The sequence below is a fragment of the Lissotriton vulgaris genome, chromosome 8 (assembly GCF_964263255.1).
Source record: "Lissotriton vulgaris chromosome 8, aLisVul1.2, whole genome shotgun sequence".
Taxonomy (NCBI): Eukaryota; Metazoa; Chordata; class Amphibia; order Caudata; family Salamandridae; genus Lissotriton; species Lissotriton vulgaris.
Genome location: NC_141696.1, coordinates 1,376,882,059 through 1,376,954,147, shown reverse-complemented (window position 1 = coordinate 1,376,954,147; position 72,089 = coordinate 1,376,882,059).

The following is a 72,089-nucleotide window of genomic DNA, read 5'->3' as shown; positions in this document are numbered from 1 at the left end:
ACCCTGTGGAGCTGAGGGGAAATTAGATTAGGAGACAAGGGGCCAGATGTAGTTGGCCATTTACCGACCGGTAAATGGGTTTTTGGGATGTAGGGGGCCAATTTTACCGATTCGGTATATTTACCGAATCAGTAAAATACCCTTAGGGCATGTCTGTGTGCCACATGGCACACATGCCTGTATTTGGGGTGCTAGAGGGTGTCAAAGTGACACCCCCTGCACCCTTGCTGAAATCGGTATTTACCAAATCGGTAAATACCGATTCGGTAATGCCCATTGATTCCTATGGGCTTCAATGTCCTATGAATATTTCCATGCACAAAAAATAATGTGAAAACACCCAGAGAGGTGTAAATCACCAATTAAATTGTGAGTTTTGCAAAGGCAACAGCAGGTTATTATGTTTTGTTCATAACAACCATCTTGCTCCCCTTGAAATAGTAGGGTAAGTTGTTTTTCCAGCGCTGGCAGCAGTGTTGTTTGTTTGACATAGGAATCAATGGGCAATACCGAATCGGTATTTACAGAATCGGTAAATACCTAATCTTAACGATTTGGTATTTACCGATTCTGTAATACCTACACCCCCCCTCTATTTTACCACTTCTTAAATACCGAATCGGTAAAATTCGGTATTTAAGAAGTGGTAAAATGAAATTACCTACATCTAGCCCTATATTCCTAGTCATCACTACATCACCTCTTCAGTGAATGATTTAACATGATGAATTTCCCATGCTTCAAAGCATTTCCTATTGTGATACATTGTTTCTAATTATGAGGAAACTTAAAAGATAATATCTTAAAACACTGCCTGTCAGAGAATACAATGGTGGATCTAAAGTAATACTTCTCTGTGTTCAATTTCAAACAACACAACATCCAAGATCATAGTGTACGTATTCCATATTTCAAACAACTTTCATTCCTGTGAGCTGTAGAACTTGCAAATAGGTTGTTTTTTCTAATTATACTTAAATTCATTAGTTGTGATTTGTGGAGTGTCAGTAAACTCTGATTGTTATCTGCGTCTCCAGTACCTCTGATCTATTTGCTTAAATGTTCTCTTTCCTAATGGATATAACCTTACATTGTAATGCTTATATTCTGTGAACTATAACAGTTTCTCTTTCTATACATTCTGAAATATAAGTGTGGAAAGGATAAGGCTTACTACAAAGTAATGCAACAAAATTGGTTTATTTGGCTTAAGTACAACAAGTACAGAAAAACGTCACATGCACCTCTGAAACTACCTTCCAACTGCCCCTTTTACATGATGCACATTCTAGATTCCCGCATCACAGTCCCCCATAACAACATAAAGAATCTAAAGAATCTTATAGTGCTCTACCAAACTTAACGCTATACCACACATTTCTCCCCATTACCAAAAATACACTAATGTAACAATTAAACATACATCTAATTGCCATAAAAACATAAGGAAGACAACCTACACATATCTCACTTAATCTTGCATGAAGCTGGGTTTTTGTATCACTCTTCCACTCCTACTACTTTGCATATCTTCTTTGAGTCTTTCCTCTTGCAAACTCTCATGGATCTTCTCTTGAGAATTCCATTTATCCTCCAAACCACATTGAAATACACTGATTCTACTTAGGTTCCATATACAATTATCTTTCATCTTTACTGCATTTCAGAACAAATTGACTAACCTTAGAGGGTTGGGGAAACTTGATTTGACACCCACATGCAATTTTTTAACTCTTACCAGATCACCATCTCTTTCCATCATTGAACGCACTGGATTTTTTACATCAAAACGTTTTTCCCTGCTTTCGACTCTCTCTTTTTGCTTCTTGTCCCAGTCCTCATTCTCAACTCCAACATCTACATCTTTATTATTCAACCAAGATGGCCACATCAGAGAATTTGGCTTCCTGCCTCTGAATAACTTGAAAGGCACTTTCCCTGTGACTGAATGAGGTGTCAATCGGTACACCTTCACCAATTCCTGTATTACTTTCTTCCAATCTTTTCCTTGTAGCTTAGCCATTTGAATAGATTCCTTCAATACTCTGTTAAAACAGTTTGATTCAGGGTGATAGAGAGAACGCTTTTTATGTTGTATTCCCTTTCTTTTCAGAAATTCCTCCATTTCATTGGAACCCAGTTACACACTGTTGTCAGTAGGGATACATTCTGAAATCACTTCCCTGGCCAACAAATCATTTAAGAAGTTCAATACATTACTAGGTTCTATATTCCTGGTCATCGTGAGAATACATCAATTAATACCATCACATAGGTCTGACCAGCTCTGCAATGTACAGGCCCCAATATTTCTAGCAACTTCTTGTCGTGCTTTCTCTGGATAGTCCCTCACCACCATTGGTTGTGTTCTTGTTTTACATATTTTGACACTTTACATATATTCTTGGCATTCTCGAATCCTTCTCTCCACATGAAAATCAAGACCAGGCCACTAAAAATGTTGCTAATTCCCTCTTTGGTCATATATATGCCTAAATGGCCTTGATGGGCCAGTTAAATTAGATTGTCTTTAATACACATGGGAGGAACAAGCCTTGTACCTCTCCATAAAAGACCTTGCCATACCGATGATTCATCTATAACATTCCAATACTTCAAACCTTCCTCACTGCCCCCCCCCCCCTTTTTCTTAAACTACACTCGTTCTCGATCAAATCCATAATCTCAGGTAGGCACTCATCAGCATTAACAAACATCTTCCACTCCTTTTCACCTATGGTTCCTTCTGTGACCTCACATACATTATAATTATGAAGATCCAATACCTCCTGGTCTAGTTTTTCATCCTGATAATCTATGACCAAGCACAAAAGACAATCTGCCACTCAATTTTCAGCTCCTGGAATAAAATCAACCTTGAAATCGAACTCTTGCAGCACTATGACCCACCTAAAAATTCTACTAGATATTGCATGTACACCCTTTTCCCCAAAAATGTCCTTCAGTGGTTTGTGTATTTTTTTTTGTTTCCTTAAAGCCCAATAGATGCATAAGGCTCTGGTGAGTCAATCAGTGACTGGAGACTGACAAGCTGGCAGTGTCTATTGGTGGTGTATCAAAACTACAATAAACTTCTTTGAATTTCTCTCAGTGTGTATCATTACAACACTGGTGACGAGCGACACGGATTTCACTTGGATTTCGTTGTTCTCATTGACGGTCGTACAAGCTTCAACGTGTGTGCTGCTAGTTCTGGAAACTTGACAGCTATATCTGCCTACGTTTGCTGATTGCCTATGCCTCCGGACTGCTTGAGAATTGAGTGGGTAAATATTTTTGGTTTTGAATTTTATGTTAGACATTATGGGCATTCGAATACACAAGGCTGCTTGCGGCTGACTCACGCCTGGACCGAGTGTGCACCACGCTACTCAAGCATTCTTCTTCTCATCGAACTGGAATACCTACGTCATTACGCCACGCACGTTACCCTGCATATGTATTGCAGCCATCTTGTTTTTCTCTTCATACTTTGTCTCCATGGAAACGGACTCACACAAGTGAATATAATTCAGGGCTCAACTGTATTGCATTTTCACACAGTTAACACTATTTATCCACTACTTTTATAAATAATTACTGCATGTTCATCCTTAGTTGCACAACGATATTTTGCAAGCATGTCCACAACGCCCATGACTCAACCTCCCACATTACTCAGTTAGAAAAGTGAGCCTTTACTTTCATGGAAAAGATGGAAGAAATTATTTGATTCATATCTAGTGGCTATGGGGGGTGGAAGATTCTCTGCATTTAGAAAACAAGCCATTCTCCTACACAATTTGGGCATTGAGGGTCACAATATCTACAAAAGCATTGATGAATTGTCTATTGGTAAAGGGAATGGCGAGCCTGCGGGTGTTTTTTTAAATAACCATGAAGATGCTTCAAACTTATTTTGGTCCACGGATCATTGTTGTGCTTAAACAACATATGTTTTTCATGAGAATTCAAGAACCGAATGAAAAGGTTAGAAACTATATTGCATCTTTAAAAACACTGGCCCAAAGTTGCGAATTTGGTGACTTAACATACTCCTTAACCCGTGATCAGTTGGTTAGATGTACCAACAGCTCTAGAGTGCAAGAGAAACTTTTGTCAAGGAATCCTTCACTCAAAGAGGCAATTGCTATTGTGGAGGGTGTGGAAAACACTTCTGGTTGGGTTAAGGAAATGAAGGGGCAGAAGCCAATGACTGAGAATGCTCTTACTCCCAGTAACATTCATGAAGTTTTGCATACAGATGCTTCACATGTCTCAGTTGACAATGTTTGTAAGGTGATTCAGATGGCCAAAATCAAAACTCATAATGAGTCAGCTAAAATGAAATGCTATCATTGTTGGAGTCTCAGCCATGCATCTAACTACCCTAATTGTTATGCAAAAAATTCTACTTGTCATAAATGTGGTATTAAGGGTCATTATGCTAGAGTCTGTAGGTCTGGCGGGAGGGTGCACATTGTGGAAAGTGTTGAAGCTGTAAATGTTAACCCTTAAATGGTGGTGTCAAATGTAAGGAGTGGTGGTATAGTAGATGCTGACCCAATTTGCATGCCTGAGTGTGAAGTTGAGATTGGTGGAAAAATTATTGTGGTCTTACCGGATTCTAGTTCTCGTTTCACAATGGTTGGGAAGGAGTTATGGAACAAGATATTCCCTGATATTCAGTTGCTCCCTCCTGGCATTAATCCTGTCAGTTATGGTGGTGCACATATTGAGGTTTCTGGTTATATTATAATGAGGATATATTTCAAGAGCAGAGAAACCATTGGAAAAATATATGTGGCTGAATGTTGAGACAATCTTTTAGGCTGGAAACACACGAGAAATATGGGCATAATACTTAATCCTAATGCCCTTAAGGCCTCTTACCAAGTTATGTTAGTAAACAATGGATTGAACACCAACAAGTTCTTTGATGAATTTCCTCAGGTGTTTACTGACAAGCTTGGTCTGTTAAAACACTTTGAACATCGTATTATCCTCAAACAGAATGCTGTACCGTGTGTACACAAGGTCAGGAAAGTTCCTAATATGATGATGAGTCCTTTGAAGCTTGAACTGGATAGACTGGTAAGACTGGTAAGCTTGAATGTAACAGAGGAAATTGAGTCCTGGAGTGGTTGGCCCCAGTGGCTTTGGCCCCCAAGGATGGTGGAAAGAGTATCAGAAAGTGTGTGGACTTAGGAAGCCTGAATAAATGGATATGGGTGGACCATCAGCCTCCCCCTAACATCACTGTGTCCATTACTGTGCTCATTGGGGCCAAAGTTTTTACTGTACTTGATCTGTCGTCGGCATATCACCAGGTCCCGCTCCAATAGGACTCTAAACATCTTATGTCCTTCGTGACACCGTTGGGAGCTTTTCGCTTCGCCAGGATGCCATTTGGATTGGCATCAGCAGCGGCATGCTTCCAATGTGTCATGAAGATGTTTGGGTGATATGCCGAACAAACTATTTTTCCAGGATGATATCCTAATTTATGGTAAAGATGACAATGAACATGACACAGTTTTAAGGAAAGTTCTCTAGAGGTTGTCGGACAAGGGACTCACTGTTAACAGACAGAATTGTAGAATGGGTGTGTCTTCTGTCACCTACTTAGGCCATGTGATTTCAGGTGAGGGTATTCAACCAAAACTGGAACTTGCCTAGAGCATTGTTGACGCCCATATTCTCACTGATAAGGAACAGGTGAGATATTTTCTTGGGCTCGCTGAGTTCTACGCTAAATTTGTCAAGGGTTTTGCAACTATTGTAGAGCCCATCAGAACTCTGCTGAAGAAGGGAACCCAATTTCTCTAGAGTGAAGATTGCAATGCTGCCTTTTGTTCTGTTAAGCGTGCTATTAGTGAGATACCCCCCCTTTTGATACAAGGAAAAACACTGTACTCACTACAGATGCTAGTCTGTCTGGATTGGGGCGGTTCTCACTCAATTGGATGTGGGTGTTGAGAAAGTGGTTGTGATTTCATCCAGGGCACTAAAGAAAGCAGAACAACAATATTCCTGCATCGAAAGAGAAGTGCTTACCATTCTGTGGGCAATCAGACATTTTATATTTTACCTGTGGGGAATACCTTTTGTTGTGAGGTCTGACCATCGTCCACTGGTGCAAGTGTTCTCCTGCACAGAGAGATTGACTCCCAGATTGAAGCAATGGAGTGAGGGTTTGGAGAAGTTCAATTTTCAGGTGCAATATCTTCCTGGTTCTGCTGATAAGGCTGCAGAATGTTTGTCCAGACTACCTATTGAGGTTCAAGAGGACTTTGGTGGTGCCAAATCTATGAGAATTTGTTTGGTCAAAGAGCCATTTGTCACACAAAATGAATTGATGAAGCTAAGTCTCATGATTCACTTCTACCTATTGTTGCTGATTTTGTGGTCAGAGGGTGGCTTAGGTGCAAGAGATTGATGCGGATCTTATGCCATTTTGGGCCACAAGGGATGAGCTAGCGTTACTGCAAAACGAGTTGATGCGTGGTGAGACGTTAATACCTCCTTGTAACTTGAGATCTAAACTTGTTAACCTTGCACACGAGGAGCACTTGGAAAGGAGTCTCACTAAGGCCCGACTCCGTGAGAGGTATTGGTGGCCTGGTATGGACCATCAAGTGAAGGAGGTAGTCATAGAGTGTTACCAATGTGCCACCAATGACAAGACTAGGGTCACCAATTCTGCTCTCTTATCTCCAGTGGAAGTTCCACTGGAACCTTGGTCAAAGCTGGGTTTGGATCTAATGGGTCCTGTTGAGCTATTGGGGCCTTCTGAGAGATTATTTATTCTTTTAGTGGATTACACTTCTAAGTGGGTTTCTACAAGATGTGTGAGTACTGCCAGCACTAGAGTGATTCTTGACTTCCTTGGAGATGAATTTGCTTGTGAGGGTATTCCCAAAGCCTTGATCACTGGCAACGGTGTAAAATTTACTTCCCAAGATATGCAAGATTACTTGCATGATTTTGGAATTATCCATCTTAGAACAGCCCTTTATGCACCGCAGGCCAATGGTCCTGCGGAAAGCATGAACAGAGTAGTCCAAGCTTGTGTTCAAAGAGCTTTAGAGTCAAAAGTTCAGCTTAAAGAAGTTTTGCCAGACACCTTGTGGGCACATTGCACCACTGTTAATTATGTTATGCAGTGTTCTCCATTTCAAGTGTTGCGAGATAGAGAGGCTAACTCTAAGTTGAATCCTGAATGGTTGACTTTTAAGGATGTTATTTCCTTGGATAAGGAGGAAGTGGATGCTAGGATCAAATCTTATCAAAGAAGATATAAAGAGAGGTATGATTTCGAAAATTCAGTGAAGACAAAATCCTGGAGTGTGGGTGAGTGGGTGATGGTCAAGAAACCCAGGGGGCAAAAGAAGGGTGTCACTGAATTTATGGGTGCTTTTGTCATTACTTCCATCCAGAAGAATGTGGTGACAATGCACAATGGAAGTAAGAGGAGCAGGTCACAACTTGTAAGGATCAATGGTGACAGGTGGCTGTTTCCTTCTTGTTCTGACACAAAACTACCTAGTTCTAACTTGTCAAATCTAATTCTTCTTGTGCAAGGAGAATTTCTTCCAGGTTTTACCGCCTCCCATTGCGCTTTAAAGATTATGAAATTAACAAATGTTAAATAGGATTGTTTATCTCCTTGCTTTCTTTATTTTTATTTTTTTCTTGTTCCGTTTCACTTCTTCATTTTATTTTTACATTTTTAGTATAGGGGATGTGTTGTATTAGCATGAATTGTTTACTTCTAAATTCCAGCTCGTGCCCAGTGTTCCAGTCTTCATGGAGATGTCTCTGCTGAGACAGTTAGTGACTGGAGACCAATGAGCTGGCAACTTCCTTGAATTTCTCTCAGTGTGTATCATTACAACAGCTTATCTGTCTATTACAGAATACATGTATTCTGGTCCTACTAACTGTCGCAAGATAAATTGCTCTTTCATTGCCACCTTGTCCTTGCTTCAACACTGCAACTACTCCTTTCGAACAAGAATCCATTACCAGAACAGACCTTTCTGAAGTGTTAAAATTCTGCAATGACTAGGCCTCAGATGCATTCTGTTGTCCACACATATTGTACCCATTTTTTTAACAACATTCTCAACTTATGCGTACGACTGGCAAACCTGGGAATAAACGTATTAAAATACTCAATCATCGCAACAAATTTAACCAACTCCTCCTTGTTTTCAGGAATTGGTAGGTTTTGAATGGTCTTTACCAAGCGTTCTTGGGTGTTACTCCTTTTCCAGACACCACGTGCCCCAGATAGGCAATCTCCTTATATCGAAACTAGCATTTTTCCTTCTTTAAAGGAAGACCCCTCTCTCTAAGGAACAGATGTAGGAAGGCTGTTACCGACCGGTAATAGCCTTTTCAAATGTAGGTGGTATATTTACCGTTTCGGTAAATAACAAATCGGTATTTACCGATTCGGTATTTACCGAATCGGTAAATGAGATGTAGGAAGCACTTTAAACAGTGCTTTTGTGCTTTTAGGATTCGTTATTTACCACCAACTATTAGTTGGTGGTAAATAACGAATACCTGTGTAAATGCAAATCTGTGCATTTACACCGGTGCCATGTGGCAGACATACATGCCCTTAGGGCATGTATGTGTGCCACATGTGCACACCAACACTATTCAGGGGTGCAACAGGGTGACGAATTTGATCAAACATTGCTTGTCTCAGGGCTAATGGGACTCCTCTCACCTTACTCACACTGGGAGTGGTGCCCTCATTTAACACAATCATATGTGAATAATTTGTCAAACAATCCTGTTTATCTGTAAAGACCTTAGAACACTCAAAATGTAGTGATTTGGTCAAATCCCCATCAAACATACTTTTTTCAAAAACTGTTTCCACACTTTTAGCTGTACTTCTTTGTGTAGACGCCACAACTTGCAACTCAACTTCAATCAATACAATTGGCTGAGAACTTTTGGGGTCCAGCATTACACTAAATCCTTTGGTAAAACCTACTGATGATTAACCGTGGTGCGGAGCTTTGCTAACTACGCATTATCCCTTCACCACGTGTATAGCTAGCTACTATACCATCGACCTTTTGATAAAACAACTTTACCTTTACATGCTAAAAAGAATATAACCAACTCACAAAAGTGAGATTTGAAAAATAGGCAATGAGAGAGGTGAGGATTTTTTGGGTCCCCCCTAACCTAGGGGGGGACCAAGCAGACGCTTTGAACACAAAGAGCATATCATGCTGAACGATTTGAGGGTGGTCCGACCTCCTAGGACCACCCCAATCAAGGTTATGGGAAAAAATACAATGCCAACCAAAGGCCCAGCAAAGCATTATGGGGCGCGATTTACTTTGTATAAGTCTGAGCAGTATGATGCTGGGGATTTATTTACAGGATTCGCTTCTAGGAACTATAATTATTCTGTCCCCACAGAAGATCTTCAACTTTAGAAGATACCTGAGCCTTCTACTTTCTTTTTTATTTAGTTTGCTTGCATAGATAAATAGGATGCTCTTACCAGATATTCTCTCCATCCAGCTAACTGCACACGTTTGAGAGGAGATAATTAATGCTAGAGAGATTTGGGGTGATGCTGGAGGTAGCATGAATATCTATTTCTAGTAAAGCATATCTTTTTAGCTTCTCATTTTCCAGCCACTATTTAACCTCATCAAACTGAAAGATCTTTCCATCTTTTCAAACTTGCTTGATTTTTTATATTTGTTTCTGAAGATTTTTTTGAATTCAACTTCAAGCAGTGTTTACTCTGCTTAGGCGCCTTTCTCATAAGACCTGAAGCAAATTTGCTTATTTTTGCAAGCCTCCTCACTGACTGTCACACTTTTACAGTCTCAGACAGACAAATCACATGTAACAATTTCCTTTCATTTCTGTTTTCTCTTAAATCACCCAATGAGATTTTTATAAGGGCCTAATTTATGTATCCCGTCTGCCGAAATCTAAATCCCATATAATATTATGGGATTTAGATTTCTGTTGACGGAATATCTGTCCCCTTTGTGACTGAGTAACTCATCTCCTGATATCTAAATCAGGCCCTAAGTTTAGACAGAGGTATTAGGTTGATGTTTTGTGAATGCTTGATATTGTTCTTTTCCTGGGCAACTGCAATAGAATTATGTGCTTTAAATTACTGATTAAATGTTTGATCTTCCACATTTAATCCATGTGAAGTTGTTAATGAGGTGTTTGAGTCAGAGGGCTTATAACAGCAATGTCATCTACGAGAAGTACAAGCTTCAAGTACAGTTTAGCAACCTTTAGTCTGGAATACATACAGTATTCATATCATTTTGGCCAGTGTGTCTAATGAATAGAGTAAACATGATAGTGGTCAGTGCTACTTACTCTCTTTCATAATTTGTATTCTTTCAGGAAGTATCCCATTATAGTAATTTTTATTGCACAACTAAATACGATGCTTCTAAGTCATAGCAGGTTAGTTCACTAAAGTACATAAACATAAAGGTAAACCAACGCTTTTTCAACATCAGTATTAAGCTGAACATGCAGATGCTCTCTTTCTCAGATCTTGATAGTTGTATCACAACCTTCTTGGCTCAAACCAATAAACCTTAGTTGACCTCCAACCAGAGTGGTAATCTCATATGCTGTGATTGACACTAAGCTCACTTTTGGATATTTGTGTCCCTCAAGACGTTTAAATAGCTGACAGGTAACCCTCACTCTACCTCTGCCACACAAGTTTAACATTGCTGGAATGTCTTCTTCAGGTTAGAACTAATTAAATATCACTCTCACCACAATTAGAAGCTGCTCCTTGTGCATTTATCCACTTGAAGGGAGAATATGAATTTTAAGGTGTCACTTCCATTGTAACTTTATTTGACTTGAAGCATGTTTTGAAATGGTTTTGTGAAATCTTTAAAACGTCTAAAAATATCTGCCCTGAAATAGGTCTCTGCATTGACACATTGCACCTTGAACTAGCATCTTTGAAAATCAGCATGAGGGTGGCAGCATAGAGCTCTCCTAAAAGTAGTGGTGTTATACGACAACGATTTTTAAGACTTCAAGGTTTTGAGCTCTGAAATTCCAACCTGTTTCATATGTTGGAAAGGGTTTCAACTGCATAGCCTTGCTTTATGGCAAGTTGTTAATGCGAGTGCGGAACTCTCATAAAAATTGCAGCTCCACTTAAAATTTCCGAAGCATACTTCCTATTTCTACACCTCTTCAGGTTGATGAATCTTTTCCACCGTATTAGAATGGAGCACAACCCAAATGCATCTCTAAAGCAAACATCATCTTCAACATTAAATGTTCAGTCAATAATTAGAGGGTTGGTGAAAATGTTAAAAGTTAATTTTCTCCTTTAAGAGCTTAGTCTGTATTTTTGTCTTTTTATTCAGATTATTCAAATAAATCCATTTACAGAATATTCAAGAAAATTGGGTTAAAACAAGCATACAAAATAACAGCATGATACATAAAATATTGGGGCCTGATTTAGTCGTTGGTGGGCACACCGCCAGCTTACGGCGGTCGGTAAAAAGACAAACAGCAGGCGACATCCCATTTGTCGTATTGTGATATCCCAGCGGGGCTGGCGGTGTGCCTACGGCACAGTCTTATCGGTGGAATGCTGTGGCTCTAGTTAGAGCATCAGCCAATGCCAGCCATGCTGAAATGCATCTGGGTGGCCAGGCACACTGGCTCCCTGCAGCACGATCTGCAGGAGCAACAATGCGCGTAACTGTGCTGGTGGTATGGGGGCACACATAAACACGCCTGGAGATATGTTTCAACCCCAAAACCTGCCTTTCCGCCAACCTTTCCATGGTGGCATCCCCGCCATAAAAAGTTGGTAAAGAGGCAAAATGTAATCCTGGTGGTGGTGCCCATGCAGTCACCACCAGTATTGACTGCCGCCCTTCCCACCGCCACCACTAAAGTAGCCCAGATCTTGGTGGCGGCAGCAGTCTGGAGTAAGTCAGATGGCAGTCTCACTGCCCGCATCTTAATCAGGCATTTGGACCGCCAGGTATGCAGGCGGTTGGTCCCAGGACCGCCAGCAACTAAATCAGGCCCATAGTCCTTAAGGCTGATAGCTATGGAAAGGTTGCAGTCCTCATAACAGGGTAATTGTGAAAACTCAGCTGAGTTCCCTAGCAGCTGTAAAAGTAACTGTTAAAACAGGTAAAGGAAGTGGCTATGGTCGGCATACAACAGAAAGTTTCATCACAGATAGTTAGGAAACTAAAGAAATCACTGTTAGCAGTGGCTTATGGCAATTCAGGGAAACACAACAAAATGCTTAGGGACAGGGAAGGGTAGAGGTGCATGGAATGCCTTAACTTTCAAGCTAGGAACACGCACTATATAGAAATCACAAAACATGTTATACCAACAGGTAGGTATGTCATCTGTAGCCAATGAGTAAGGATCTTCCTATGGTCCGTCACATTCTTCTTCGATTCCAACGGTAAATATACATGTCAACATGCATTTATTTGGATGTGGCTACAGTATATTACAAATAGATACATCTAGGAAGGTTTTCATGAAATACATTTGCAAGCCTACTCTGTTAGCTGTTCAGGTTCCCATTGTGTAACAATGAGCTGCTCTATTAAATGAAACATTAATTATCTGGCATGTCCTGGTTAGATCATGGAATCTAAACCTACAATAAGCATTTATTTCATGTATATACTTGTTAATTATAAGCATATGGCAGACAAAACTATCTAAAATATAATGAATTCATATGGTGTGAGGAAGAAAAGAAATACATTTTGCAGCAATAAGCACATTTCACAATGTCAAGTTCTAAAGTTCAGTTACAACGTTAAATCATCACTTTACAAAAAGGCATTTATTTTCTTAAAGGGAAAGGAAAGAATCAAGAAACTATTGAGGCCTAGCAGTGAAAGAACGATAGGAATGGGAGTTTTATGCAGAAACAAGCAGCATTTTCACTTTTTGCATATTTAATAAAAGCACATTTTCTAACTACTATTTAGATATGCATTTTCTATGTTACTACTAAACCACATTTCTATATTCTTATGAGGTTACATTTATGTAATAAATTTCAACTTCCACATTACTGAATAAAAAATGGAGTATCTCAACATTTTAAGACGTGTGTGGTAAATAAATCCTAATAACAGCCTTAGTGGTGGGAAATGAAAATAGCAATTGCTTTATGAGTAAAGAACAAGGTAGCTTTTTTGCTTTCCCATTATGCTCCACACACGTTGGCAGGCCAGGAAGGAAAAACATAGGTCCTGCTTCCATTCTATACAGACAAAACACGTATTCCTCTATCTTGTTCGCCTTTTGACATATGATCGTCTTTTCTCAAGACCCAAAATTACTGCTACCACTTAAAGATAAAGTTGTTTTTGTAAAGTGTTCTGTAGAAGTGTCTGCATTCATTAATTGATTTATTTTATTGATTTATGAAGGCCAATTCCATAGCCAAGGTACTTACTGCCTCCTTAAGAAGCATATAGCTAACTGTACAAGGCCTGAAATACCTGCCCTTGCTCCACGGCACTTTCATTCACCTTGATTGCTGCAGCCCCTATATGGGCATTTCCTTATCGGGCTGGTGTTCCACAGGCCTTACTCCACAATGCAACCCTGCAGGTGCAAAGGGCGTTTGGCCCACTTTTAACATTACCATAGCACTTTGAATTGACAGAAGGGGCAGAATTCATTTGAATGAATGAATGAAATGAAAATTGCACTTGTATAGCGCTAAACTACCCGGAGGCCTCGTAGCGCTTGTGACTGAATTTGCTTAACGCGGGCTCAGGGCAGGTCAGCAGAATTTGGCGTACAAGTGTGTTTTCAAGGCTTTCCTGAAGGACAGGTGGTTACTGTTGCCTCGAAGGGATAGAGGGAGGGTGTTCCAGAGTTTGGCCGCAGTATGGGAGAAAGAGCGGCCTCCCCATCGAGCTTTCCTGACTCTGGCGGAAGTGGCCAGCCGGAGGGTGCAGGAGCGGAGGGAACGGGACGGGACGTAGGGAGTAGCCAAGGGATGCAGAATGGCGGGACCTGTGTGATGAAAGGCTTTGTGTAGGATACACATAGCCTTAAATTGTACTCTTGCCACTATAGGGAGCCAGTGAAGCTCCCTTAGGGCATTCCTCGCTGACTGCCAGCAAGGGAGGTTATAGAGTAGGCGGGCCGCACTATTTTGTGTGACTTGGAGCTTCTGGGTGGCAAAGGTCGGGGCTCCCATGTAGAGGGCATTCCCGTAGTCTAGGCGGGAGAGTATAAGGGCCTGGACCAGGATCCTCCTTGCCTGGAATGGGAGCAGAGGGAGCACCTTCCGCAACATCCTCATAAGCCCAAAGCAGGTGGTGGCGGTCTTTGTTGCTTGGACTGAAAAGTCCAAAGCTTTATCGAACCAGATCCCGAGGCTTTTTATTTGGGACTTGGGGACGGGGGGCGGGCCCAAACATGGTGGCCAGATGGATGCAAGAACAGAGGGAGAAGGATTGCCCAATAGGATGACGTCTGTCTTCTCCCCGTTAAGTTTTAGGCAGGAAGATTGCATCCATCTGGCAACAGCCTCCAGACAGGGGCCTAAGGTGTGGGACGATCCCTCAGAGTGGTCTAGAGAGACCACCAGTTGGGTATCGTCCGCGTAGGTGACGATACGCACACCGAAGGGATGGACTATCCTGTCTAGGGGTTCCATGTAGGCATTAAACAGGTTAGGGCTCAGGGAGGAGCCCTGAGGGACCCCACACCTGAGTGGGTGTTTAGGAGACACCGCCTCGCCCTCAAAGACCTGGAAGAAACGGTCAGCCAGGAAGGATGTCAGCCATTCCAGGGCCGCGCCCGACACGTCCATGTCCGCCAGTCGTTGTAATAGCGTGACATGGTTCACCGTGTCGAACGCGGCGCTGAGATCTAAAAGGATGATGGCGACTTTTCCACCCCGGTCCAACACAGCTCTTGCCTCTTCCGTCACCGCTAAGAGAGCGGTTTCAGTCCCATGCAGAGGACGGAACCCTGTCTGAGAGGCCTGCAGAAGACTATTAGACTCCAGATAGTTCATCAAGGTGTTATTTACGTGCCTCTCTAGCAGTTTGCTCAGCCAGGGTAGTAAGGAGATAGGACGGTAGTTCGCCAAGTTGTTCTGGTCAAGATTGGGCTTCTTCAACAGAGCCCTCACCATCGCGCACTTCCATGAAGGTGGTACGGATTTAGAGGTGATGGATGTGTTGAGAACGTCCAATATGACCGGGCGAATAATGTCCGTGACCTTAGTGAGGGTCTGAGGGGGTGCTGGATCTGATTTGAGGATCTGGATTTGAGGAGCCCCTACTGTAACATGGGTGTTAGACCTGACATCATTGGCGTGAGTCTCCATCCATTTTTGACGGATTGCCTCCTCTGTTTTGATATGTTTTGCTAGTTATATGTTTTGGGCACTGTGCCACTGCTAATCAGTGCCACAGTGCAAGTGCTCCCTATGTTAAATGTATGTACTAATTGGTCATTCCATGATTGATTCATCTGTCAGCCCCTAGTACAGTGCACCATGTGTGCCCACGGCTTGTAAATCAAATGCTGCTGGTGGTCTTGCAGCACTAGTTGTGCCACCCACAGAAGCACCTTTTAAAGTGTGTCTCAGGCCTGCCGTTGCAAGGCCTGTGTGCAGTCTAGCACTGCCATGTCGACTTGGCCAAGTGCACCCACTTGCCAGTCCCGAAACCTTCCCTTTGCTTCATATTAGACACCCCTATGGTAGGCCCAAGGGCTGGGTGCATTGTAAGTATAAGGTAGGACATGCTCTGATGTGGGTAGCATGTTCTAATAGTGAATTACAGCCATTTTCGTTTTTCACTATTGAAGGCTACCTGTTCTCCGTAGCCCAGAATGGGCAGTTAGATTATTGCATTCTTATAATCCTAACTGACTCAGGGAACACGGTAGAAATTCGAATTCAGTATGCCTGAACTCAGAATAATAAAATACATCTTTTAGTAAAGCTGGTTTTAATATTGTGTGTTTGAAAATACCACTTTTTGAAAGTAGGCATTTTCTTGCCTAACTGTCCAGGCCTGCCTCTGCTAGGTTGTGTATTCTTTGTCTGGGTGTGTGAGTGACAGGGCTGGGGAATTCCAGGAGACAGGTTGGGGCAGCCCAGTGGTGAATAGAGAGATCTGCATCTAGATGGGAGGGAGGAGTTGCACCTGGGACCTGAATAGGGCTGGGTCTTCCCTCTACAATGCTGGCTCCACCTCATGTGGCTTGTCTGATGTCTCTGCCCTGCACTGTGAAGGAGAGGAGGAATCATGTCAAAAGAATGCTCCAGAGTTGTATCTTCTCTCCCCTGTGCTGGCTCCACCTCCTGTGGGGCAGCTGATGTCTCTGCCCTGCGCAGTGAAAGTAAGAAGAGAGTCATGTGAACAAGGTGCTCAGGAACTGGTTTGTACTAGGCAGAGGCCTCCCTGCCTTCAGAGAACAAAGGATTTTGGGGCATAAATATTGGGTCCCTGATCCCCAAAAAATAGATCCCTTCTGGAACAAGAAACCTTTCTGCCAATGAGAAGAACCAAGGAAGCTGCAGGAGCTTGGACTGCCCATCTGCCAGTGTGCTGTTTGCTGGGTTGGCCTGCAGTGGTTGCTTCATTTGCCAAGGGAAAGGAGAAGGAACTTTGTAAGGACTTTCATCTACAGAATATTCTCCAAGGGCTCGAACTGTGCTTGCCTCCTGCTGAAGTCTCAGGGACAAAGACTTCACCTCCAGCTCCCTCCTGAATTTCCTTGATGGGAAATCTGACTCCAGACACTTGCGTGCCGCTGGGATCTGGAAGCGCGACACATCAAGAAGAAGCATGTTGCCGCCGCATCTGAAATCGTCGCATCGCCGGAGAAGCGAGCCTTCGCCGCATCTCCCTGGAAGCGTGTGTTCATCGAAGCTGCCTGCTGTCGGCTCACCGGAGAAGCGTGACGCCATTGTGAGAGTCGCCATCGCATCACTGAAGAAGCATGCTGAAGGGCCTGTCGTGGCTCCAAAGTACAGAGTCGTCGCAAGCCTGCCAGGGCATCATCGCATCGCCGCATCAAGGGCGCCATCTTGCGCACCGCAACTGGCCTGCAGGCTGAGTATCTACGCATCCCTTCCACACCGGTAAGGCTCACGAGGAGTCCCCTACTCTGCTCAAGCATTGAGGCAGGACGCAACCGTTCCCCCGGATCCTGGGACCGACGCATCTCCCCTTTTGCGAGCCTTTTGTTTACTTTGCCTTACGCATCCAGGTACTTTGTTGAGAACTTTGTCGCATTTACCATCAACTTGAACTAAGCAACGTTTATCATCTTTAAGTCAACTTTTTAGTATAGTATTGTGGATTTTTGTCGTTTGTGGTCTTGTGTTAAGTCTATGTAAAGAATACTTATTTTTATAACACCTGTGTTGTGTTAATCTGTAGTGTTTTCACTATATTACTGTGTATATTCATAAATGCTTATCACACTGCCTCTGAGATAAGCCTGTCTGCTCATGCCAAGCAACCAAATGGGTGAGCAGGGGTTATGAAGGAGTGTACTCCCATTATCCTGACTTTGCCAACTAGAGACCCCCAGATCTAACATTGTTGGTCAGGGGGGAGGATTTGGACTTTGCATTTGTGTTTCATATACAGTGATTGGTGTACACTACTAAAGAGTGCAGACCAAACGCGACCACATACTATTTGGTAGAATCCGATTCCTTTTTCCTTGGAACTGTTAGTTTTCCTGAAAACTCCCAATTCTTCCTACCATAAGTAAATCAGCATCTGTTGCATCTATGGATCTTGATTTTGAGGAAGAGAGGTTGGAAACCTACACTGTGAAACAGCTCAAGTATCTTTGCAGGAAATTGAAAGTTGCTACACCAGGCATTTCTAAAAAGGAAGATTACCAATGGGCGCTGAGGGCCTGGGTAGAAGCAAGAAATGTCCCTGATGTTGTGGTGAAGCCAGTTGGGGATTCAGATGGGCAAATTTATAGGCCAGTGTTTCCAGCCAGGGGAGGGGTGCCATCCCCACCTGGCAGGAGCATCTCTTCCAAAGACCTGTCCCCCAGACAACTGGAAGACAGGGAGAGAAATAGGGCACTCAAGCTGGAGTTGGCTACGCTTAAGATGGAGGGTCAGAGGGAAACAGAGAATAACAGGTTGTCTTTGGAAAGAGAGAGAATGAGAATGGAGTATGAGAGGATGTTGAGGGAGTTAGAGATCAAGGCCAAGGGCTTAGAAATCAATCCCTCTGGTGGCAGCGCACCATCTGTGCCTTCAGAAGGCAGGGTACATATTCCCAAGGATGTCATCAAAGATTTTCACAAAGGTGAAGATATTGGGCAGTGGTTTGCAGCCTATGAGATAGCAATGTTGGCCCACCGGGTCCCTGAGAAAGATTGGAGAACGGGGTTGTGGGGCTGCTTTCTGAATGAGGGGAGGGATACTTTGTTAGACCTACCCAGTGAGCATAGGATGTCTTATTACCACATGAAAGCAGCACTGATGACAAGACATGGTTTGACTCCAGAACTCTATAGTCAGAGGTTCAGGAATTGTAAGAAGTTGGAAGGATCCACTTGGGTAGAATATGTGTCTTTCTTTTGCAGAGCTATGGATGGTTGGGTGAGGGGTAGCAATGTGGATAATTTTCAAGCTCTCTATGATTTGATCACCAGGGAGCACTTATATACTAATTGTTTTCCAGAGCTACGCCAGCACCTTATTGATAGCAAGTTGACGAACCCTACAAAACTTGCTGTGGAGGCGGACCGCTGGGTCAGTACCAGGGTCCCCAAGGGTATTGTGGGAGACTACGCTAAAGGTGGGCAGGCTCCCCAGCAGAAGAGCGGGGGGAGGCAAGGGTAAACAGAGGAAGTTCCAAAAAGGTCCCTAAAGTAATCCCCAAGGGAACCAGGTTAAGGGTTCCCAGCCTCCCCCTGAGAAGAAGTCAGGACCCCGACAGGTTAACCTGTTCATAGGGGGCCTGTTACCTGCTTTCAGAGTAAGCAGGTGGGACACCGTTGGTATGATCCCCAGTGTCCCCAGAAGGGTCAGTATGTGCCACCCCATGCACCACCCCGTCAGATGGCCAGTGTAGACCAGGGTGGGGAGGAGATGGGTGCCCAAGGTGGGTGGGGTCCCGCAGAAATGTCCCTTGTCTCATCAGGAGACTTTGAGATGGTCCCTAGAACTCAGCTGCCTGATAACACTAAAAAATACAGGTAGTGGGTGACCATCAATGGCCATATAGTGGAGGCACTGAGAGACATTGAGGCGAGTGTGCCAGCTGTCAAGTGTCACTTGGTGTCTGAAGAGCAGGAGGTCCCCAATGCATTCCTCTCAGTTGTTGCTGCTGACAACACAGAGAGCCATTGCAAAGTGGCTCAAGTTCCCTTTGGGTGGGGGGTCTCTGGTACTCTTCAAGTAGCTGTGAGGCCATCCATGCCTGTTGATTGTCTGTTAGGCAATGATTTAGAAAGCTCCCCTTGGGCTAAGGTGGAGAGGAGGGCACATTTAGAGATGTTGGGTCTGCCTGAGTGGGCATGTGTGACCACTCGGTCTATGGTAGCTAAGGGTGTTCAAGAGACCCTGGAGCCTGAAAGTATGGCCCAGGGACCTGCCTTAAAGAGAAGAGGTAGGGGGCATGGGAAACCAGCCCCCATTGTTCCCACGGTCCAGGAGGAGGCAGACCTTGAGGGGGGTGCCCTGGAACCCACAGATGAGCAAGTTTCTGAACTGGGGAACCTACCTGAGCTGACCCATTGGCAACAAAAAGGGGGTCCCTCCAGGGAGGAATTTTGTGAAGAGCAGCATAAGTGCCCTTCTCTTGTGGGTTTGAGGTAACAGGCCACAAACCAGGCAGCAGGTGATCAGTCTGGATCACATTGGATCTACTGGGAGAATGGTCTCCTGTATAGCGAGCCTAAGTTTGCTGAGCCTGGGTCAGCCCATGTGCTAGTGGTACCCCAGCGCTTCAGAGCCCTCCTAGAGGGTTTGGCTCATGATATTCCTTTAGCGGGTCATCTGGGACAGAACAAGACCTTTGAAAGGCTTGTCTCACACTTTTATTGGCCTCAGATGCGGAAGAGTTCAGATACTCATTGTAGGACCTGTCAAACTTGCCAGGCAAGTGGGAAAAGTGGAAGGTGGCACAAGGCCCCTTTCAAATCTTTCCCTGTAGTCAGTACCCCCTTTGAACGGGTGGGCATTGACATTGTGGGGCCACTGGACCCCAAGACAGCCATGGAAAATAGGTTTATCCTGGTCTTGGTGGACTATGCTACACAGTACCCAGAAGCCATTCCGCTCAGGAAAGTGACGGCCCCCGTGGTGGAAGGTGCACTGATGGGGATCTTCTCCCGTGTGGGATCCCCCAGGGAGGTTGTGTCTGACCGAGGTACAAACTTCATTTCTAATTATATGAAGTCTCTGTGGAAGGAGTGTGGTGTTACCTACAAGTTTGCCACTCCTTACCACCCCCAAGGCAATGGGCTGGTTGAAAAGTTCAACTGGACCCTTAAGGGCATGATCATTGGTCTTGAAGAACCAATGAGGCATAAGTGGGACGTCCTCTTGCCATGCCTTCTGTTTGCCTACCGAGAGGTGCCACAAAAGTCCCTAGGGTTCAGCCCCTTTGAGCTTTTGTATGGTCACCCGGTAAGAGGACTGTTAGACCTGGCACCTTGGCGTGAGTTTCCCTTCCACTTTTTGCTGATGTGCCTCCGATGTTTTGCTGGTTTTCCGATACTCAGGGCACTGCGCCACGGCTGACCCGTGCCGCAGTGCAAGTGCTCCCTACTGTAAATTGTACATGTGATTGGTATCCATGATTGGTTCATTGGATTTACTGTTAGTCCCTAGTAAAGTGCACTAGGAGTGCCGGGGCTTGTAGATGCCATTACTGCTAGTGGGCCTGCAGCGCTGGTTGCGCCACCCACCGAAGCAGCCGTAAAGATGTGTCTGGGAACTGCGACCGCAGAACCCGCGTGCGGTCTCGTACTGTCACGCTAGCTGGGCAAGTGCACCCACTTGCCAGCCCGAACCTTCCCTTGACTACATATTAGTCACCCCTATGGTAGGCCTGCGGGCAGGGTGCGTTGTAGGTGCAAGGTAGGACAAGCCCTGATGTGTGTGGCATGTCCTAGTAGTGACTTACAACCAAAATCGTATTTCACTATTGAAGGCTACCTGCTCCCGTTAGGCCAGACTGAGCTGCTGAAATTATTACACCCTATAATCCCAGCAGGCTCAGGGAGCATGGTAGCGAGTCGTGTTTAGTATGCCTGAACTCAGGATGATAAAATATTTCTTGTAGTCAAGTTTATTTTAGTATCCTGGGTTTGCAAATGCTACTTTTAGAAAGTTAGCATTTGCTTGCCTAACCATTTCAGCCCGCCTCTGCTGGTATGTGTATCTGACTGTCTGGGATGTGTGAGTGACAGGGCTGGGGGGATGACAGGTGGTGAATGCGCAGATTACACCTTAGTGGGAGGTAGGAGTGGCTCTTGACTCTGGATCTTGCTGTGCTCTACCACCACAATGCTGGCCCCACCCTCCTGGGGAGCGACTGATGACTCAGCCGACACCTGGCCCAGGACGGGCGAAGCCCCATCAACAAGGTGCTTCTGGCTGCCCCTGTCCACACAATGGTGGCTCCACCTCCTGTGGGGCGTCTGATGCGCCTGCCCCTCACACTGACAGCAGAAGCCGGAGTACACCCACCGGAGTACTCAAGGACTGAAAGTGGCTATGCAAAGGCCCCCCTGGCCTGCGAGAACAAAAGAAATACCGTATAAAAGAAGGAGCCCTGCTCCCTGAAAGTTAGATCCAGTTTGGGCTACAGAAGGAACTCTGCCCGACGAGAAGGACCGTGAAGGACAAGGAAGGGTACGGTCTCTTGCCTGTGTCTGGTGCCTTGCTGCCGAAGGAGAGGAAAAAGGAAAGACTACGAGAAGACTTTTGCTTGACAAAACTTTGTGCCAAACTCTGCTGAACGATCTCCAAGGGCTTGCTCTGAACTTGCCCCCTGACCAGCGCCCCAGGACCAGTGGGCGCTACACCCTGCAGAAAGCAACTGTGTGTGCTGCTTATCGCCACAGTACCGACAGAGGAGTCTCCTCCAAGGCAACGACATCCACCTGACCACCGTGACCGGGGCCCAAAGCAATCGCGAAAGCAAAGTGAGGTCCAGCCGCCGCTGGCCCGAACACCGTGACCGCAACTGCACTGGGAGCCCGAGAGCAAAGCGAAGGAGGACCCGTCCGGTCCGAGCTCTCGAGTTGACTGCGCCACGAGCAGCCAATCCACTTGCAAAGACGGATAGTCGCCCTGTGAGAATCCTCTGGGTCGGTATCTTGCCCGACAGCTCAGCTGTGAGCGCACAGCTGCACCGGCACTTGGCTGGGTACGTCCTGCACTTGGGGACCGTACTGCCACTTGCCGCCACCACACAGCCGCCGCCTACAGGGTCGGAGCGAACGACGAGGAAAGGACCCTGCGGCCACAGAGCACCGCTGCCCCGGATGACCCGTGACCTGCTCGGCTGAGAGCCGCAACGACCAGCGACCCCGGGAAGGCAACGCGACGTGGGACAGCTCCCCTGGAAGCCGCCCGCCCCACAAGAACTTTGTTGAGCCGGCCGGAAGGCCCTAAAGAACACTTATTGCTAGAAAGAACTGTGGCAACTTGAACTAAGTAACTTGGAACCGCTATTTTGAAGTCTGATAACTGTATTCACTTGCCTGCTTGAAGTTTATATAAAGAGATATATTTTCAACGAATACAGTTTGGTCTCGTTGTGTGGTGGGTTGGTTGTGACGGTGTAATATTGCAAATGTTTAACCCTATGTGCCCCAGAGATTAGCCTAAGACTGCTTAAGCCACACTACCTAGAGGGTAAGCAGAGGTTGTCTTGAAGGTAACCCTCAGCCCTGACGAGGAAGAGAGAGTCCCTGCTTGTCGCTAGTGTTGCACTGCGCCTACTAGAGCCTCCCCCTTCCTACATTGGACGCAGCGGTGAGGATTTTTCGAATCTACATTTGCAGTATTTATACCTGAGCTTCTGACCATTGCACAGTGATTACAGTCCAGTTACTTAGCCACAGACTTTGCTTTTGAATTTTGCCGAAAAGAAGATTCCGAGTGTGAGAACCATGCCGGGCGCGAAGAGCCTGGATGGAGCGGAATCCACGACCTCGGAGGTGTTGGAGGTCGAGTGGGACGCCGCGAAGCTGGATACGTACTCCAGAACGGAACTTAAGTTTTTTTGCAGGAAACTCAAGGTGCGGCACACTGGTTGCAGGAATAAGCCAGAGCTCTACAAGGCCCTGAAAGCCTGGGTAGAGTCCAGAAAGGCCCCGGAAGATCAAGACGCCCTCGCGGAGCAAGTTGCAACGGAGGAGCAGAATGCACTTGGGGATCTGGTGGATCTCGAAAGGCAAGACAGCGTGCACAGCTTTGGTAAAGGCCTGTCGCCAGAGGAGCTGGCAGATAGGAAAGAAATAAGGAATCACGAGAGAAAGCTGGCAGAATTAAAAATCCAACTGGAGCTTGAAACAAAAAGAATGGCGCTGGAAGAGCGAAAGCACCAAATGGATTACGAAGTGAAAATGAGGGAGATGAGTCTGAAGGAGAGAGGCTTGGATCGTCCTCCCTCTGGTGGCAGCATATCACCAGTGCAGGTAGAGTCAAGAGTGCACATCCCGAAGGACGTAGTTAAGGAGTTCTTTAAGGGGGATGACATAGGACAGTGGTTTAGGGCATACGAGGTAGCCATGTCCTCCCACCGGGTCCCTGACAAGGATTGGGGAGCGGGGTTGTGGGGAAGGTTCCTTAGCGAAGGGCGAGATACCTTGCTAGATCTGCCCTGTAAAATCAGAGATCCTATTCCCACATGAAAGAAGCTTTAATGAACAGGTACGGGCTTACCCCTGAAATGTATAGACAGAAGTTTAGGGGATGTACTAAGCGGCCTGGGAATACGTATGTGGAGTATGTGACTTACTTTTGCAGAGCACTGGATGGTTGGGTGAAGGGTAGCAAAGTGAATGATTTTCAAGGTCTCTTTGATTTAATTGCATGGGAGCACTTGTCTGATCACTGTTTTCCTGAGTTACGCCAACACCTGATCGATAGCAAGCTGTCCAACCCGAGGAAGCTTGCTGAGGAGGCGGACCGCTGGCTCAGCACCAGGGTCCACAAGGGTCCCGTGGGAGACTCCGCCAAGAGTGGGCAGGGTCCCCAGCAGAAGAGTGGGGGGGGACAAGGGGGAAAACAGAAAGGGTTCCAAAAAGGCCCCCAAAGTAGTTCCCAGGGGAACCAGCAGCAAGGTTCTCAGCCTCCCCCACCCCCGAAGCAGAATGGGGCCCCGACAGGTAAACCTGTTCCAAAGGGGCCCTTCAATTGTTACAAATGTGGCGAGCCTGGGCACATATCCAGTGACCCCAAGTGTCGCCTGTTTGGAAAACCCGCACCCACTGGTGCTCCGCCCCGTCAAGTGACTAGTGTTCACTTAGGAGAAGAAGTGATGGTCCCGGGGGGTGGAGATCCTGTTCACATGACCCTGGTCTCGCTAGGAGACAGTGAGATGATCCCTACGAACTACCTGCCCTCTAACACTAAGAAATATGGGCAGGTGGTGATCATCAATGGCAAGGAAGCTGAGGCTCTCAGAGACACAGGAGCCAGTGTGACTGCAGTGAGGCAGCACCTGGTGTCTCAAGAGCAGGTTGTACCCCATGCCTACTGTAGGGTTATCAACGCTGATAATTCAGAGAGTCAGTGTCCGATGGCTCAAGTTCCCTTCGAGTGGGGGGGGGGGTCTCTGGTACTCTGCAGGTCTGTGTAAGAAAAACCATGCCTGTTGACTGTTTGCTAGGGAATGACTTGGAGCACTCCCCTTGGGAAAAGGTGGAGAAAACGACTCACCTGCGGATGGTGGGTCTGCCTGACTGGGCGTGCGTGACCACCCGGTCAATGGCAGCCAGTAGGGGTGATCAAGAGGTCCTGGGGCCTGAAGGGGAGGCCCAGGAACCGGCCTTAGGGAGAAGGCGCAGGGGGCGCGGGAAACCGGCCCCTGAAGTTCCCACGGTCCAGGAGGAGGCAGACCTTGATGGGGATGCCCTGGAGCCTACAGGGGAACAGATCGCCGAACTGGGGGACCTGCCTGAGCTGACCCATTGGCAGCAAGAAGGAGGACCCTCCAGGGAGGAATTCTGCAAGGAGCAGAAAGAATGCCCTTCTCTCGTGGGTATGCGGCAGCAGGCTGCAGACCAGGCCAATGGTGTTCAGGCCAAAACACATTATGTGTACTGGGAGAACGACCTCCTGTATTCAGAGCCTAAGGCTGCTGAACCTGGGTCAGCCCGTGTGCTGGTGGTACCCCAGAAGTTCAGAGCCTTCCTACTGGGTCTGGCTCATGATGTGCCTTTAGCAGGACATTTGGGGATGGACAAGACCTATGACAGGCTTGTCACCCACTTTTACTGGCCCCAAATGCACAAGAGCTCAGACGCTCATTGTAGAACCTGTCCGACTTGCCAGGCAAGTGGGAAGACCGGAGGGAAGAACAAGGCTCCCCTCCAACCCTTCCCTGTGGTCGGTACGCCATTCCAGCGAGTGGGTATTGACATCGTTGGGCCTCTGGACCCCAAGACAGCCATGGGCAACAGGTTCATCCTGGTCTTGGTGGATCATGCCACCCGGTACCCTGAAGCTATCCCTCTGAGGACAGTGACGGCCCCCATGGTGGGACGTGCACTGATGGGAATTTTCTCACGAGTAGGATTCCCTCTAGAGGTGGTGAGCGACAGGGGGACCAACTTCATATCCAAATATATGAAGTCCCTTTGGCAAGAGTGTGGCGTAACGTATAAGTTCACCACGCCTTACCATCCCCAAGGTAACGGGTTGGTTGAGAGATTCAACCGAACCCTGAAAGGCATGATCCTGGGCCTAGAAGGTCCAATGAGGCGTAAGTGGGACGTCCTCTTACCATGCCTGCTCTTTGCATATCGCGAGGTACCACAGAAGTCCCTAGGGTTCAGCCCCTTTGAGCTACTGTACGGTCACCCCGTGAGAGGACCGCTGAGTTTGGTAAAGGAAGGCTGGGAGCAATCTCCCAGGAAACCTCCCCAGAATGTATATAGCTACATGCTGGCCTTCAGAAACCAAACCAGACGCTTCAGACAACTTCCCGAGGCAAATCTGGAAGCGAGCCAGGAGGAGATTAAGCGGTGGTACGACCAGAATGCCACTCTGGTCGAGCTTCAGCCTGGACAAGAGGTGTATGTCCTGGCCCCAGTGGAGCCCTGTGCCCTTCAGGATAAGTGGACAGGCCCATTTGAGGTTGTGGAGCGCAAGAGCCCAGTGACATACTTGGTGGACATGAAGACGCCCAGGAACCCTTTAAGGGTCCTACATGTCAACCGCCTCAAGCCCCACTTACGACGGTCCGAAGTGAGCATGTTGTTGGCAACTGATGACGGAATGGAGGAGGAGTCGGAGCCTCTTCCTGACCTCTTAGTGGCCTGTGAGAGAGACGGGTCAGTGGATGGAGTTAACCTCTCACCCACCCTGACCCCCGAACAACAGGAAGACTGCCGCCAGTTGCTGGGGCAGTTTCCAGATCTGTTCTCCCTGGTTCCGAGTGTCACAGATTGGTGCGTCCATGATGTGGACACTGGAGACAGCTTACCTGTGAAGCATAAGGCTTACAGAGTGACTGACAGGGTCCGGGCCTGCATCAAGGAGGAGGTCTCCAAGATGCTTGCCCTTGGGGTGGTTGAGTCTTCCAGCAGTCCTTGGTCCAGCCCCGTGGTCTTGGTCCCAAAGGCTGCTGCGCCGGGAGCCACACCCGAACTCCGGTTCTGTGTGGACTACAGAGGACTCAATTCAGTCACGAAGACTGACGCGCACCCCATCCCCAGAGCTGATGAGCTCATTGATCGGCTGGGGGCTGCCCGGTTCCTCAGTACGTTTGATTTGACGTCTGGGTACTGGCAGATCGCCTTGACCGATGGGGCAAAGGAGAGGTCGGCATTCTCGACACCAGATGGGCATTTCCAGTTCCGGGTTATGCCATTTGGGATGAAGAATGCCCCTGCCACCTTTCAGAGATTGGTCAACCAGGTGTTGGCTGGGCTGGACGAGTTCAGTGCCGCCTACCTGGATGACATCGCGGTGTTCAGTGGCACCTGGCCCGAACACCTGCGACACCTCTGGAAAGTGTTGATGGCCCTGCGCAAAGCAGGCCTCACAATCAAGGCAAGCAAGTGCCAGATTGGGCAGGGTTCCGTGGTGTACTTGGGACACCAAGTGGGGAGTGGCAAGGTAGCCCCCTTGCAACCCAAAATTGAGACCATCCTGGCTTGGGAACCCCCCAAGACCCAGACTGCGGTGAGAGCCTTCCTGGGGCTCACTGGGTATTACAGGAGGTTTGTCAAGGGCTATGGCACGATTGTGACCCCCTTGACAGAGCTGACTTCGAAGAAGCAGCCCAGGAATGTGATTTGGACTGACACCTGTCAGAAGGCTTTTGACACCCTGAAGACTGCCATGTGCACGGCGCCCGTGCTCCTGGCTCCTGATTTCTCCAAGGAATTCATAGTGCAAACAGACGCTTCAGAGCATGGTGTAGGGGCTGTTCTTTCACAGATGACTGATGAGGGCTTTGACCAACCCGTAGCCTTCATAAGTAGGAGGTTACTTCCACGGGAAAGTAGGTGGAGTGCAATAGAGCGTGAAGCATTTGCTGTGGTCTGGGCGCTGAAGAAGCTAAGACCCTACTTGTTTGGGTCTCACTTCCGAGTTCAGACGGACCACAGGCCCCTCAGATGGTTGATGCAAATGAGGGGTGAGAACCCGAAACTGTTGAGGTGGTCCATTTCTCTACAGAGTATGGACTTTACGGTGGAACACCGCCCTGGCACCGATCACGCCAACGCTGACGGTCTGTCCAGATTTTTCCGCCTTAGTGATGTGGAACTCCCTGGGGAAGGGTAGTTCCCCCCACATTTCAGCTGGAGGGGACACATGTTAGACCTGGCACCTTGGCGTGAGTTTCCCTTCCAGTTTTTGCTGATGTGCCTCCGATGTTTTGCTGGTTTTCCGATACTCAGGGCACTGCGCAACGGCTGACCCGTGCCACAGTGCAAGTGCTCCCTACTGTAAATTGTACATGTGATTGGTATTCATGATTGGTTCATTGGATTTACTGTTAGTCCCTAGTAAAGTGCACTAGGAGTGCCGGGGCTTGTAGATGCCATTACTGCTAGTGGGCCTGCAGCGCTGGTTGCGCCACCCACCGAAGCAGCCGTAAAGATGTGTCTGGGAACTGCGACCGCAGAACCCGCGTGCGGTCTCGTACTGTCACGCTAGCTGGGCAACTGCACCCACTTGCCAGCCCGAACCTTCCCTTGACTACATATTAGTCACCCCTATGGTAGGCCTGCGGGCAGGGTGCGTTGTAGGTGCAAGGTAGGACAAGCCCTGATGTGTGTGGCATGTCCTAGTAGTGACTTACAACCAAAATCGTATTTCACTATTGAAGGCTACCTGCTCCCGTTAGGCCAGACTGAGCTGCTGGAATTATTACACCCTATAATCCCAGCAGGCTCAGGGAGCATGGTAGCGAGTCGTGTTTAGTATGCCTGAACTCAGGATGATAAAATATTTCTTGTAGTCAAGTTTATTTTAGTATCCTGGGTTTGCAAATGCTACTTTTAGAAAGTTAGCATTTGCTTGCCTAACCATTTCAGCCGGCCTCTGCTGGTATGTGTATCTGACTGTCTGGGATGTGTGAGTGACAGGGCTGGGGGGATGACAGGTGGTGAATGCGCAGATTACACCTTAGTGGGAGGTAGGAGTGGCTCTTGACTCTGGATCTTGCTGTGCTCTACCACCACAATGCTTGCCCCACCCTCCTGGGGAGCGACTGATGACTCAGCCGACACCTGGCCCAGGACGGGCGAAGCCCCATCAACAAGGTGCTTCTGGCTGCCCCTGTCCACACAATGGTGGCTCCACCTCCTGTGGGGCGTCTGATGCGCCTGCCCCTCACACTGACAGCAGAAGCCGGAGTACACCCACCGGAGTACTCAAGGACTGAAAGTGGCTATGCAAAGGCCCCCCTGGCCTGCGAGAACAAAAGAAATACCGTATAAAAGAAGGAGCCCTGCTCCTTGAAAGTTAGATCCAGTTTGGGCTACAGAAGGAACTCTGCCCGACGAGAAGGACCGTGAAGGACAAGGAAGGGTACGGTCTCTTGCCTTTGTCTGGTGCCTTGCTGCCGAAGGAGAGGAAAAAGGAAAGACTACGTGAAGACTTTTGCTTGACAAAACTTTGTGCCAAACTCTGCTGAACGATCTCCAAGGGCTTGCTCTGAACTTGCCCCCTGACCAGCGCCCCAGGACCAGTGGGCGATACACCCTGCAGAAAGCAACTGTGTGTGCTGCTTATCGCCGCAGTACCGACGGAGGAGTCTCCTCCAAGGCAACGACATCCACCTGACCACCGTGACCGGGGCCCAAAGCAACCGCGAAAGCAAAGTGAGGTCCAGCCGCCGCTGGCCCGAACACCGTGACCGCAACTGCACCGGGAGCCCGAGAGCAAAGCGAAGGAGGACCCGTCCGGTCCGAGCTCTCGAGTTGACGGCGCCACGAGCAGCCAATCCACTTGCAAAGACGGACAGTCGCCCTGTGAGAATCCTCTGGGTCGGTATCTTGCCCGACAGCTCAGCTGTAAGCGCACAGCTGCACCGGCACTTGGCTGGGTACGTCCTGCACTTGGGGACCGTACTGCCACTTGCCGCCACCACACAGCCGCTGCCTACAGGGTCGGAGCGAACGACGAGGAAAGGACCCTGCCGCCACAGAGCACCGCTGCCCCGGATGACCCGTGACCTGCTCGGCTGAGAGCCGCAACGACCAGCGACCCCGGGAAGGCAACGCGACGTGGGACAGCTCCCCTGGAAGCCGCCCGCCCCACAAGAACTTTGTTGAGCCGGCCGGAAGGCCCTAAAGAACACTTATTGCTAGAAAGAACTGTGGCAACTTGAACTAAGTAACTTGGAACCGCTATTTTGAAGTCTGATAACTGTATTTACTTGCCTGCTTGAAGTTTATATAAAGAGATATATTTTCAACGAATACAGTTTGGTCTCGTTGTGTGGTGGGTTGGTTGTGACGGTGTAATATTGCAAATGTTTAACCCTATGTGCCCCAGAGATTAGCCTAAAACTGCTTAAGCCACACTACCTAGAGGGTAAGCATAGGTTGTCTTGAAGGTAACCCTCAGCCCTGACGAGGAAGAGAGAGTCCCTGCTTGTCGCTAGTGTTGCACTGCGCCAACTAGAGCCTCCCCCTTCCTACAAGGACCATTGAGTCTGGTCAAGGAAGGCTGGAAGCAATCTCCAAGGAAACCTCCCCAGGATGTATATAGCTACATGCTGGCCTTCAGGAACCAGACTCGGCAAACATGCAGATGCTCTCTTTCCCAGATCTTGTTAGTTATATTATTTGACATGTTTTCTTTTTTTTCTTTTAAATGTACTTTCTATAAAGCTGGCCCAGACTTCATTGCATTTCCTATTTTGACTCCTTAATTCTTTATGAGGATTCAGAAGTTAACTTTAACCAAAGAGATTGGTCTGTAATTACCACGGTCCCAAATGGCGACCTCTTGATTAGTAGTAACAATTAGCATGGCAAATTAATGGTTTAAATAAATACCTCCATAAGTATCTACTGAAGGTACTGTTTTGGAAATAACAAAGTTAGGTAAAGCCAGTAGTTCATGATATTTAACTAGTGTTCATACTTTCTAGTTTTGACCGCAAGTAGGCAAAGAGATTTCCTGCGCTCTCCAATCTATCCTAAATAATCTTGATACAATCTCACAGCTTTTAAATGTGAGATACACTCATGGATTTGGCACATAGAATTTTCATCTGAAATTCTCTATCATCAGGGTCTTTGTGTTTGGTTTTCCTGGTCTCAAGAGTCTTTTCATGTGCCAGTAATTGATATTGATTTTTAAAAAGGGCCAGCTTACCTCTCAGTACTACCTATTATAATAACTAAGCCAAAATATTATCTTGCACAGAGCCAGTGTAAACATTCCAATATCCATCCAAATCTCCTGTTAGTGTTATATTTTTATTTGTATCCTCCAGGAAGGATACGCCGAATTCAGGGGTGTCTCATGGTGTTGTGATATCCTAGGTATGGTATATTTAATATGACCCTTTATTCATGGCACTACTCTAGAACAGCTTTAAAATACTGTGGTGTGCAAGTATATACCATCAAACTCACCCACTCCCAGCAGAGGCTACTATAGGCAACTGCCTAGTTGAAATGATCCTAACAAAATTTGGATTGTTTATTTGAGACTTTGTCCTGAGTAGCTGTTATGAATCTAATTCAATCGGGCAGTAGTGGGTATTAAACACTTCAGTATGTAGGGTGCTGCAGCCATCGATGGTTGATATACAAATTCCATTTGAGAAAGGTTACTGAGTTGCTGGTAAATCGCAAATGTTTTGCAAGCGCATTTTGGTCTAAAAATATTCATACATAAAACTGTGATTCAGGTTTAGGAGGGGATACCCTCAACCCTCCAAATACCGAATCACAAAACCCAAATTGTGATACAGTAACAAGATTCTAAATTGCGATTTGGCCTTTGTGCATCAGAAGAAGCATGCTTGTGGTCGCAAACGCCCCAATTCTGTGAATCAGGTAGTTTGCTAACGCAAATAAGCTCTGCATATTTAGGCCCGGGCTTCTTAGCGAAATACACAAACTAATTCTGATTGAAGAGCTTGGAGTTTAAATCATTTCACCTCTTTTCTAATGGTTCTTCTTTCGTTTTTATTTAGTTTGCATGCATAGATTACATAAGGCACTGGTGACCATCAAAACTTCATCCTCCGTTTTAAAAAAGTATAGCACAAAAATTAATTTTCAGAAACATTAAGTATTAATTTATATCACCAATATGAAGTCGACGCATGCACACTTCAATTTACATTTTTCTTTTGAGGCAAATTTCGTTAATTGCAATTAGAGACGGAAGCTCTAGTTTACTGGTGTAATTCACAATTATCTCTGTCCAGAGTAAAAACAACGGCAAATAAATTCAAAACATGTCATAGATGCCTTCGTATGTTTCAAAGCAAAGCAATCAGCCTCATCTCACATGAGCAACATGGAAGATGGGTCAGAGGATTTATTTAGAAAGAGGCAGACGGGCATAAGCCATTGGCTGGAACTTGTGTCGTGTGGCAGAAACTCAAACAGCACCCATGACGGCTGCAACCAGTGGAATGTCCTAAATATAACTTGTTCACAACCTTCTTGGCTCAAACCAATAAACCTTAGTTGACCTCCAACCAGAGTGGTAATCTCATATGCTGTGATTGACACGTAGTTCACTTTTGGATATTTGTGTCCCTCAAGACGTTTAAATAGCTGACAGGTAACCCTCACTCTACCTCTGCCACACAAGTTTAACATTGCTGGGATGTCTTCTTCAGGTTAGAACTAATTAAATATCACTCTCACCACAATTAGAAGCTGTTCCTGGTGCATTTATCCACTTGAAGGGAGAATATGAATTTTAAGGTGTCACCTCTATTGTAACTTTATTTGACTTGAAGCATGTTTTGAAATGGTGTTGTGAAATCTTTAAAACGTCTAAAAATATCTGCCCTGAAATAGGTCTCTGCATTGACACATTGCATCTTGAACTAGCATCTTTGAAAATCAGCATAAGGTTGGCGAGCATAGAGCTCTGTTAAAAGTATTGGTGTTATACAACAACGATTTTTAAGACTTCAAGGTTTTGAGCTCTGAAATTCCAACCTGTTTCATATGTTGGAAGGGGTTTCAACTGCATAGCCTTGCTTTATGCCAAGTTGTTAATGCGAGAGCGGAACTCTCATAAAAAATGTAGCTCCACTTAAAATTTCCGAAGCAAACTTCCAATTTTTACGCCTCTTCAGGTTGATGGATCTTTTCCACCGTATTAGAATGGAGCACAACCCAAATGCATCTCTAAAGCAAACATCGTCTTCAACATTAAATGTTCAGTCAATAATTAGAGGGTTGGTGAAAATGTTAAAAGTTAATTTTCTCCTTTAAGAGGCTAGTCTGTATTTTTGTCTTTTTATTCAGATTATTCAAATAAATCCATTTACAGAATATTGAAGAAAATTGGGTTAGAACAAGCATACAAAATAACAGCATGATCCATACAGTATTGGGGCCTGATTTAGTTGTTGGTGGGCACACCACCAGCTTACGGCGGTCAGTAAAAAGACAAACAGCAGGCGACATCCCATTTGTCGTATTGCGATATCCCAGCGGGGCTGGCGGTGTGCCTGCGGCGCAGTCTTATCGGTGGAATGCTGCCCCTCTAGTTAAGAGCAGCAGCCAATGCTGGCCATGCTGAAATGCATCTGGGTGGCCAGGCACACTGTTTCCCTGCAGCACGATCTGCAGGAGCAACAATGCACGTAACTGTGCAGACGGTATGGGGGCACACATAAACACGCCTGGAGACATGTTTCAATCCCAAAACCTGCCTTTCCGCCAACCTTTTCATGGCGGCATCCCCACCATCAAAAGTTGGTGGAGAGGGAAGGTGTAATCCTGGTGGCGGTGCCCATGCAGTCACCACCAGCATTGCCTGCCGCCCTTCCCACCGCCGCCACTACAGGAGCTCAGATCTTGGTGGTGGCAGCAGTCTCACTGCCCTCATCTTAATCAGGCAACTGTACCGCCAGGTATGCAGGCGGTTGGTCCCAGGACCGCCAGCAACTACATCAGGCCCATAGTCCTTAAGGCTTGCAGTCCCCATAACAGGGTAGTTGTGAAAACTCAGCTGAGTTCCCTAGCAGCTGTAAAGGTAACTGTTAAAACAGGTAAAGGAAGTGGCTATGATCGGCATACGACAGAAAGTTTCATCACAGATAGTTAGGAAACCAAAGAAATCACTGTTAGCAGTGGCTTATGGCAATTCAGGGAAACACAACAAAATGCTTAGGGACATGGCAGGATAGAGGTGCAAGGAATGCCTTAACTTTCTAGCAAGGAACATGCACTATGTAGAAAGCACAAAACATGTTATACCAACAGGTAGGTATGTCATCTGTAGCCAATGAGTAAGGATCTTCCTATGGTCCGTCACCTTCTTCTTCGATTCCAACGGTAAATATCCATGTCAACATGCATTTATTTGGATGTGGCTACATTATATTACAAATAGATACATCTAGGAAGGTTTTCATGACAAGCTTTTGCAAGTCTACTCTGTTAGCTGTTCAGGTTCCCATTGTGTAACAATAAGCTGCTCTCTGAAATGAAACATTAAATATCTGGCATGTCCTGGTTAGATCATGGAATTTAAACCTACAATAAGCATTTCTTTCATTTATATACTTGTTAGTTATAAGCATATGGCAGACGAAACTATCTATAATATAATGAATTCATATGATGTGGGGAAGAAAAGAAATACATTTTGCAGCAATCAGCACATTTCACAATGTCAAGTTCTACAGTTCAGTTACAACGTTAATTCATCACTTTACAAAAAGGCATTTATTTTCTTAAAGGGAAAGGAAAGAATCAAGAAACTATTGAGGCCTAGCAGTGAAAGAACGATAGGAATGGGAGTTTTATGCAGAAACAAGCAGCATTTTCACTTTTTGCATATTTAATAAAAGCACATTTTCTAACCACTATTTTGATATGCATTTTCTATGTTACTATTTAAGCACATTTCTATATTCTTATGAGGTTACATTTATGTAATAAATTTCAACTTCCACATTACTGAATCAAAAATGGAGTATCTGAAAATTTTAAGACGTGTGTGGCAAATACATCGAAATAACAGCTGTAGTGGTGGGAAATTAAAATAGCAATTGCTTTATAATTCATAAAGTACAAGGTAGCTTTTTTGGTTTCCCATTATGATCCACCCACGTTGGCAGGCCAGGAAGGAAAAACATAGGTCCTGCTTCCATTCTTTATAGACAAACCACGTATTCCTCTATCTGGTTTGCCTTTTGACATATGGTTGTCTTTTCTCAAGACCCAAAATTATTAGTACCACATAAAGATAAAGATGTTGTTAAGTGTTCTGTAGAAGTGTCTGCATTCATTAATTGATTCATTTGTTGATTCATGATGGCCAATCCCATTGCCAAGCTACTTACTGCCTCCTTAAGAAGCATATAGCTAACTGTATAATGCCCGAAATACCTGCCCTTGCTACATGGCACTGTCATTCACCTTGATTGCTGCAGCCCCTATATGGGCATTTCCTTACCGGGCTGGTGCTCCACAGGCCTTAATCCACAATGTGGCCCTGCAGGTGCAAAGGGTGTTTGGCCTGCTTTGTAGCATTACCATAGCAATTTGAGTTGACAGAAGGGGCAGAATTCATTTGAGGAGCCCCTACTGTAACATGGTTTGAACCAGTAAAAGATGTAAATGTAAAAATGTAAATTTAAAATTGTTTTATATAGCGTGCAATTTCCTGGCGGTGTCTTAGCGTTCATGATCAGACAACAGAAAAAGACAGCAAAGCTGGAAAGGAGCACTAAACTTAATTAAAGGATTCAGTAAAGATCCAGGTCTTAAACTGCTTCTTAAACTGCAGCAGGATTGGTTGGGAACGTAGGGCCCGATTCACCAAACAAACTAACTTAAGACAAACTCCTAAACTTACTACTTGTGGTATTCACAGAAGTTAGGATTTTGTGTTAAGTTTGTCTTAAGACAGACTTAAGACAGACTTAAGACAGACTTAAGTTAGGATTTTGTCCTAAGTCTGTCTTAAGTCTGTTTTAAGACAAACTTAAGACAAAATCCTAACTTCTGTAAATACCAAAAGTTGTAGGTTTAGAAATTTGTTTTAAGTTAGTTCTGTGAATCGGGCCCGAATAGTTAGTGGCAGTGCATTCCAGAGTTTCCCAGCGCAGAAGGAAAATGTCCTTCCACCCCATCTTGTTTTGTTTATTCTGGGAATAGTTAGCATTCGAGCTGAGCTTGATCTAAGATGCTTCTGGGAGTGTACCAAGAGAGCAGTTCTTGAAAGTATACTAGGTCCGATGAAGGGCTTTATGGACCAGGCAAAATACCTTGAAAATGGTCCTCTTTCTGACTGGGAACCATCGCAAACCATGCAATGATTGGGATACACCTGAACTTGGGAATTTTTAAAAGCATTCTGGCAGCTACATTCCGTAGACTTTGACGTTTTCTCACCAGATGCCTATGAGTGCCAAAATAAAGAGCATTACCGTAATCCTTTTTTGAGAAGATAAGTGCCGCCATCACTGCTTTTTGCAGTTTTAAGGGAATGAACGGGGAAATCTTCTTGAGGGCCCTGAGCATAAAAATGCCAGAGGAGGTGGTCTGATTTATTTGTTCTGAGAAGCATAATTTGGTGTCAAAGATGACACCCAGATTTCTTGTTTTTTGAGCTGGCGTGGTAGAGGGCCTAAATCCGAGGGCCACCATGACTAGTTCTAGAATTTGGTCTCCTTTCCAAAAAGCAGGACCTCGGTTTTTACTAAATTTAACTTCAGAAAATTTCTTTGCATCCAGTTTGCAATTTGAGACATGTAGTAACAAAAAATTGTTGCCTGCTCTTTCACGTCCGATGGTAAAGACACTACAATTTTTGTGTCATCGGCGTAGGAGAATACTACGAGGCCGTGACTGCGAATGTGGTTAATCAGTGGGGTAACATAGATGGGCTGAGGGGGGACTTCTGAGGCACACCACAAGGGAGGGAGAAGGAAGAGGAACTGGAATCTCCCATCTCCACAAGCTGTTGCCTATCACTTAGGAACAAGCTCAGTAGAGCTGGTGCAGAGTTCCTAAAACCCAGTGAATGGAGCCGGTTTATGAGGCGTGAATGGTGGACCGTGCCAAAAGCAGCATATAGATCGAATAAAATCAATGCAGCTTTGCCGTCCTTGTCGATCATTATTTTCAGTTAGTCAAACGCAAAATGTGTCTGTTTGTGCTTTTGCTTAAAAACACATGCGTATTCGACACGCGCGTATTCGAATCCAACGTTGTGTATATAAAAACATGTGCGTATTCGAATGCAACATTGTGTCAAAATTTCAAAGCAATCGGTGAAGAACTTCCAGAGATTTGAGATTTTTAAGAAACTAACAGTTACATTTTTATTTATATAGATATATATGTGTGTGTGTGTGTGTGTGTTCATATATATATATATATCAGCCGTATGCGACGCACCGCCACAAGAGCGCCATAGCCTGACCGAAACTGAACCTCTTTTCTTGGTATGCGCAAGCAACAGGTCAGGCGGGTGCCGCCAGAGACTGCCTCAGGTATTGGTTATCGGACAATTTTGAAAATGAATTGTTGGAGACACGATGGACTGTGCATCAAGCCAGGTATGAGCCACATACCCATTGGAGGGTTATAAAAAATGAAAATAAGAAACTACATAGCCACAATACAAAGCGAGGGAATGATAACGCCCACTAAAAAAGAAACAAATAAAGAAGTGATGTAGTTCCTCGCCATACCAGTTTTGAATTGCAGCAGTGTGAAACCTTTGAGAAAGCTCACGAAGACACAAGCGAAACATGTTAGGACGACGGGGCTGCCCTTGAAATAAATTGATGCAGGCTTCATCGCGGTGTGCGGCTACTTACTTTCCTGTCTTGGAAGGTGTTGGGGAGAATATATATATATATATATATATATATATATATATATATATATATATATATATTAATCATCAATTTCGTCCAAGCACGGAGGATGCGCTTCTCACAGCCGGTGCGAGCGGTGGGGACGGACCTTCCCCGAATTCAATTAACCACCAAACAGAATACGCTTGCACTCTCCCAGGTAGATTAAATTAAAGGTTTATTTTCAAGGCTTCTGCCATCGACAGCTCTCTCCACACCTACGCGTTTCGACCGGCAGGTCTTGGTCACAGTGTAAAACATGTTTAACACTGTGACCAAGACCTGCCGGTCGAAACGTTTAGGTGTGGAGAGAGCTGTCGATGGCATAAGCCTTAAAAATAAACCTTTAATTTAATCTATCTGGGAGAGTGAGAGCGTATTCTGTTTGGTGGTTAAATATACATATATATATATATATATATATATATATATATATATATATATATATATATATATATATATATATATATATATATATCCAAAAGTCCATCCAACTCCACAAGGAAGAGGCACGTACACGAGGCAGGAAAGAATAAGGCTTTTTTATTAAATTCAGGTCTCCCACGACCCTCGCAAAGAAAGAGAGACGCGTTTCGCCTGCACAGCAGGCTTTATCAATCTGTTTGACGCCATATAATTTCAGACATAATGAGCAGACTTCGTGAATGACACCATAACCAGCATAAACAAACTGATGACGGCAAGAAAGTGAGTTGCCTAATGCAAAAAATATATTTACATACAAATAACAGCAAAGTGCACAGCCATCATATTTTGCCAAAAGTAGAACTATTGTAAACAATACATAAATGTATATATGTATGTACCCTGCCCAGACGATGAGAGTATTGAGATTGTAGTCTCAAATAAAATATTTATATACAAAATGGTGCCAAAAGCTCCCCAAATCATGCAGCCTTCCTGAATGCTGTGTATAAATAAAACATGCTTTAAAACGTGCTAAATGTTGAATTCCTATGTACATATATTGCCACATTCCTAAACGGAAGATAATTCTCCATCACTTAAGTTTCGGCAGACAATAGATGCATTCAAAGTTGCCAAACACCTGGAACAAATTAAAGAGAATTAGGGCTCCTAACACATCCACGGGGCTCAGATTGCATCAACTAAGTGCACTTTCGACCTTAATGTCAGCCTCCGGAAGATCGCTACTGAGCAGCAGAACTGCAAGGCCCAGAATCCCCTATAACGGCTTTATTAAATCAAAAAGTCCGTACACAGAAATTGATGTAAATGTCCCAGGTGAAAAAAACATTAATCTATAGTCAGCCAGAGTTAGAATATTGCTCCGTTTGAAGAGGCTTTTAGTCATTTTCGCAAGTGGCATGCAATAGCAAATAGCACACAAACTGATACAGTCATAGGCAAACATGCAGGCTCGGGGGAGACCGATGGTAATAAATTATCCGATATGCCACTCACCGCTTATGTTTCGGCAATCACGGTGCCCAGACACCAGAGTGCCCCGATATCTTGGGCAAGGCATTTCTGGTCACATAACCCAGACATGCGTGCTGGCAGTCGTCAAACCGCCTGCTACGCCATCTGGAATTATATATATATATATATATATATATATATAATATATAGTCATTTTTTCTCTTTTGGTAAAGAGATTTTCAGACAGCTTAGAGGGGTGGCGATGGGGGCCTGCTTCTCTCCCAGCTATGCGTGCTTGCACGTTGGCTGGTGAGAGGAGCAGGTCCTCAATGTGCGCCACAAAGCCTGGATGGATGGCCATGTGAGCTGTTTCTTGAGGTACATAGACGATATTTTTATAGCTTGGAGAGGTACCAAAGAGGAAGCCCTTTTATTTATTCAAGAGATAAATAATAACCCCCTTAACCTCAACTTTACTGCGCATATTGACAAAAACAAAATCCAATTTTTAGATGTTGAGGTGTACGTTACAAACCGCACACTTAATACCACTCTTCACAGAAAACCTACTGCGGGCAACGCCACACTGCACGCAACTAGCATGCACCCTAGACATACCATCTCAGGAATTCCCTATGGCGAGATTTTAAGGCTGAAGAGGATTTGTAGTTCTCCTTCTGATTACGAAACATGTTTAGGAGAACTTATGATACGGTTAAAGGCGAGGGGTTATTCAGATACCATCCTGAAGACAGCCATTAAAAAATCTTTATCTCGGTCAAGAGAAAGTCTCTTTCCGGTGATAACTCCTGTGGCAGAAACCCCCATCGTAACAGAGCCTCAAGTTGAATGCCCACGCCTGATCACTACATACAGTAGAGAGGATAGGAAAATTAAGTCTATAATCAATAAAAACTGGCCCATCGTCCTTAGTGACCATGTACTCAATGCCAGATTGCCTGCTTCCCCTACTGTTACCTTCAGACGCGCCAAAACTATGGGTAATTCCCTGGATAGAGCAGCCCCTGAGCTCAAAACTAAAATACCTTGGTTACGACCCGCTCGGGGTTTTTTCAGATGCTCAAACTGCCGTGCTTGCAAATTTGGCACCACTATCTCGCATTATTCCTCTCCCTTCAGCACTATTGCCAAACCAATTTTGGGCAACTTCTCTTGTAAAACAGACCATGCTGTTTACGTCCTGACATGCACCTGTGGGCTTAGTTATGTTGGCAGCACTAAACTCCAGGTGCATGTCCGAATATTGCAGCATTTACGGGCAATATTACATAGTGACTCGGCCTATCCGGTCGCCCGTCATTTTAAAAGGGTCCGCAACATTGACCTGACGTGCCTGAGTTACTTTGTAATTGGAGCAGTCCCATTTAATAAAAGAGGGGGTGATCGTGAACTTCAGCTTAGAAAATTGGAGACCAAATTCATTTTAGAGCTCGATAGCCGTTGGCCGAACGGGCTCAACAATATCAAAGAAATGCATCACTTCCTGTAGTATATTACTTTATACATTTAGATACTCCAGAGTTTGTCTATTGGCTGATCAGATTCTCCACTTTTGGTGCCTTTCCTCCTAGTTACGATTCAGAAAAGGGGGTGGTGATGAACAGAGTGTCTGAATTAAGCAGACCACTCTTACCCAGTCCAAAAATCAGGGCTTGATCCATCACCGTTATTTAGCTCACTGCACCATCCCAGCTCAGAACCTGGCTATTTGCAAATCAGTCTGTCCCTGGCCCAGTGCATCATGGGAACAGGGCAGACTAAACTACCAAGCCAATTCTTCACCATAAAGGAGACAAGCTTCCGGGGACCGGTTTCTGGCATATCAGAAACCGGTCCCCGGAAGCTTGTTTCCTTCCCAGTATAAGAATTGGCCTGGTAGTTTGGTTTGCCCTGTTCCCATCATGCACTGGGACAGGAACAGACTAATTTGCATGTAGCCAGGTTCTGAGCTGGGATGGTGCAGTGAGCTAAAAAACGGTGATGGATCAAGCCCTGATCTCTTGACTGGGTAAGAGTATTCTGCATCATTCAGAAACTCTGTCCATCACCACCCCCTTTTCCAAAATCGATTTCCTCCTAGTTAGGTTCCCTATTAGGATAAACCAGATCTAGACACCAGTGGAGCTGTTAGCGTGATTAGTGAGCCTTTGGTGGTAGGAATATGTGATTACAAGAGATAAAGATCTTACTGTGAAATTTTCTCTGTAATGTACACTTCTATTTCTCTATGTTTATATCATAGTTTTGTATATATCATTGTATTTAAGTTTTTAACTTATTTCCCTTGATGTTTACATATGGACTGTTTATACTGGAATATTATGAAATCTCTTCTACTTTTTCTATAGAATTTTAGATTACTTTGTAGTGTCATGGTATGTACTTATTTATGGGGTATGGTATTATTTATATATATGCCCATTTTTAACTTTTTGATACTTTTTTACCATTTGCAATTTTAGAGAACCAATATTTTAGTTATACAGTCATTTATGAACTCAAGGACCTGAGAAGTAATGAATGTATGTGATTCGAAGGTATCTCCGTTCTGATGGTAATGCGGCTCATTTTTGCACTTTGCACTTTTGACTCTTACATTTGCACTTCTTTACACTTTTTGCACTTTAACTTTCGCTGCTAATGCATAGATTTGCACATGTTGAAAGAAATGCTACAAATAACCTGATGGTATTATTATTCCACATTATTTGCTCAGAGGATCATGACTATTGTATTTATACTGTTAGTATATATTTTGCTAGGTTAAAGAAATCCAGATCTTTGATGACTGGCAAATATTAGCCTCTGAACATGTTTTACTATTGAATGGAATTTATGGCTTCTTTTAATTACATGGATTCAACCGGTAATCATTTTTTCATGTGCAATGTTAAAGAAAGACTTGCTGCGATAGTATGTTTACACTGTTTGTTGCACATGTGACACTGGAGGTCACCACTAGGGGGTGGTGATATTCTTCAACAAAAGTATAAAAAAGCATTTAAACCCCGACTATGTTGCAGCGTGAACAAGGGCACCTTTGCCCGAAACGCGTCACTGGTTCTGTGGGATTTGTTAAATAAATAACATCTTGCTGACTTTTGCTGGTCCGTCCCTCATTCTGCTGGCTTGGAAGCGGTGTCTGCGAGCGCAGAGCGTGCTGAGGATGAGCCTTGTTTCCGTATATATATATATATATATATATATATATATATATATATATATATATATATATATATATATATATATATATATATATATATATATATATATATATATGTGTGTGTATATATATTCAATGAAAAAAACATATGTTTCACACCAGTTATAGTTAGGAATTAGCATTTAAAAAACCTATTAAATTCACTGAAAAACCATAGGTTTCACACCAGTTATAGTTACCTGGAAATTTTACTGACATAAAACCATTGAAATTCCCACGTTATAGTTAGTTGGACTCACTATAACTTGCGCGCCTGCAATGCACTGCTGATGATGTCACATATTACATCACTCATGACATGGTCAATGACATCACACAAAGAATGAAATTCCCACCCATTTCCTTCACTTCTTCTTTCACTTTTGTGACTGAAAGACCTGCCTTTTTTCTCTTCGATCTTGCTTGGTTATTCATGGCTGCCAGACCATTCAGCAGTGAAGATGAGCCTGAATTCATTGATGAAGAGCCTCCTCAGCCAAAGGTGAAAGAGCATTTCATCTGGAATTTTTTTTCCATACCAGATGACCAGAAAAAGGTGAATGCTCCAAAAGTGGAGTGCAGGTCTGCCATACACTCCTGTCACGGGGTGACCCCACTAAGAAATATTCTTTTGGGAACTCCACAATGCTTCACCATGTGGAGAGGAGGCACCCCCAGAATTTTGCCCGGGAAAGTGTCAGGGCTCTGGCACAAGAGGTTCCCAGTGATGGGGCCTCTACATCCACCGGAGGAGCAACTACTTCTGTGAGGGGGCGATCGCAGGAGCTGGTTCCAAACATTCAGCCTGCATTCAACAAAGGTGTCCTGAAATGCAGATACTGCGATCAACTACTTACCTTTGGGGAGCAAAGTGTCCTGCTCATGGCTCGAGCATTGGAGAACCATCGCTGCCGTTCCCAGCCGTAATTTGTTTTGTTTTTTTTGCTCCTGTTGAGCAGTTTCCATTCCCTGTTTTTGTTTCTGTTCTAAAAAAAGAAAAAAGAAGAAAAAAAAAAGTTCTTTTCAGAACTACTTCCAATTCTCATCAAAGAGCTATATTCTTAAAAAAATTAAAAAGAGTAAGTGAAGTGGAGTGCATAGATAATGGAAAGGAAAATGAGTAAGAAAGAACGGAAAGGTATGAGAGGAGAAAGGAAGTGAAGTAGGGGGACTGAAAGAAGGTGAGTGTTGGGAAGGAAAGTAAGGAGAAAGAGAGTGAACATGGGGAATGTGGATAATCAAAGAAAATGTTGAAAAGGAACGGGGGTGTGGAAGGGTAAGAAAAGATGCATTGCTGGAGTTGCATCACTTTTGTGACACACTCCAGCAATGCATCACTTTTGCGCTTACAGATACGTCTGCAATACTGACGTATCTGTAAGAACTTCCGACATAATACGTCATAAATTTAATATGACGCAAGACTAGAAAACTGAAGGCCTCATTTATGAGGCCATACGTCACTTTAACGCCACCGGAGCGTCACTTTTTGTGACGCACCAGTGCTGTAAAAAATGCACCTTATTCAGTCATATTTACAAAGTGACGCATCTAGGTAGATGCGTCACTTTGTAAGCCCCTGCGCCACATTATACCTACGTCAGGTGTAATGTATGCAAAAGGGACGTATTGACGCAAGAAAGGGTCGTAGAGGTGACACAGTGAATAAACTGGGTTTTCCCCATGCTACGTCCCCGGTCCGCTCCCCGGAGCGCGTACCGGGCGCTCCCCCCGCGCAAATCGATTTTTTTTTTTTTGCCCTGCGGGACCCTATTATAGCCCCCACATCAAACCTAGGGGGTCAGGGGGGGGTCTACCCTGCCCCCTTATGGTAATTCCCCCCTTTTTTTTGCCACCTCTCGTGTCTCGATCCTACCAAGACACAAGATGGCAGCCGCTCCGGACTGTTTCGAATGTTTACAGACACCCGTGAGCCAATCAGCTTTCCGTGCGCAAGTCGCGTAGCACGCCCGGTGCGCTCCCCGGTGCGCGTACCGGGGCGCGCCTATAGATATATATTTTTTTTTAACCTAAATTACTCAAAATCCACTGGAGCACATATCTTGAGTCATAGCAAAGGCACATCGGGCTACCAGTCCCTACAATTTTGCCAGGTTTGGTGGAAATCCATTCAGCCGTTCGGGCTAAAAGTGAGTTCGACCGCCCTATGGAAATTAACATGGGGAAAACACGTTTTGGGACCCCCCTTTTATCTCGGCCCCCGCTTGACGAATCCCCCCCCAAACTTTCAGGGAAGGACCTGAGCTCCGCGAGGCAAAAGTTAGGGCTTCTGTCACATGGCCTTTCCTTACAAACTAAGTGCTTAACTCAGGGGTCTAAAGATAGGCTACTGTAATCTTCATCATTTCCTGCTAGCTATTGTGTTCCATCCTAATCACCTCCCATCGCCATGGTTAAAAACCGGGTGGTCTTTCAATTTGCTAATCTGTCATTAGCAGGATAAAAACAGTTTCAATCACAACACTCATAGGAGTAGACATTCAGTCTCTCATAAATTCTGATGTTTCATACTAGTCTCTACAAACTTCATCACTGATTCAGGTTCTGCTTGAAGGTTTTATGATCCTCAATAAAATTAAGCTATCTTGGTTCCACACTGGATGTGCAAAAAACATTTGGTATTGTGGGAATGATTTAGAAACCTAAAAACACTTAGGCAGATTTATCAAGAATTTACATAAAGCAAAGCAGCAACTACCGTGTTGTGCTGGGTGAAAGGGAGTCAGCAGGAATGCGCTGAATTTAACACTATACCGCGTATTCCAGTCCTTTCCTTGTGCTGGCGCACAGTGTGCTGCCTAGTGTCAATGCAGGCACCATTGTGCAAGGCAGCCCTCACTGTAAGCAAGATTGTTTTTGTGCAGGAAGGGACAGTGCATGTAAAGTTTCAGTATGATCCCACTCTTTGTACGCAAACTTTTCCCAGTATGAGCAACTCATCCCTCCTAATCCAAACGTCTTACCCATTGAATCTTAGCAAAGCATATTCTACTCGGATGGCTGTGCTCAACCGGTCATAGGAACAACATTTAAGTATTCTGCAGTCTGTGTGGCAGTGCAAGGTGTATTGCAAGCTAGTGAATCATGTATGCAGGGTTCCCACACTTATATCTTAGGCAACAGCACTGTGCAACACTCAGAACTTCATGCCCTCTTACTTACTTTACAAAATGCTAATCCATCACTCCCTTATAGTGTCATATTCCTCCATCTGTATGCAAGGATACCATGTTGATTTGCAATGCCAGCCTTTGAATGGATTCAAAAGGAAAATGGATAATTGATTTCAAATATGCAACTCTGTGGAAGGATAGCCATCTTACAAAATAGGCTTTCACCGGTCCATGTGAGGCAAACTTTGGGCCTTCATCTTGATGGATGTCCTGCTAAAGGGGACTGTGCAGCTGACATAGCTGCTAAAGCTACCATTCAGACAATTCATATCATACTTGTGTAGTCCCACTACCAGCAATGGGACACAGAATAATACTTACTAAGCAGTCCAGATGAGATTTAATCAAGGAAGCTCATAAGGGATTGGTATCTGCACATGTTGGGATTATTGCAAACACAGAAATGCTACTGGTGGACTGGTTTAAGTGATTAGAATAGGGACTATGTCAAGAAATCTAACGTTAAGAGATCCCTGCCAACTCCACTTACAGTCTCCTACACCCTTTTCTTGGTAATTTATTTGGACCACATCTGCCCAGTAATAAAAAATTCAGTTGACCGATTTAAATACATATTGGTAGCTATTGATTCATGTTTTTGATTTCTATGGGTATGGCAACAGAGAAATGTGAGTGATTCAGTGCTCATAAAGGATTTGCAGTGTGTGGTAGTACTGAGGGCAGTACAATTACTTCACTCAGATAATGGCCCTGCATTCGCTTCTAAGGCCTACAGGCATACCATGTCTATGCTGGGAATTTGTGTATCAACAAAAAAAGAGAGGTCAGTGGTGTTTTGGGAAACCACACTAAAGGAGCAAAACAAGAAAGAACACTACCTGGCCCGACTTGGGTAGGTAAGAAAGCCCTCACACACCGACCTGGTCGGTGTCATGCTTCATCATCGGGCCCCACCAAAAAGGCCGAGTGCCTTTTTGGTGTGCTGCGACGCCAGACTACTGCGGAGCTGGTTTAGTGAAAGAGGCGTGCAGTGAGAATAAATTAAGAGTGTCTTATGAGTATCAAAATAATTTTTATTTATGCAAATGCTTCTGGGTTTGACTCCGAGGACTCTTCATTATACTCCAAAGTCACATGCCATCATTTGCTTTGTGCTTATCATTGGTTCCGTGATAGACACTTGAACTCACATTGGTCCAACGACTGGACCACTCCAGGAGTGTTTCTATTCATGATGGTTATATCAGAAATTCCAAAGGTGACTTAGCAAGTTCCATCGCAGATAAGATACAGTATAAAAGGACTACCACTTGACCACCTATCGCGAGAGGTCCTTCTCCCAAATTATCACGAGAAAGATACTGCCACACCAGAAGATGATCCTGCATGCCAGGGATGCTGCTGCTGCTGCATCACACTTTCCACTGAAAGCTGATATTGAACCTACGCCCGGTATGAGTTGATGCTGATGGTGTGTTTGCCCTTCTCAGGGAACACAGACTCCTTGACTAATGATAATTATAGCGTTTTGCTGTAAATAAGGTATGCTATGTGCTCACTCTCCGTAAGAAAATGTAGATGCAAGTTATTCTACTTTCCATGTTCTCCTAGCATAGCGCGTAGAAGTAGGTTTTAGGGTGTTGGGGTTTAGATGATATTTTAACCATAATAGAAATGTTAATTTTCTAGTCATTGTTCACAGCATGTATTTGTGCTATTTTAATCGCATTTTGTATCGTTATTTTAGACGTGTTGAGAATCAGTATTCACCTGTGCTTTTTAGTTAAAGTTTATTTTTCTTCGCGCATCTTTGATTTGTATGATTGTTTCAGATCACCATGGCGTCCCTGAGCCTATTAATAACGTAAAAGCATTGGCCCCCACTTCAACTATATATTGAATCTGGCAAGGCTACAAAAACCTGTCTTTCACATTCAGCGTTGCTGCATTGAACTAGGTTTATTCGTGTCACCTGTGGGTGGAAAGCAAACCTTGCAGAGCTGAGACTCAGTTTATGCAACAGTTCATGCATACTCTTCCTTGTGCATATATGTGCATGTATGTAGCGCTCTCTTCACTCTGTTTCAAAGGTTTACCCTTTAATCTCTCCTGCCACTTTCTTATCTCCTCCCATCCACATTCTCAGCAACCAGCATATGCATTCATAGAGAACAGCAATTCTGAAATTTTGGATTTTAACTGAAGCCAGTGTGGAGATATTCCACGAATTTGCAAATGTGCCCATTTTTTGGACATTTTCTGCACAATTCACATGAGTTCTTTCTCAGTAATTTCAGCTCCAGGCTCGGCCTTTCTACCTCGAAGTGTAAAATCTAGTGCAGTGGAGTGATTTTTCCTGCAGACTATTTATGTACTTTATACATTCCTGCAAGAGCCACTGTGAATAACAGCAAATGTGTTAATAAATATGCAATTCTTCAGTATTTCGTTATGTACTTAGTTATTACTACTTTTTGAAAAATATAGTTCTGTAGTATCATTTTTGCAATAATCTGATTAATAAGCAAGCACATCATATCTAGAAACTATCAGACAAATAATTTGAATTATATCTCCCTCGAAAAAGTCATCCAAGTACACTAAATGCCAAATTGACATTTTTATTACTTTTCTTCAAGCAAATCTATTAAATAATACTTTTCCTGTCAGTGTGATGAGCTTGTGTTGCACTAGAGCCAAAATAGTCATTCTATAGTTTGTGCAACAAAATGGGCGAACATCACCCTTTGTAAAGCTTTCAAAAGAGTTGTGAAAAATAATAGATGGCTCTGTCATGCAAGCTTTTACCAACTAGAATCTGCCTTTGCCACCAGAAGTCTCACCACTATAGACCTGATCAAATGTAAGGCATTTCTACCAGAAGTATCTATGTGATAAAGGATATGGTGTGAATTAATCACTTTAGAAGGACTCGAAGTGACCCCCCCAAGAGGGAAACCTCGGGGCGTAATTCACATGCGCCATCTTTTGAGGTGGGGGTCATACTTTTTGTCCCTCAATATCCTCATAGCCTGTATTACGCCTTCTGTAAACTGGAGTCTACTATGGGCATACTTGATAAAGCATTTGCATGGGACTACTGCATGTGCTAATTGTCATTCTGCTAATTGTGCGCCCCTGCCATGGGGATTACTGAAGGGTCTGCCCCATAAATGTATGCCTCTTCTAAAATACCAAATTATCCTGGAGATGGAAAGTGGGTGCATAAGCCTACTGCACTGCCAGGCCAATTTTCAGCCTCCTAAGACCAATATATGCAAAATGCATGAATATGACGTAACCATTAAAGTTGCAAAAAACAGGCTGATGAAGGCTGATAGCCAGAAACCGGTCCTTGGATGCTTGATTCCGGTCTGGGAAAGACATGGCTTGGTAGTTCGGACTGGACTGTTCCCATGAGGCACAGGGTCAGAGCTGATTTGCAATTAAGCCAGTGTCTAACCCAGGGTGGTGTGGAGTGCAAAAAACCGATGGATTTAGGCCCAGATCCTTATACTGGGGTGAATGTATGACATTGTTCTACATTCTGTCCATCAACTGTGTTTTTTGCAATTTTCACCCCGAGTGTGCTGGGTATACTTAGACGTGAGTCCCAGGCTCTCCACACCACTGGAGTCAAGCTATCCAGGCTGATGAAGGCTGATAGCCAGAAACCGGTTCTTGGATGCTTGATTCCGGTCTGGGAAAGACATGGCTTGGTAGTTCGGACTGGACTGTTCCCATGAGGCACAGGGTCAGAGCTGATTTGCATATAGCCAGTGTCTAACCCAGGGTGGTGTGGAGTGCAAAAAAACGATGGATTTAGGCCCAGATCCTTGTACTGGGGTGAATGTATGACATTGTTCTACATTCTGTCCATCAACTGTGTTTTTTGCAATTTTCACCCGAGTGTGCTGGGTATACTCAGACGTGAGTCCCAGGCTCTCCACACCACTGGAGTCAAGCTATCCTGGCTGATGAAGGCTGATAGCCAGAAACCGGTTCTTGGATGCTTGATTGGTGGTGGGCCGTGAGCGTAGTAAGAAGAGAAGTAAAACATTCACATGTAGGGGGGACACGGTTTCCAGGGTATCTACATTTCCCTATTTAGGCGTACTGTTTGATCAGAAAGGGACCTGGGGCCCGCAGGTAAGAGCAAAGAGGTTGGCTGTCATTAGATCATCATCAGCACTCTTGGGCTTTGCTGGTAGGCTAGGGGCTAGGCCTATGGAAGCCCTGTTAAAAATCTATAAGAGTAAATCTGTGGCCATTGCGCTATATGGTTCCGCATTGTGGGGTTATGTAAACTTGGAACCAATCCAGAGAGCAGAGAATAGATTCATCAGAACCTTGCTTTCTGTACCACAGTCGACTCCAACCTACTCCATCCATAAAGAAGTGGGCCTACATTTCCTGTCTGACATGCTGAGCATGGCCCCTTTGATTTTTTGGTTAAAAACGTGGATGAACAAAGAACTCCCATTAAATCATAAGATCATGTCTGACGTTCTGTCCCTGGACAAATCTAATAAGATCCCCTGGATGGCTTATCTGGCTAAGGCATTTTCAGACTTGGGACGCCCGGAGCTTTTTTCCTCCCCCGAGAACATCAAGGTACATGACATCGATTTTGTAAAAAAGTCCTTTATGGGAAGGAAGGAAGCATGCCGTGAAGAATGTGAACTGGCGAAACCGTCAGTGAGGGAACATTGCCTACTTGTTAACTCATTTTCACTAGCACCTTACCTTGGTTTTGTCACAATTCCCTTCCATAGGTTTCTTTTAACTAAGTTTAGATTTAATTTGTTAAATTTTTATTTAGGCTCTTTTAAAAGTTGGCAGAAGAATGTATGACATTGTTCTACATTCTGTCGATCAACTGTGTTTTTTGCAATTTTCACCCCGAGTGTGCTGGGTATACTCAAACGTGAGTCCCAGGCTCTCCACACCACTGGAGTCAAGCTATCCAGGCTGATGAAGGCTGATAGCCAGAAACCAGTCCTTGGATGCTTGATTCCGGTCTGGGAAAGACATGGCTTGGTAGTTCGGACTGGACTGTTCCCATGAGGCACAGGGTCAGAGCTGATTTGCATATAGCCAGTGTCTAACCCAGGGTGGTGTGGAGTGCAAAAAAATGATGGATTTAGGCCCAGATCCTTGTACTGGGGTGAATGTATGACATTGTTCTACATTCTGTCCATCAACTGTGTTTTTTGCAATTTTCACCACGAGTGTGCTGGGTATATTCAGACGTGAGTCCCAGGCTCTCCACACCACTGGAATCAAGCTATCCAGGCTGATGAAGGCTGATAGCCAGAAACCGGTCCTTGGATGCTTGATTCCGGTCTGGGAAAGACATGGCTTGGTAGTTCGGACTGGATTGTTCCCATGAGGCACAGGGTCAGAGCTGATTTGCATATAGCCAGTGTCTAACCCAGGGTGGTGTGGAGTGCAAAAAAACGATGGATTTAGGCCCAGATCCTGGTACTGGGGTGAATGTATGACATTGTTCTACATTCTGTCCATCAACGGTGTTTTTTGCAAGTAACCATTAAAGGGCATATTTATCATTAAATCATGGGGCGCAGCAAGTCATCTTGCTGTGCTGCGTCCTAGTGAACGGGCAGCAATGCGCCGTACTTAACATTGTACGGCACATTCCTGCATTATTTTCCAGCGCTGGCGCACAGTGTCCTGTATAGCACAAATGCAAGAATTGCATCATGGTACAAGGGTGCCTGTGTTGTTAGCAGAATTGTTACTGCTCAAGAAGGAGCACCTTACTTAACAAAAACAATTCCCTGAGGCATTTTCCTCTGCAGCACACATAGAAAGATGGAAAAAAGAGGAGAAATAAATATATTTCTATTTGTTACGCCTCACCTGGGGAAGGGTACCAGTTTTAACGCATTCCCTAGTCTACCACTTATGGCAAATCTGGGAATGTGTCAAAATCTATGGGTTTTGCATAGGAACACCCATGCACCACCCATAGAACTTCTCCCTGGGGCGGAGTAACACAGCTCAGAGATTTGCACTGCGTTGCGTTACGTTATTCTGGATTTATCAAGCCACTCAGGGCCACACGAGGTGGCCTCGTGTGGCTTGATGAATTGCATCTTAAGGGCTGTGTCCCATTTTATCCCGTTGCGTAGTGCAAAAGCGATGCAACCCTTTGATAAATGTGGCCCTAACTACCACCATCTTTTCCTGGAGTTCGTGCTTCGTAATTGAATTGTAATTGGACATTTGCTTTTTTTCCTAAAACATCCTTTTATTACCAAAAACAAAATGTGTCCATAAAGATGGTACTGTATACTCAGCAGTGGATCAGCGGTAATTGGGCATTTCTGGACGCCACAAATATATATTAGGTACACAACCTAATAAGGGCATGTAGTAATATGTGACAAGCCACTTGCCACTTTTTAATTCAAGCTCATTGTTCATTAAAATGCCTTTTTCTGCTTGTCATGTATTATTAGGAAAGTCATTGAAAAAGGGACACTCAATAAGTGCATCTCTGCAGTGTTGGAAAAGTGACATAAACACGGTGTGAGACTGTATAGGAGGTGTCTGCAGACCTGAAGAAGGTAGGAGAGGACCAAATTAGGTAGCAGAGTTGACTAAAATATGCGGTAAGAAAAGCCTAAATTAACTGGCACAATGTGGCATATTTTGTGGCAGTATTACTTCATTATTTTGTCATTTATATCCATATTAACACTGTCTTTGCAAAGGATTTACCTTAGTAATACCATTTTAATATTCATAAACAGCAATAAGCTTTTGAAAGGTGACCAGTCGACCTTCGCAAAGGGCCTTCCACTGCACAGCAACACAGTTCATTACCCTCAAGCATAAGATCCACAGATAATTATCTTATCTTCGGAAAACTATTCAAGAGTTGGCTTTTTCCTACATAACGACCATAATCAAACACAAATGTAGAGCAAATGCCTGTGTACATAAACATTTTATATGATTATATGTATCAAGATATGTATATTTCTTGATACAAATATGTACTTATTATCTATATATGTATTACTGTACTCCTACTGTAAAAACAAAAACGTTCACTCTCTCCAATGCACAAACCATTATTTAACCCTATACCTCTCTCAATATATCCTCTACATCCACTCTCTAACTTATCACAAACCTCATTCTACTACAACGAGCTCCAAAATAATACTTTCTAGACTCTTCCCTCCTCTATCCATCCCTGTATGACCTTAAATATAATTTTATACTATGCTCTTCCAAACAACCCTTCTAAATTCTTACCTTACCTATCCCGCCCTTAACTCCTTCCAAAAGTCATTTTACTACTATGATATCCCTAATCTATTTCTAGAGTTTCTTCCCTCCCTCTCTCCATATACTCATCCCAAATATCATCTTACTACTATGATCTCCCAATAAACACTATCTAGACTTTTCCTCTTTATCCTCCCATTATCCTTTTCAATTCAACTAAGAGACTCACATGTCCACTGCTCAAATTAACTAAATTTCACTATACAAATCCAACAGTAATCCTTTTTGGGTTCCAGAGTAGCGTGCTATTAGCAGACCACCGCTTCAACACCTCGTCAAGGGTACTAAGCACTATATAAATACAATTACAATACAAACAAATTGTCCACAAATGTTATCTGTCTGGAAATTCTCAAATATTCCATCATATCTGGAATAGAAGACATTTTTGCAGTAGACTGAATTTATTACTGTTACACATATTGTCAATTGGAGTAAGTCTCCAAAGTGTGGTGGGAGGGTGTACATACCTCGGTATTTTCCCACAAAAAGTCTATAACCATACACAAATTTGTAGGTGTGGACATCCACATATATTTTTTGAAGTCCTATCTAGTAAATTTAATTCTGCAAAACTAAAAGCAGGATCATTTGCAAATGGAAAAGAAATGGATAAACACATATTTCATGGAGGCAAGGGAAGGGGATATCATCACAGTAGGCAATATTCTCCCTTTAAAAACATAGAATAAAAACATAAAATAAAAAACATTGTTCTTCTGAAGATGTCTACCAGGCATTATTAGCGGTCTGTGTGCCACGTGGGTAATACATTGGGATCTGCACAGTGAGAAAAGAGTAGATTTGCGGAGGTGGTGCTGCACTCTCTCAGGATTCTATGAATTTCCCGTAATGCGCACATCCTTGTAATTTTAGACATACATTCTTGATGGATAAATGTACGTATTGTTTCTTAGTTGAACAATGCTTAATTTGAGCCGGTATTTGTGGGTGGGGTGCCTTGGCACTCATTTTTGGGGAGTGGCACCTAAGGGACTTTGATCCAGAGTATGAGAGAAAGAAACTCACAGGGGGGGAAAGAAGGAGAAAGGATAAGACTTGAAAACAGTGACAAAGGGAGAACGTAGGGATTAAAAAGAACATACAAGAGTGAGATAACGGAGCAGAAAGTGTCTGGTAGTGTATTAAAGAGGCATTTTGTGGAATAAACAACTATGCAGCATTGGATAGTGCCAACTGCAGGCTTCTGATCAAATTTAAGGCACAGCACTTATTCTTTTACAGATTAAGTACTGGACACAAGGCTTTTGTATTTAACTACCTCAAACTTTACTAAAGTGCACTGAGAAATCTCACACAAATCAATAGGGGGCGATAGACCAACATATTCACAATAAATCATGCGGAATATCAATGACATTATTCATGTTGCTTTGGGGTGTAACATACACAAAATCAATCATTTGCAGGACTAGTTTGGTGGGATTTCCCATTAATTCCGAATGTTGAGTTTCCTGGGTTGTGCTGTTACAATTTGTAGTTCTTATATAGCTTTTTGCAAGAGTGAAAGTAACACTGGTTAATTCTTCGATGGACTTGGTGAGAGCAATCAGGTGGTCCTCACTCACCCTTGGTAAAGGCAGCTTGAAAAATCAGGGTTAACCCTCAGAGAAATACTTGTGCACAAGAATGTAGTCTGCCCAAAAGACAATAACTGTAACCAGCATTTGAAATGCAATCGGTCTTCCATTTGTTTGATTTGGAGCTATTAGCATGGTAAATGTCAATGTATTTTACATATGTGTTATGGAGTGTTGGTATGGGGTGCGTAGTGGAACAATGTGGGTTGAATTGGATTAGTTGGTTGTGTAATTGTGTGGCATGGAATTGTGCGGTGTGGAGAAGATTTGTACAGTGGCATTATGTTGCATGGTGTGGTGTGGAAATATATGGTTAGCAATTATGTGGCATTCGGTGTAGTGGCATTATGTGGAGTGGATTTGTGTGTTGTGGAGTGGTAAGTAGTACAGTTTAATGTGCTAATGCGGAGATGGTGCTGCGCTGGTGCTGCACTGATGCTGAGGTGGCGCTGCACTAGTAGTGGCTCACTGATGAGGAGGTGGTGCTGTGCTGAGGTGGTGCTGAGTGATGCTGTGGTGGTGCTGAGTGATGCTGAGATGGTGATGCTGCACTGGTTCTGAGGTGGTGCAGAGCTGGTACTCAGGTGGTGCTGAGTGATGTTGAGTAGGTGCTGTGCTGAGGTGGTGGTGCACTGATGTCGAAGTGGTGCTGCGTTGGTGGTGGTGCACTGATGCTGAGATAGGGCTGTGCTAAGGCTGAGATGGTACAGTGCGGCTGATAAGGTGGTGCTGCGCTGGTGCTGAGGTGGTGCTGCACTGATGCTGAGTTGGTGCTGCACTGGTGGTGGTGCACTGATGAGGAGGTGGTGCTGTGCTGAGGTGGTGCTGAGGTGATGTTGAGGGAAGGCTGAGTGATGCAAATTTCCTCACCACTACCACCCTTTACTGTCCCTTAAGACTTCATAACCACTAACGATCAGATGCATTTAATTCGTTATATAGCACCACTCATACAACTGTAGGGTGTCAGAGCACTTTGCATCACACACAAATTACACAGATACAATCAAACATAAGTGAATAAATTAGTGTAAAGGAAATGTTACATAAGACAGGAGTACAGGGTGTATGAGTCAATCAATCAAAATGAGCTTTATTTGATTGTGAAGAAACAATCATAAAAGCACAGTAAAATATAATTACAGTAACATTTCATACATAAAACAAGTTAATAAAAAGTTCATTTACTCAGCTCAGAATTTAAGAAATTTCCATAAGAATAAAACATTATTAAACTAAACAGAACTCTCGTTAAGTTAAAAAAACAGTTAAGTAAGCATTTGTTTTCTTTGACTCAGGACCTTTCTCAGGGAAATTACCGTCCTGTAAACAGTGTGCACATTGTCTAGTTGTTGTAAGGCCAAAAGAGCAGGTCGACATTGACGAAGCCCAAACAATATTAACACAGGAACTAGACACATTCTCATAGCAAGAGAATAAAATCTGCAAAAGAGAATGACATGTATCGTAATTTGTTTGGATATGTTATCACAGGAGCACAACTGGAGATCATGAGACCAGTCTTTCACTTTAGGAAAGGTGACTAATCTATGAAAGACCCTGAATCAAAATCAAGGTAATAGGAACCTATCATAAGCTCCTGCCACAAAAGTAAGGTAGGGTTGAATATTAAAAGTAATTAAAATCATCTTATTGTGTAGGACAGTGGGTTTTGCCATCTCAGTGACAATCTGGCAATGTCCAACAGTGACAGGCCCGCCTTCTTTAAGTCCTTCTTGGTTATTTCCCCGATCGAACTAGGATTAGTAAAATACTCTGAGTGGCCAAGATCTTGTAGGAAATATCGGGCATAGCTTATCCATGGGATCCTCAGGGCCCCATCCAATTTCAAGACATCCTAAAGGAAGTCTCTGTTTAATTTTGCCTCTTCTTTAGTTCAGAGTCTGTGCCATAGCAGCACAGGCTCAAGCTTGGTTAAAGCAGAAATAAAAGGGAGTCCAAACTCTGCATGACATATACATGCTGAGGTACCATTAGGGACGGATAAAATATATTTAAAAAAAGAGTTTTCCACTCTTTGGATAGGGAGCAGATCAACTGGCCCCCAACCCCCAGTCCCGTAAATTGCATCTGAAACACATTTTGCCTTATAGATCTTAATAAGCTCCTCAGGTGGTCTTTTACCTAGTTCTATAGCAAAGGAACTGAGGGCAGATGTGGTACGTAATAATGCCAGTTTTTTTGCGGCCACTGCCTGCATCCAGGTATCATTATGGGCAAAAACAATGCCCAGGTATGAGAATTTCTTGGTAACCCCAATCTTCTGCTCTGCCACAAGCATATATTTGTATTTTTTAATACCGTTGCCACAGTGCATTATAAACGTTTTTGAAGAATTAACTCTTAGCCCTAAATCTTTCATTAAGTTGGTAAAACTGTCCTGCACCCTTGTGTGCGGAACATAGGCATCGCATCGTCTGCATACAAGAGGGCTGGAATAGGTCGTCTCGCCACTTGGGGAAAGTCATGATTATCATTTAAAAGAGCCTCCCGCAATCCGTTTATATACAAGTTAAAAAGAAACGAGGCCAAGACACAACCTTGCCTAACACCACTTCTTATAGGAAAGGGAGCTGAATGTTCACCCTTTAAACCACAGCGCATTCATGCATTGGTATTGCAATAAAAACGCTTAAGAAAATAAATAATCTGAATACCAACCCCCATTACTTCTAGAATTGACCAGAGTTTGTTATGAATCACGCAATCGAATGCAGCTGTAAGGTCAACAAATGCTAAAATAGGTTCCCCTTTTTAGCCTGAGTGTATTTACCTACCAGCAGAGACAGGTTCAGGCCCTGCTCCACAGTCCCCACACCGGCTCGAAAGCCGTATTGCAGGTCAGACAGAACAGAATTCTCCTCCGCCCAAACCTGGAGGCGTTCCAATATAATCATCACAAGTCATGCATATTTGTAGGCAGCATGGCTAAAGAGTGCTTGGGCCCCAGAAGCACAAACTCAGAATTGAAAACAGAAGACCATAGTTGGGGGTTCTCTTAAATAATAAGACTCAATTTCTTCCCAGATGAACCTTTTTTGCAACATTACGGTCTGCTCTAATCTATACTTTGCTGAGTATGCAGTTCTTTGATGACAGTTATAAATTCACTGTTCTATGTTAGGATTTTATCTTAAAAGGTGCAAGTAACAGAAAAGCAGTAACCCACTTTACCTGTTATGCACTTTGTGATCTGCATGGTACACATTTTTTTCTTTCACGGAGTTTCATATAGCGCAAACTTGACCCGGTATTGGGTATCAGAGCGCTTTACATAGCATCAGTTGCGTTACATGAGGTCACATCCATTTATGTTAGGCACGGGAGATTAAGTGATTTGCCCAGATTCACATGATGTTCAGCGTCATTGCCGAGACTCAAACCCGGTTCCCCAGATTTGAGGTCGACCGCTCTAGCTGTTAGGCCAACTCCTCTCCCCTTTCTCTGCAGACGGCATATAAACCCTCTGCGTTACTTTGCAATATGTCAAAACTCCTTCCACTAGACATCTCCAATCTCTCCAGCAAGAACATTAATCACCAGAGATATCTTAACATTTTTATTTTCTGGAAATAGCTGGAGGCCAGAAAAGTGTCAGCGAGTGCTTTTAAATGCAAAATAAACTCAAAAACATTGCCCCTCTGAAGTCAGTATCCAGTGCGATCACACCGCCCTTGTGCTGGCCCTACGTTCTTGTTCGGCATTTATTTAATGTAGTACATTCAAATGCACATTTTACAGGGGACATTCCTCCAGAAGGAAACATTTTTGCATCAGCGTTAAACCGACGAGGAGAGACTTTGAACTCCTCCGCCAGCAGCCAAGCACAGGTCCTGGAGGGGAGGAAAGAAAACAAGCAGCATGCATATTAAAATATCATTTGAAGCGGTGATTTAATGCAACTAAAACATTGCGCTGTGTTTGAATGGTAGTTTAACTTTTTACTTGATTTAGAGCTGGGGTAGCTAGAAGGCATGGCTGGCTGCTGATGGCCTTGGAGCTAGTATCATTGTGGGGAAGGGAAGACAAGAATGACAAGAGGAACAGAGTCAGGGCGGTTTCATGGGGCCTGTTAAAGAGGCAATCAATGCCAGATAAAGCCTTGTGGGGCCCAGAGCTGCAGTTGCAGTGTTTTTGTTCCTGTTTGTCGAGGAAATTAAAGGAGGCAGACTTAAATCCACAATAATTAATTGCTTGCATTCCAAGCCAACCTGGGAGCCCCCTTTGTGAAGAATACAAAAGAATGTCAGCCACATGGAAGGAACTGTGAAGGATGAATGCTGCAATAAAATGTAAGCAGCTACGGGTCTGAGCACCCACAGTGTAACACGAGGTTGAAAACATAATAAAATAGTCCCACCACGAGCAGATCAACAGAACATAGGGTAAGGATATTGTACTAAGACCCTGCTCTTTTGAGGAAAAAGGAGGCACATAGAGGCAGGACAGGCCACTAATAAGCAAGGATTTTTAAAGGACATTGAAACAAACAAATGAGAAGCAAGGAATGGCATTTGGCCCACAGAGATATATGTATACTACAGTATACAAGAGGTTGTACGCTTACGCTTGACCTAAAAACGGTGAAAATGCAACTGATCAATCAAGAGTTATGTTTAAACAGAACATTTTAGTTAACATAAAAACAAACAAATGATTACAACTGAACTTAGAGTTAAAAGGTTTTTACCTTTTCAATTAGAAGCAATAAAAAAACAGGTGTTAATTTTTCCTACAGGGGTAGTAAAAATATAATCCAAAAGAAAGCTACCAAAAAGTGAGTGAGTAGAGGCAGAACGAATTTTTGAAAGTGCTCATAGAAGGGCATTTTTCAAGTATTTACTCTGCAGAATCTTAGCCTTCCAGAGTTTTCACAGAGGCAGTTAGGCTGGGCCACAGTCAGTTGCCTTAGGCCTACGGGTGGCCTCTCGAATTGAGAATAGTGCTCTCTGCATTTTTGGCCTATAGTTGGCACATGACCGTCTGGTTTCTTGTAGAGTATGCCAGTGAGTCCAAGAAATATTGTAGACAGATATATACATGTCCCAGAGCAAAGGAACATGTTGTAATCCATTGGCAGGGAATCCCAGCAGACCAGTGCCAGATAGGCCCCTCTTTCTATAGGCAGCCCTGAGTCCTCACTTGGCAGGAAAGCCTTCGCTCAACATTTCAGGTTCTCTACACAGACAGCTGACCCGCTGGTCAGGGGCATACACAGGAAGGTGCAGAAGGACACAGTTTATGGAGAGAGGCATATATCAAGGAGGACTCACAGGAATCACAAAGCAGCGGTGCACAACGGGCAAAGTTGTTTTGGTTGTTAAATTCCAATAGGCTTCTAAGGTGTGAACACCAGGTTATGTTATGTTATGTTATGTTATGTTAATTTTGATTTCTATAGCGCACGGCTACTCCATTGGAATGTCCCGGCGCTTTTTATTGGCAGCTCATAAGAAGAAAAACATAACACAGATAAAAACATTCATTAACAGCAAAGGAGACATACTAGAGGGTAAAAAGCCAAGTTTTGAGGCCCTTCCTGAAAGACAGCAGATTAGAGGTGCAGCGTAAGGCCAATGGCAGAGTGTTCCATAGCTGTGGTGCCCTTAGTCTGAAGGAGCGCCCCCCAATACGGGCCCTCTTTACTCGGGGAACCGCCGCAAGAAACAAAGATTCAGATCGCATAGATCGGGCCGGGCGGTAAAAGACAAGCCTACGCTGAAGATATTTTGCTCCCGAACCAAAGAGCGCCTTATGGGCCAGGGTCAAAGCCTTAAAAACTATCCGCTTCCGGATAGGCAGCCAATGAAGCGACTGCAAAAGGCCGGACACTCTGGCTCGCCTGTGAAGGCCAAAGATGGCGCGTGCAGCAGAATTCTGCACCACCTGCAGCCGCTCTACAAGATATTCCGGAAGACCCAGATAGAGGACGTTGGAGTAGTCCAATCTGGAGCCAATTAAGGCTTGCACCGTAATCTTCCTGTGCTCTTCTGTGAGCAGAGGAAAGAACTTCCGGAGCATCTTGAGAATGCCGAAACATGTACCCGTAAGACCGAGGATCTGAGATCTCAACGTCAGACCATTATCGATCTTAATTCCCAGGTTTTTTGCCAGCTGGGACGCCTGTGCTGGGGGGAACATATTAATCGGCCACCATGCCTGCCAGTCAGGGTCTGAGGTGCAACCAAAAAACAGCACCTCCGACTTGTCAGAGTTGCATTTGAGGCTGTTCTGCTGGAACCAATTAAAAACAGCCCCAAGACACTCCCGAATACTCTCTCCGTCGAAATCCTCACCTTTCCTACACGTAAAGAGGAGCTGGGTATCGTCGGCATAAGAGACGATCTGGGCCCCAAAAGACTCCCCCAGTGCCGCCAAAGGGGTCATAAAGATGTTAAAAAGAGTCGGGCTCAACACAGAACCCTGCGGGACTCCGACTCCCAACGGCGGCATCTCAGCAGAGCTAGGGGAGGCCCAGACCGTTTGTGGACGGCCAGCTAAGAAAGATGTAAACCAGCTGATCACCGTCCCCCTCAGACCGATGTTATAAAGTCTGGCGAGGAGCCCCTCATGGGGGACGGTGTCGAAGGCCGCCGACAGATCAAGCATGACAAGCATAGCTTTACCTCCTGAATTCAGAGCCTCCTTGATGGCCTCAGACGCCTCCAAAAGCGCCGTCTCGGTGCTTAAATTGGGGCGGAAGCCAGATTGAGTGGAGTGCAACAGGTCATTGGCTTCTAAAAAAACAGAGAGCACGCTATGCACGTGCTACTCCGTCATTTTGGCCAGCACCGGAAGAAGAGAGATAGGCCTATAATTGGCCAACACCTCCGGATCTAGGCCAGGCTTTTTAAGGAGGGGGATCACCATTGCCCGCCTCCAAGGCTGCGGGACCACCACCTCCCTCAAAGAGAGGTTCAAAAGTGGGTTAACCAACGGGTTTACCACAGCCGCCATCTTCACCAGGAATTTGGCCGGACAGGGGTCTAACGGAGACCCCGATTTAAGGTTGGCCAAAAGTGGCAATGACGCAGAAGTAGAGATAGGCGGAAAAACAGCCAAGACAGAATCCAGGGTGGGCGATGGAACTAACCCATCCCCACTGCTGGGACGAACTTCAACCAACCTCTCACGAAAGGAGTCCTGAATCAATTTAATCTTATCCGTAAAAAACTTGGCAAGATCACAAACCCACAACTCAGAGGGAGCGGTTTGAGATAGATTAGATCTAGGGGCCGTAAACTCCCTCACAATAGTAAAGATCTCCTTACATGAATTGGAGGCTGCCTCTATCCGCCTGGCCAGGTAACCCTTTTTCTCACGAAGGATATCGCGATGATATACTTTGATCGCAGTCCTATATGCAAGTCTGGCCGCCGGGTCGTACTGTGAGCGCCAAGCCCTCTCAGCCACCTTGCACTGGCGGCGAGAGGCCGACAGTGCTTCCGTGAACCACGGAGCAGAAACCCGCTTTGATGTAACCCGAGGGGCCATCGCAGGGGCTAAATCATTCAGCCTGTCCGTCAGCCACACCTGCAAAGACTCTACATCCCGCTCTAAGTCACCCGAAAGGGGGCACGGATGGTCAAGAGATGCCTGGGCTGGCATCTCAGGAGTCACCCGATGGAGTGCCCTAGAGACTGGTCCATGCTGTCTAGGCGCATTGCTAGGCAGTTTCTCCCTGCCTGGTACATAGAACCTAGCCAACCTGTGATCGGACCAGAGCACCGGAAGAAGCTCTATGTCCTCTAAGGGGGCCGTGGAAAAAACCTGATCCAGCGTGTGACCCTTGTCGTGTGTGGGGCCTGAAAGAAAAGGTACAAAACCAAGGGGAGCCGTAATATCGAATAATTTGTTCGCATCCGGATCCTCACCCTCATCCATATGGAAGTTAAAATCTCCCACCAGCACACAGTGCTCAGCTCTCAAAGCTAACCCCGAAATAGCTGCCTGTAGTTCATCAAAAAAGGAACCCGCCGGTCCAGGGGGTCTATAGACCAGCAGCCCTTTGAGAGCTTGATGAGGGGCCAGAGTAATAGAGTAGGCCAGGGATTCATAACCTGTAATAGTATCCATAGGGATGATAGAACAAGCGGCATGCTTATTCACCACAAGAGCCACCCCTCCTCCCCTCCCCTTCAATCTATCTTGCCGAAAAAAATATTATATTCCGGCGGGATGGCCGCCATGATATCGGGATTGGACAGATCCCCCAGCCATGTTTCTGTCAACATCAGACATAATGGTTTTTCAGTAACAAGGAGGTCAAAGATCTCCAGGGCATGTCTGCGCACTGATCTGGTGTTTAAGAGCAGGCAAAGATGTTTCACATTGGCCTCTCCCCTCTGCAATAAAGCAGCAGGGGCATAACCTGGTTACCAACCACATCCAGGGCATTGCCTTTTACCCCTGTAGCAACCAGGAAAAACAGTCCGACAGGCACAAGATACCTTTTGCAAAGAGCGAAGTTCCAGCGCCAAATAGTATACCATCCTCCCAACAGCAGCAGGGAATCCTATGAAGCCTAACCCATCCGCCGCTCCGCCGCCTCCGGGACGCTGACGGGCGCAGACGGGCAGGACTCTGGCAAGACTCAGGCAAAGCGATGGCAATCCCGCTGCGCGATCCCGCTGCGCTATGAGGACTAGATTAAATAGGGCCTCCAGGTGAGGTGCGACCCGCCCCACCAGGACGCTCAATATGGCGCTGCAAAAGCGTCAATGCCCCTCCCAAAATGGCGCCCAAAGTCCACCCGATGCAGAACCTCAACAGCCCCAGAACCGGACCCGCTAAAGCAGTGGTGGAAAAACAATTATTGTGGAGGTAAGGGGACAGGTCCCAGCTAAAAACAGGGAAAAACAAACAAAAATATAGAACAGGTAATTTAAAAACGAAACCCGCTAGCCACGCAGCGCTAAGAACAGTGCTGAGCCGCCAAAACCGGGCAAATGATTCCTAACAGGGCGACTACCCAAAAGGACCGCCTTAAATAGAGCCTCCAGGTGAGATGCGACCCGCCCCACCAGGACGCCCAATATGGCTCTGCAAAAGCGTCAATGTCCCTCCCACAATGGCGCCCAAAGTCCACCCGATGCAGAACCCCAACAGCCCCAGAACCGGACCCACTAAAGCAGCGGTGGAAAAACAATTATTGTGGAGGTAAGGGGACAGGTCCCAGCTAAAAACAGGGGAAAACAAACAAAAATAGACAAAAATATAGAACAGGTAATTTAAAAACGAAACACGCTAGCCACGCAGCGCTAAGAACAGTGCTGAGTCGCCAAAACCGGGCAAATGATTCCTAACAGGGCGACTACCCAAAAGGGCCGCCTTAAATAGGGCCTCCAGGTGAGGTGCGACCCGCCCCACCAGGACGCTCAATATGGCGCTGCAAAAGCGTCAATGCCCCTCCCAAAATGGCGCCCAAAGTCCACCCGATGCAGAACCCCAACAGCCCCAGAACCGGACCCGCTAAAGCAGCGGTGGAAAAACAATTATTGTGGAGGTAAGCCTACTGACTTTACTAGGCGATTTAAACTACGAAAGGATTGTTCTGCCAGCGAGGTGCTGGTCCCGTTGTGCCACTGGCAGGGGACAGAGAGGCTGGACATCTATTTACTGACCTTCAAGGTGAAGGGTAGACTACGTCAGTGCCAGGTACCTAAAGAAAGCCTTCACACGCACTCTGTCCAACAAGAGCCCGGGTTTCCTTTTAAACTGGGAAATTATTTTACCTTAAGGAGAAGGAACCCGCTGCATACGCGTGTGTCGCCCCACAATTGAAGACGAGCAGTCCAAAGTAGAAGGGAAGATGTTAATGTTAATGTTCCTTGGAACATAAGACCACAAACAGCCATACAGCTGGCCTTGAAGTCAGCGAGCGACCGACGTGCGTTACCGGCACCGGAGCCAGTCAGAGTTCTAGGAATATAAAATATGATTTAAGGAATACACATAAACCAACAGGGAATGTTAGAAAGAACAACATTCTAAGTGAGAAGTACAAATTCAAACACCTACACACTTCAATAAACCACCTTACTACACAAACAAAATATGCAAAGGAATACTTACATATATAAATAGATAAATTTGTACTAGTAAAACAGCAAACTGAAGATAAATCATAGTCCAGACGTTTAACATGCAGTCAGGTTGAGTGTGTGAAATGTCTTACCCCATGTCTTTCTAAATCATCAACAATAAACCCATCAATGCCCAACCTTGAATCACCGATTCCAGAACTTGCTTCCATCTAAGCTTTAACATAAGATGAGGAAGCATTTTGGACAGGAATACTCTCACATAAAGTACTCCTGTTATCAACAGTCCTGTTGTCAAAATTCACAGTTAACATAGAGTCCTCACCCTGCACATCAGCACAGGCATGGAAGAACATTTTTGCTTGTTCTTCAGAAAAAGGGACCACACAGCTCTTATTCCACCATCCTCTATTCTGCAGATGAACAGATGCTTTTCTAACCCGGAACACTTTTACTGCAGTAGTGTATTTTGATTTGCCCTTTACAACCCTAAAGGGCTTCTTGATTGACACCCAATCTCCTGCAGTTATGGCCACATTTTTGCATTTTTGCTGTCATCAAAATTCACTTTCTGAATTCCCCCTCTCTCTTGCTCAAATTATTCTCTCTTAAACCACTGATACACTTCTCACCTTTAGCTTCCAACCATTCTGGTACCTGCCTGGTTCTCACCTCTTTTTCCCTCAATAACTTGAAAGGAGAGATACCCGTGGTTGCATGTGGAGTAGTGAGATATGACCAAGTATTCTTCCTTAAAAAAATCATCAACCTCTAAACCCACAGACAGGGTAGTCTGAAACCCCTCTTTAAACAATTAGCCCTTTTAACCAAACCATTCACTGCAGGAATATAGAGGGATACTTGAAGAAGTGCAATTTCATGTTCAGGCACATATTCATTCACCTCATGAGACACAAAATGAGTGCTGGGTGAATCGACAGAATCAAAATAAAACCATTTTGAAAATAATCAATGATGACAAGATTTATCTTATCAGATGGAAGAAATGGAAAGAACTATATAAATCCAACACAACATTCGTCCATGGATTTTCAGAAAAAGGAAATAGAAAAAGAGGTTTAAAAACTGATTTCCAGTGTTAATCTGAATCAATGCACTGTGGACACAAGCTAATGTGTTCCGCTACAGCTTTATCCATATTGGGTAACCAACAATGTAAACATACTTTCTTACAAGTGGCAGAGATACCTATATATCCCTCATGAGCTATGCCAATTATACGTTCACATCGTTTTACAGATGGCATGAAGAGACCATTTCTCAAACAGAATTGCTCATCACAAGTAAATTCTGAAGAAACTTGAGCGAACCCACGTAAGTCATTAGACAGACCTTTGAGAGATCGCCATCCTACTCTGACAAAATGAATCCCTTTCTGCAGCACTAAGTCCTGAACCATACCAATCACCTACTAATCCTGAGAGATAGCACCTTCACACCCAGATACAGCATTTATACTTACAACTACATACAGTTTCAAGCAGACACTCTATTTTCATTGGCAGAGACAACCTGGATAAGCATTCAGCCCCATAATTCTTGCGAACCTGCACATACTTGACCTGCTTATCATATTCTTGTAACTTGGAAAGAAGCCTCCCCAAACGTGCTGATGCCTTGCCTAAACCATTACCACTTAACAAGAAAACCAAAGGCTTATGGTCTGCGTACACATCAGACGATGTCCTTCAAATACATGTCTGTACACCCCACACAAAAGCTAGAGCTTCACGCTTTATTGTGCTGTAATTCTTTTCACCATCACTGAGTGTCCTGGATGTGAAAGCCACCATATTCTCACTGCCATCCACTACCTGACCAAAAACAACTCCAACTCTCTTCAAGCTAGCATCCACAGCAATTGTATTTATTTATTTTATTTGAATAGTTTTATAAAGCGCAAACAAGACCCATAGGGGTATCAGAGCACTGTACAGGGTTGACGCAAGCAAGGGTACAAACACAATGTGCAAATAGGTGTAGTTACAATATAGTGGAAATCGTTCAGGTTAAGAGTTAGGGGTATCAACGGTACCCTAGAACACGAAGAGCAAAACATCATAAAATAAAACGCACCAGAGAAGTTGAAATCGAATCAGGGAATTTTAACAAAAACAAGAACAAGATCACCAGTAAATGCAATTTAGGAACCATAGAGTATTAGATACAAATAGCGTAGAAGTATACAATAAAATGCATCAGTGTAGTAGAACAAGAATTAAGGTATTCATAAAAACAAGAGCATGAACACCGGATGATGGTGTTAACGTTCGTTCAGGAGTAGTTGTTTCACCAGTTTTTTAAAAGATGTAGTGGAAGGATTGGATCTGATCTCGGATGGCATTGAGTTCCAGATTCTCGAAGCAAGACCAGTGAAAGCACAGTTGTAAGATCTTTTTTGTTTTATTAAATCTTGGAGGTTTCAAGAGAATGGTGGACGTACTTCTAAGGTTCCGGCTGGAGCCCGATAGTTCAAGCTTATTTGCCAGGTGTTTTAATGTGTGGCTTTATGAGTCATGCAAGCTACCTTGATACGGATTCTGGCTTCAATAGATAGCAAATTTAGTTGCAGAAGATCGGGGGAGATGTGGTCATACTTTCTCAAGCCCATTATGAGTCTAGCCGATGCGTTCAGGGTAGCTCTGAGTGGGGCAGGCTAGCTTTGAGAATTCCAGCAAGGGTCACAAGCCAATATTCCAATCTAGAGAAAATCAGGGATTGAACCGCCGGCCTGAGGTCTTCTGGGTGAGGAAAGCTTTGATTTTCTTAAGTGGGTTAAGTTGAAAATTGGCTCCCCTAGTAGTAGCACTGATGTGCGCTTGCATATTTAGGTGTTTATCCAAGGTGATACCTAAATATTTGGCAGAGTCTACAACATGAGGGGTGCAGTTCAGAGCAGTGAGATGTTTAATCCAGTCAAGGATAGGAGCTGAGTGATTGGGTGGGAGATCAAAAGAAATTCCTGTTTGAGAGTATTTAGTAGGAGATGGGTCTGAGCTAACCAATTTTGGGTTTGTGCAAGTGCAGCTTTTAATATTTTTATGTTCTCTTGAGAGGAGATCTTCAGATATAGTTGTGCGTCATCCGCATACAAGTGGTACTGAATGTTCGCTCGGTTCAGAATGACAGAAAGTGGCTCCATAAAAAGATTGAAGAGAATTGGCAAGAGCGCCGATCCTTGGGGAACTACAATCGTGACAGGCTTACTGGAAGCAAGGGAACATTTAACTTTGATCCTTTGTGTGCGGTTATGCAAGAAGGAGGCAAACCACTTTAGGACCGGGCCTGAGAGACACATCCTGTGTTAAAGAAGATCAATCAGATTTTCATGTTTGATGGTATCAAAGGCTGAGGACAGGTCCAGAAGGATCAGGAGACAAGGGACATTTTGGTCAAGGGCTCTCAAGGCGTCATCAACAATGTGCATTAGTGACGTTTCAGTAATGTGCCCTGATCTGAAACCTGACTGATGGGGGTTAAGGAGTTGATATTTCTCAACGTGGTTGTAGAGCTGCGAATGGATGCATTTTCAAGCAATTTAGCTAGAGTCATACTTTTGGTTATAGGTCAGAAGTTGTGTGGGTCTGATAGGTCCATATTGGGCTTCTTAGGAATGGGAATAACTTGCCCAACCTTTAGGCAGTCTGGAATCTTTCCCTGTAAGAGGGATTCATGAATGATCCTGGACCAAAGAGGGAGAATGGCTGGGTTTAAATCTTTATAAAGCTTAGCAGGTAGAGAATCACGAAAATGGTTGGCGGGTTTAAGGGATGCCATGTTGTGAAGGAGCTCCATGACATCTGGGAGGAGAAAATAGTTCCAAGGGGCATTGTTTTTGAGAGAGTAGCCCAAAAGCGATGATATTGTTGAAGATTCTGCCAGCTCCGCTGATCGTGCAGGAGGTTTCTTGGGTAGCAAAGTTGGGCTGACCGGTAGTAGCTCCAACTCTATTTTCCTTGTTTTTTCAGAGAAGTGAGCTGTGAAACATCACCACTAAGGGACGGGGATATCGGAGTAGAGATCTGGTTGGAAGACTGGTTAGATTGCTCCTTAATAATTTTGGAAAGAGTTTTTGGGGTCTATTTTTGGCTCCATCCGATTGAGTTCTGAAGTGGTCTGTTTTAGCCAGGCGGATGTGTTTGTTGTAGGAGCTTCTCATTTTTCTTAGTTCAGTGAGATTTGTGGTGGTGTGCGTGTTCCTCCAGAGTCTCTCAGATAGTCTAAGATTGAACGGTTCATCATTTAGGGAATCATTGAACCACGGTTTGGAAAGTTTGACGGGAATCCTTTTGAGCTGCTTCGGTGCAATAGAATCAAATATGTTAGACAGCATGTGAATGTAATGATCCGAGAGATCGTCAAGGTTGATCATATTAGGTGGAGGCTGTTGTCTATTTTTGGAGTTAGAAGTTAGCATATTGATGTTGAGGTCTCTCATATTGCGAGTCAGTTGTTTTGCTTTAAGGGGTTGGCCCTGTCTACCTGAGCCCTTATCTAAGAAGAGGAAGGGAATTTGAAAATGATCAGACCAGTCACAGGGTAAGATGTCACCTATTTGTATGATGTTGTCTTTGGCAATGATAAGGTCGAGAGTGGCACCCTTATTGTGTGTAGGACCTTTACAGAGCTGTGAGAGGTTAAGGTCAGAGAGGAAAGTCTTAAAGGAACAGACAGAAGGATAATTTCTGTCATTCCAATGACAGTTAAAGTCTCCGAGGAATATGTGGCAGAGATGAACCGAGCTTGAGCTGATGACCTCCATGATTTGCTCAATGAAGACTAGATTGTCACCAGGAGGGTGATAGATTGAGTGAAACACACAGATCTTCTTGACTTTTTTCCAGATTTCAGTGACTAGCTGTTCACAGGAGGATAACACAGCACATAGCACATAGAGTTTGTTTTACTGTGAGGTTGGAGCGATGAATGCAAGTAATGCCCCCCCCCCCATGTTTTACCAAGTTGATCACTTCTGAGAATGGAGTAGTCAGGGGGATTAAGATGTCAAGAACTGGGGAAGCGGTATCATTGAGCCAGGTTTCAGTGATGATCAGAAGGTCCAGGTTTTGCGCAATTATGAGTTCTGAAATATCAGCTGGATGTTTCACAGCTGATCTACAGTTGAGTAGCATCGATTTGACGTGCAGATGGGAAGTGGCCACTTCTTGAAGAGCGGTGGTTATGTGAAGTAGGTTTTCTTTGTTCACCGTTCTGTGCTTAAGACTCGGTTCCCTGTCAGGGTCCGCAATGATGGAGGGGATGTTGACAGAAGAGTTAGAGGAGGAGACCGTCCTCGAGTCCGTGTAAGGGAAAAGAAGGGCGAGAATATCCTCTTCAGATAGCTGAGGTAGGGGTCTGTGGGGCCTAGAGTGATGATTAGGTAAAGGCCTAGAACTCAAGCTAGAACTACGAGAGGAGCAGAAAGAGGGATGGTTGTTAGCTGAGTAGAACAGATTCTGTGAATTGTAAATATCATTCCTCTGAGCGGGGTGTGAGACCCAACGTTCTCCATATTCAAGGAGAACTGAAGTATGCTTTGCACCATCTCTTTGACAACCAGTAGATCATGCTTGAGGTCCGCAATCTTTTCCTCAAGGCAGGGATTGTGCATACACTTATTCGCAGAACTAACAAGTGATGATAGGACTGGTTCAGCAGTGAGAGGGGTAATAGAGGGTTGCAAAGGACCATTGGCACAGTTACGGAGGGAGATAACATCATGCTTGAGACAGGACTCAGAGCTTAGAGTGGGAATAGGGAAAGGCAGAGTGGAATTAGGAGAGGTAGAGGGTGAAGAATGTAAAGAGAGTGTGTGTGAGTGAGGGTTACCGGACAACGGACTGGAGACAGCAACTAGATTCCGGGCCTTGCAGTTGGGGGATCCAGGGCCTAAGGAAAGAACATCCAAGCCTACCTGTGTGTTAGAGTTGGTAGCGTACCCATTAATTTATTATTTCTTTATTTTCCCTCTGCATCGTCTGTCGAATCCCCCCACCCCGCCCGCCAAACACTCTTACTTACAGGGGCCACTGCTGATCACCACACCATAGCCAGTGGAAAACGAAGGCATTTAAATAGTGGCAGCCTAAGGGCAAGGCACACATACACACCTGCGTTCAGTCCTACTTCTCTCATAACAAGGGCTTAGTGAACTCCCACAGGGTCCTGTGGGTGGCCGGTAAGGCGACCTGGTGGGGCACACTGATGGTGGACTCTGTCACGGTGTAATGCTAAGACCACACTGACCTCTGCTACTCTTGACAAGCAATATTTCCATGGTCTCCAGCATTCATCTGCTCATTCTCCGTTACTACTACTGTCAGGCCATGCCTTTGTAGCCTCTAGCCACCACTCTGCTCATTGCGCCTCCATCATATACCCTAAATTAGGGCAGAACGGAACTCCCTGAATTCAACTGAGTTTTTTATGCAACTCTGCGGAATTCGATGTAGTGCAACTCTGCGAACTCCAGCCATGTAGTTTTGTAGCTATGGTGAGCACCCTAATGGCACAATATACTACGTCCCCCTCACTGTATCTTCTCAAGCAGCAAGAGCTCGACAAAATGTGCCTGAACTCATATTTCTCCAGGGCTGCTGAGAAGGCTACGGTAAAGCTGCAATGGCGGCAGTATGACCATGGACAGAAAGCTGGCAGACTTCTGGCTGGCCAACTGAAACAGAGAGATTCCCTACTGGCTAACCCAGAAATATGCAGCTCAACAGGGGATCTGCTTGTGCACCGTTGTTATATTGTGTCTCACTTTTCCACTCACTAGGCTCCTGTTGTAAAGTCATCCTGTGTGCCCTGTCCCCCCCAATTGTTTGCTGGCTGGTACTGATGGTAACTGACTTTCACTGTCCCTGGGCTCTGCCTAATCAGGTCCAGGGCCAGTGCTATGTTGAAAACACAGTGAATACACACACATACATGAGAGTACACTATATATTTGGGAAGACTCATAATTTATTTGATCTAGCTTATAAGTCCTTAGTACATAATTAGGCAGGGTGATTAAAACTACATGGCTGTAGTTCGCAGAGTTGCACTACATTGAATTCCGCAGAGTTGCATAAAAACTCAGTTGAATTCCATGGAGTTCCGTTCCGCCCTAATTTAGGGTATATGATGGAGGTGCAATGAGCAGAGTGATGGCTCGAGGCTACAAAGGCATGGCCTGACAGTAGTAGTAACGGAGAATGAGCAGATGAATGCTGGAGACCATGAAAGGATTGCTTGTCAAGAGTAGCAAAGGCAGCTGCACAACAACACAACAGTAATCTTTCCACATTTTTGGCAGCCATTGAATACATCTTTTGCTCGTTTCAGTGCACAACACATTGTTTAGGAATACCACTTCAGCAAGGTATACACCCACCCGCCTCTGCCACTCATCGCATGGTTCTTCTTGTCCTGCTGAGGATGCCTGAAGGCTAGCTTGGTCAGGTATGCCAGGCTAAGGAGGAAGGCGCAGGGCAACACAGTACTCAGAATCCCTAGCTGCCCCCCACCAC